The sequence below is a fragment of the Salvia miltiorrhiza genome, chromosome 3 (genome assembly GCF_028751815.1).
Source record: "Salvia miltiorrhiza cultivar Shanhuang (shh) chromosome 3, IMPLAD_Smil_shh, whole genome shotgun sequence".
Lineage (NCBI taxonomy): Eukaryota > Viridiplantae > Streptophyta > Magnoliopsida > Lamiales > Lamiaceae > Salvia > Salvia miltiorrhiza.
In genome coordinates this window covers 10,145,407-10,217,495 of record NC_080389.1, presented here as the reverse complement: position 1 = coordinate 10,217,495, position 72,089 = coordinate 10,145,407, and the positions used below count along the sequence as shown (strand labels likewise).

The following is a 72,089-nucleotide window of genomic DNA, read 5'->3' as shown; positions in this document are numbered from 1 at the left end:
GTTTGGGAGAAATTGGAGAGCCTTTATATGACCAAATCTTTGGCAAATAGGCTCTACATGAAGAGGAGACTGTATTCCTATAGGATTACAGATGATAAGGCAATCTTGGATCAGTTAGATGACTTCAATAAGGCAGTTGATGATCTTGCAGACATTGAAGTCAATCTTGAAGATGAGGATAAAGCCATTCTTCTCCTGAATGCTTTACCCAAATCATATGATAACCTAAAAGATGCCATGCTCTATGGAAGAGAGGCTTCCATTACTCTTGAAGAAGTGATTAATGCCCTGAAATCAAAGGAACTCCAGAAAGCTGCAGACTCCAAACCAGAAGCTCCAAATGAGAGTCTAAATGTCAAAGGAAAATTCACAAAGGGAAAGTCAAAGAAACCATGGAAAGATAAGCAAAAGTCTGGGCAGAATTCAAAGGGAAAGGATGATGACTCCAAGGACAACAGGAAGTGTCATTACTGCCAAAAGCCTGGCCACATAAGGAAGGATTGCTATAGTTGGAAGAGGAAGCAAGCTCAAAAGGGAGCTGCACCTGATACTGCTGACATTGCAGAACAAATTCAAGAAGCAGAAGCTTTAAACATAATTTCTTCCAAACCTGGATCTGAATGGATTCTTGATTCAGGTTGTTCCTTCCATATGTGTCCAACTAAATCCTGGTTTTGTGATTTGCAGGAAGAAAGCTTGGGATCAGTGATATTAGGAAATGATGAAGTATGCACTGTTAAGGGAATCGGCTCAGTAAAACTCAAGCTTCATGATGGCTCCATCAGAAAGTTAACTGAGGTCAGGTATATTCCCAGTCTCAAGAGAAATTTGATTTCCCTTGGTTCTCTGCAAGCCAAAGGCTATGAGTTTAAATCTGATAAAGATAGTTTGCTTGTGATTAAGGGTTCTAGAACTATCATGAAAGGCATGAGAAGGCATAGTTTATATCATTTGATTGCATCTACCATAACAGGTGAAAATGAGAACATTGCTAATAATGATACTATGCTATGGCATGCTAGACTAGGTCATGTTAGTGAAAAAGGACTTACTGAACTTAAGAAACAAGGCACTCTAAAGCTACAACATGATATTAAAATGCATGACTGTGAAGCATGTGTTTTAAGTAAAAGTAAAAAGCTGTCATATCCAATAGGCAAACATACTTCTACTGCTCCACTTCAATATGTGCATTCTGACTTATGGGGTCCTTCTAAGACCACCACAGTAGGTGGAGGAAACTACTTCTTGTCTTTTGTTGATGACTATTCCAGGAAAGTTTGGGTTTATGTGATTAAAAATAAAACAGATGTGTTTGATAAGTTTGTTGAGTGGTGCAGCCTAGTTGAAAATGAGAAGAATTCTAAACTTAAATGTCTAAGAACAGACAATGGTTTAGAATTTGTATCTGAAAAGTTTCAAGACTACTGTAAAGCAAAAGGAATCAAGAGGCACAAATCTGTTCCTGGAAATCCACAGCAAAATGGGGTGGTTGAGAGGATGAACAGGACCCTCTTAGAGAGAGTCAGGTGTATGTTATCCAGCTCTGGAATGGCAGCAAGGTTTTGGGGAGAAGCTGTTGCTACTGCAGCCTATCTCATAAATAGATGTCCATCTTCAGCAATTGAGTTCAAGACCCCTGAAGAGAGATGGACTGGAAGGCCAGCAGATTACACAAATCTGAGGAAATTTGGTTGTCTTGCTTATATGCATATAAAGCAAGATAAGTTGGAACCAAGAGCACTGAAATGTGTAATGATAGGATACCCTAGTGGTGTAAAAGGCTACAAACTATGGTGTATTGAGGCTGGAAAAGGAAAAGCTCTGATCAGCAGAGATGTAATCTTCAGAGAGGAGATCATGCCTTTTAAGGGGGAGAACTCTGATACAGATTTTGAGGTGGAGTCTTCAAAGGCTGAAACTAAGTCTGAAAATGCAAGTAAGATTGTGGCTGTTAAGGAAGAAGTTGATGCTGAACAAGGAGATGATGATTCAGACCAAGGAGGAAATGATCTACATGAGTATCAACTTGCAAGAGACAGGATCAGAAGAAGCATCAAACCTCCTGCCAGATTTGCTGAAGCAGATCAGATATCATTTGCATTAACAGCTGCTGAGAAAATTAGCTACCAAGAACCCAAGACTTACAAAGAAGCTATATCTTGCAAAGAGTCAGAGTTCTGGATTGAAGCTATGAATGAGGAATTCAATTCTCTGATCAAGAACAAGACCTGGAAACTTGTTCCTAAACCTAAGACACAAAGGTGTGTAAGCTGCAAATGGTTGTTTAAAAGGAAAATTGAAGTCATTGATGGAAAGGAAACATTGAGGTATAAAGCTAGGTTGGTGGCTAGAGGTTTTACTCAACAAGAAGGGATAGATTTTAATGAGATCTATTCTCCAGTTGTAAAACACAGTTCAATCAGGCTTCTATTGTCAATAGTAGCTCAGTTTAACCTTGAATTACATCAACTGGATGTGAAGACAGCTTTCCTCAATGGTGAACTAGTGGAGACTATCTATATGGATCAGCCTGAAGGCTTTAGTATTCCAGGGAAGGAGTCTCAAGTATTGTAATACCCGGACTTTTGATGACGTGTTTAATTGCTTGATTTTGAGTAATTAGGGTTTAGATCCCTTGTTTGATTTACTTTGTAAAGAGGTGAAGAGTTATATGAAGTTTTGTTGTTATATTTTAAAGATGTTGAGATGTTCTTTTGATGATGTGAGGATGATGTGGGATTTTATATCCGTATTTGAGTTTGAGTATTTGAATAATTCTAGATAATTATTTGAATGAGAACGGTGAACTCGGAAGTGAAATCTGAGTCCGTTAAGACGTTTTTGAAATTTTTGACTTTTTGACGATGAATAGTAAAATACGGCTATTTCGTCTTTTTGTCGACTTTCAAAATCTTACGTGCACGTCGTCGAGAAATATTCTTAGTTTTTCGATACGAGTCCAATAATGAAAGTTTTTATTTTTGGACGACGAGTGAATAGTGAATCGGGATTTCTCGATAAACGTGCAGATCTCGTTTATCAGAATTTCGAGAACAAGCTTGCGTTTTCTATATTTATATAGAATTACGAGTGTAATGAAAGTGAGTAGGAGTTAAGAGGGCGAGTAACGAAGAGTACGGGTAGTTAGTCGTTAAAACGAGACGAAACGAGACGAGACGAGATATTTAACGACTAAATATCTAACCTACCCTACCCTTAACCACCCCCCATCCCTCTATCTCTTTAACTCACGCTGCACACAACACACACACACTAAAACACATTAGAAACACACACACACACTTCACGTAACACCATTTCAATGGTGTTGGAGCTTTTGAGCTCCGATTTGAGTGCCGAGACGAGCCCCGATCATCTTTTCGATCACATATCTAAGTAGGTAACATCTCTACCTACGTTTTGATGGTTTTCTTTTCGATTTTCGTCGACGTCGAAAAACGTCGATTCTCGACTTTATTTTGAAACGACGTCGGATCGTCGTGAAATTTTAGTATGTTGTTCTTGGGTAGATGTTGAGCATGTTTAATGAAGGGAGTAAGAACGGAACGAACCGTAGCTATGAAACCCATGAGGGCAGCCCCGTTTTTCGTCCGTTAGCTTGTCTTTCGATTTTTGTTTGATCGTTTTGACATGATATTTGTGCTTAGGGGCATGCTAGGATCGATATATATTAAATTCGTATTTTTCCAAGCTCGAAAATTGTATAAGTTTTTAGAATATGATTATTTAAATTCGTGAAGTTTGGGACGTTGCATGATGAATATTATTGCATATATGTGTTCTACGATATCACATGAGCATGCTAGATTAATTTGGGAATTTTCGAGGAATGTTAGAAACGAGAAGCATGAGGACCGAATGGTTTGATGCCCGGATGTGAATATTTGATTTTTATTTGAATGATTTGAGTTTATATATGTGTTTATATTTATTAAATATTGCACGTATAATTTACTTAGATTAATTTGAACACCGAGGTTCAAATTTGATGAAGGCCGTGAGTCATAAGGCCAGAGACGAGCGATGCTCGATTTTAAGTTGAGATATGTGGCGTATGTGAAGTCATGTAAGTGAACTAGCAGTGCATATCAGTTAATGCAATGTTAGTAAGACTTTATGAATTATTTGAGTATTTATGAGATGAGCATGATTAGTAAGTTATCGAGGTTTTTTGAGTTGCATGAGAAATGCATATAAAATGGCTAAGTATGAGAAATTAGCACGGATTAGATTTATTAGTTTAAATGAGATAAATAAGTTAGAGAAGCATGTTAATTAATTAAAGTTGGAATTTAGTATTTTAATTACTAAGTTGTAGATTTAATTGAGAATTATGAGCATGATAAATTGTTAAGATATGATTTATTATTTTAAGTTTGATATCGATTATGTGTCTAAATGGAGTGAGTGTGAGAGTTATGATTAACGCACATAAATGTTGGTATCTGACACTCGAACAATTGGTTTCGAGTATAAATGATAGTTTACTGATAAAGAGTTTTGATGATTTTGAATTGTTGATTGCGTTGAAGAGATGTCAAGATGTTAAGTTTTGAGACGAGAGACGAGTTCACGTAGTGAGATTCACGCGTTGAAATCTCGTGGCTGACGTTATGTATGAATAGGTCATGCCGAAATTTTTAGTGAATACTTTGATGTATCATCAAATAATCATTATAATTTCTTAAGTGAAATTAGGATTTGAGGTCAAAAGAGAGATGAACATTAGAGATACTAATGTTTCATAAAAGAGATTAGATTATTAATCGAGTTTTCTTTAATAACTTCTCACTGATTCTTCATAACGATGAAGGTCCTTTTGGGAAGTAACGACTTGAGGGAGAGAGTGACGTTACTCATTGATACAGAGACACAACGAGGTGGGCTTTCTTAAACACGTATATAGAGATCCCCTGCATACAGGCCTCTTATACGAAATGAAATGAATGACATGATATAATTGTTAAGTTTTGATTTTATGAAAATGATCAAATGATGAAAGGTTCTTTATGAAATGAAATGAAATGAAATGAAGGAAATTATTATATGAAGGATGTTATATTGAAGTTATTGCATTGCCAAAATTTTGATGTTTTGGTATGTTATCTATCTGCTTGAGATGAAGAATTCGGTCCTATGCTAGTGTAGATACTAGTAAGGATTTGTGTACACTGAGGTGGTCGTGAGTCATCGAGCGGGTTGGCCGATCACAGTGCTGCAGAGGGAGGCCTCCCTCTCAGTACTTGATGTTATAACAGATATGATACTTACCTGATGAGAAAAGTCTGCGCAGACAACTTTGAGGAAATGAAAATGAGTTTAGCTAATACAAGGCCTTTCTACAAATTCCTTGTATTATGCATATGAAATGGCAATGACAATATTTACAGCTTTATAAGCATGAGATGAGATGAGATGTTTGGCATGTGTTCACTGAGTGCTTTTGTACTCAGCCCTGCATATGTTTTTCAAAAATGTGCAGGTTGAGCTGATGTGGTGATGGTGCTGCAATGAGCGGAGTCTCCAGGGTTGTTAATAAATAGTTAACCTGTCTAGAATATGTCTTCATACATATGTCTAGCTACTTTCCGCTGCAAGATGTTGTTGATGTTATAGTATGTTATGTCATACTTTGAGTCTTAAAAGAATGGTTTCATATGATGTATAACTCGATTAATGATATTTATCAAGTTTTTATGTTGTCTTTCATAGACTGTTTAAATGAGTATTAATGAGAAATTATGACGAGTTTTCTTAAGTTGAGTAAGTTTTACGATTCCAAATGACGCCCCTTTCTTCCCCTTATTCTTTAACCCCATCCCTAGTCGTAGATCACTCGGCTTAACTATCCTTAGTTAGGGCGGGCTGCGACAGAGTGGTATCAGAGCGAAGGAAAGCTCTGAATTTGAAGTCTTGAGTTTAGTCTAGAATGAGTCACTAGGCTAATAGTTATTAACAACCGTGAGCTCAACGCACCATCACACCAGGCTCAACGAGGTATGTAAAATTTCAAAGTTTATTTGACGTTAAATTTTGAAGAGCATGATGTTGAGGTTATATGATGAGTTATGATGTTATACTTTGAAGATGCATAGTTTGAGTTTGAGGATGACAACATGATTAATAATGAGTTATTATGTTGTAAGAGTATGATGTTGATGTTACATGATGAATCATGAGAGAGTTATATCATATGATGTTATATGATTGATGATGCATAATTATGAGTTATGATGTGATGTATTTTAGATGTTTTGTGATGAGAATTGTTTGAGCAGTTGTGATAAGTCACGATGATTTAGATGAAGGAATCTAATGTCATTGTTAAGAGAGATTTTCTACTAAGTAGAAGGATGAAATGAGAACTTAGAGCTAAAACTTGAGAGAATTAGCAATTGCTTTAAGTACTTGTTGGTTTGAGTTATGAGTTAGAGTTATGAGCTTGAGTATAATAGCATGATTAATGATGAGTTATTAGCATACTGCAATGAGATATTGTACTATATGTTTGAGATGTTTTGTGACGCTAGTTTTGCTCACGCAACCTGAATGGTACTTGAGAAGGTATCATGAGCCATAGTCTTTGGAGATGGCTTTGAGAGAGAATTGTTTGAGTTATCTTACTGAGTCGCGATGATTTAGATTAAGGGATCTAATATCATTGTTTAGAGAGGTTACCTACTATGTAAAGATGGGACGAGATGAGAATTTAGATGTTTTAAGCTTGAGTTTTAAGATAACAGTACTACTTAGTGGGAGTTTTGCTAAGTTATGTTTTGTTTATTTCTGTTGCTGGAGCCAAGTAGAGTTAGTTCCTAGAGTCACCTTTAAGTTCTCCTTATAGGTTGGCCAGGACTGTTGGCATTGCACGAAAGTGGACTGCTGTGAGATCGAACTCAGGGAAGATCGGATACGAGGACGAGGCATACAGTATGTGGTACAGAGATACCCTAGCAGATTTTCAAACACATGTTCATAGACTATGAAAGGATGAACGCCTTATGGTTGTTACTAGACTGGATGGCATTGTGCACCTAGTCCCCGTGCTACCAATCGAGTGGTAGGATTGAGCAAGGAAGAAATCCTCTCAATATGATGGGACGTGTCGTTTTGAGCGCTGGACCCACAAGAGATGGGATTTGTTACAGATATCCAGATTTTCTATGCGATTATATTGACCGGATGCCTGTTTTCTACCAGGGACTCCAGAAGAGTGTAGTAGATATCGAGTCGATTCTTGAGTATCAGTTACCAAAGATGATAAAATGATAAACGATAATGAGGATGAGAAGTAGCCGAGGAGGGCTAGAGTTGATGAGAATGAGAAGAGAAGCCGATGTAGGCTAGACCTAAGGATGATCTTGAGAGTATGAGCGGTACACCCTTGTTTTTATTAGTTTTCAATTACTTTGCGATGTATATAACTTACTTAGGAGATACTGATACTTGAGCTTTTGACATGATGATAGATGAGTATGCGAATATAGTACCCTACTGATGTTAGATAGATGGATGTTCCTAGTGTGCTAAAGTAGCAACTAGATGAGTTAACTGGTAGCAATTACCGTAGGAGGTTCAGACCGAGACATAGTAGTATTAATGGTGTCGGTTTAGAAGGGACATTACGATAGATACTATGGTTTTTGTAGGGTTTATATAACCCCTTTATGTAAGTCCTCTAAAAAGAGGCATTCTACTGATGGATATATTGGGTGGACCCGAGTGGTCTTTATGTTAGCATTTCGTGAGTGCTTATTGCCTTACAGATGAATGTTAAGGTGACCATGAGGGTTTCCTTAGAGTTTGAGTTGTTGAGTTGAACTTGAGTTTCGAGGATGCTTAGAGCGTTGGTCGAGTTGAGTTTTTCTTTTGTGATTACAAAATGCCTCAAAGATGTCGTCAAGAGTGTGATGTGAGGGATAGGCGGGATAATACTCCGCCACCACTACCGCAACATGAGAGGAGAGTTGAAAATGTTGAGCATTCGGAACACGAGTATAGAACATAGGACCCTGAGTTTAAGCTTTTAGCTTGCTGGTGCGAACTTAAGTTTTGTTATGTATAGTATGTTGAGGGTTTCGAAGACCCAAAAATTTCCAAGTTCGGGATAGTATATCCCGTGTGACTGGGGAGTGATTATGTTGGACCTGGCCAGTCCGCATGATCCAAATCTCAGTAGACGTGTTTTGGGTTTATAAACCCACGTGTTTCAACTTTCGGTTGAAAAGCCAGATGGGTTCTTACTCTAGGTCATTTTTGTTCGACCTGGTAGTTACTTCATTCTACCCTCTGGTCATTCATTTGAGTCTCTTGAACAATTTGTTTTGATGTCGTTCTAGGGTTGGACCCTTACAACTTTTGAGTTATCCTATTAGATTCTTTTGATGTATAAGACTAGTGAGAGGCACGTCAGAGGACTTTAACACCTGAGCAACTGGTAGACTATACTTGAGAACAATTGAAGACTACTCTTGAGAAGTATGTACCGAGGAGTACAGTAAGCAGCGAGAGGCTGATTATCGAAGTTTGATGCAAGGAAAGAAATCGGTTGTAGAGTATAATCGAGAATTCTGTGAGCTATCACGATTTGCTCATCAGAAGATGGATACTGATGAAGAGATATCTGAGTTTTATGTGCCGATTTAAGGCAGGACTTTAAGGTAGTATGGGCAGGTTATTGGATGCACCAGTTAGAATCTTATTTAATACAGGAGCCTCGCATTCTTTAATTGGTTGAAGCATGTTACCTTCAAACTCGAACCAAAACAAGCTAGTCTCGAGTTGAGAGTAATCACTCCTGTAGGAAGAGCTACTACAGTTTCTCACATGATTTCTAACTTAGAGCTTGAGTTAGGATCACTAAAGATGAAAGCAAGAACCTTGCACTTAATGCCTATGTGGAACGTAGACATTATTCTAAGGATGGAATGGTTAGCAGAGAACTTTGGCCCGATTGATTGTAAGAAGAGACAGATAACTTTCCAACCACCTGGGAAGGAACATACATGTTTTCACGGCATTGATAGAAAGAAGAGAGTTCCAATCATTTCGGCACTTCAGGCGTCGAAATTGGTAAAGAAGAAAGGAGCGCAAGCTTACCTAGTGTACTTGAATGATGAAGGAGAATCCAGTAAAAACTTGGAGGATGTATCAGTGGTAAGGGAATATAGAGATGTATTTCCCGAGGTCTTACCAGGATTGCCACCAACAAGACAGTTGGAGTTCACTATCGACCTAGAACCTGGATCAGCACTAGTGTCGAAGGCACCCTATAGAATGTCGCCTAAGGAGCTACAAGAGCTGAAGATTCAGCTACAAGAACTGCTAGAGTTAGGTTTTATTAGACCTAGTGTATCCCCGTGGGGAGCACCAGTCCTTTTTGTCAAAAGAAAGGATGACACGTTGAGAAGGTACAAAGATTATCGAGAACTGAATAAATTGAGGATAGATGACTTGTTTGATCAATTACGAGGAGCGAGTTTTTTCTTGAAAGTTGACTTGAGTTCAGATTATCACCAGTTGAAATTTTGACAGAAGGATATACCTAAGACAGCTTTTCAAATGAGGTATGAGCACTATGAGTTCATAGTTATGCCATTCGGTTTGACGAAGGCACCAGTAGTTTTCATGGATCACATGAATCGAGTTTTCATCAATAACTGGATAAATTTGTCCTAGTTTTCATAGATGATATTCTCATCTATTTGAAGAATGAGCAGGAGCGCCAAAACATTTGAGAACGATGTTGGAAACACTAAGAGTTGAGAAGCTTTTTGCCAAATTCACCAAGTGCGAGTTTTGGTTGAACGAAGTAACTTTTCTAGGATATATTGTATCACCCGAAGGAATTAAAGTTGACCCCGCCAAGGTACAAGCTGTACATGAGTGGAGATCACCAACTACGCCTAACGAGATTCGCAGCTTTTTAGGCTTAGCAGGATACTATCAGAGGTTTATTGAAGGATTTTCCACGATAACAAGACCGATGACACAATTACGTAGAAAAGAAGCTAAGTACAATTGGAAAGAGGAGTGTGAAGAGAGTTTTTAAGAGCTTAAAGGAAATTGACTACAGCACCAGTGCTGCTAGTCCCGGAAATGGATAAAGAGTATACCATCTACACAGATGCGTCAAAGAATGGGCTAGGATGTGTTTTGATGCAAGAAGGAAGAGTTATAGTCTATGCATCATGACAACTTAGACCCCACGAGATAAATTATCCAACGCATGATTTAGAGCTTGCAGCCGTTGTGCATGCCCTAAAAATTTGGAGACATCATCTCTACGGAGTTAGATGTGAGATTTTCACGGACCACAAAACTTTGAATTACTTTTTCGAGTATAAGGATATTAACATGAGGCAAATGAGATGGCTCAAATTAGTAAAGGATGTTGGCAATGTAGTAGCCGATGCATTGAGCCGAAAGGTCTCGTCAAAATTAGGATGTCTTCTCACGAGAGAGGATGAGCTTATAAAGGACTTTGACATGATGAGGATAGAGATGATAAAACCACCGGTGACGATATCGAGTATTGTTGCGACGATGCCTAGTTTGAGGAAAATGGTGATTGAAGCACAAGGAAAGATGAGACAATGAACAAGTTACGAGAAAGGATAAGAGCAGGAGATCTCAAGAGTTACAAAAAAAAAAAAAAAAAACATCAGACAATGCTATCTTATTTGAGGGGAGAATATGCATTCCCCGCGATGATGAACTTAAGAATACGATCATGAGTGAGACTCATGACACGCCTTACACCGCCCACCCAGGAGGCACAAAGATTTATCAGGTTGTGAAAAAAAAGAGATTTTTGTGGGACGGAATGAAACGAGACATAGCTTCGTTTGTAGAGCGATGCTTAGCTTGTCAGCAAGTGAAAGCATTACACCAACGACCCTATGGGAAGTTAAAACCGTTGGAGATTCCCGAGTGGAAATGAGATCACATAGCGATGGATTTTGTGATAGCTTTACCCAAAAGTCAAAGAGGAAATATAGCAATTTGGGTGATTGTAGATCGACTAACAAAATCTGCACTTATCATACCGATCCTAATCGCGTATGGACCAGATAAGTTAGCACAATTGTACGTTCGTGAGATTATAAGATTGCTTTGAGTACCGATGTAAGATCACCTCAGAGAAAAAAAAAATCATCACGTTTTTGGATGAGTTACAGAAAGAGTTGGGTACAAGGCTGAATTTTAGCATAGCAGACGATAGAAGATATGATAAGAACTACTATCCTTGATAGAGGAGTACATCGGGAGAATGTGTTGCCACAAATTGAGTTTGCCTATAAGATGTGAGACAAAGTTTCGAGATAGGAGACGAAGTTTTCTTGAAGGTTTCACCCTCAAAGGGGATGAATAGATTTGGAGTTAAAGGACAGCTTAGACCCAGAGTTATAAGTCCTTATGAGTTATTGCAAAAGATAGGTCCAATAGCGTACAGGTTGGCTTTGCCACCTAGCTTTGGAAATGTGCATAACGTGTTTCACGTGTCACAATTGAAAGGATATACATTTTCGATCCAAACCATGTGGTTTACTAAGAAGAAATGATCTTAGAAATTGACTTGAGTTATGAAGAGAGAGAGAGAGACCTCAGATGATGCTAAATCATAAGATTCGACAATTGAGAAATAAGTCGATTGCACTGGTTAAAGTCCAGTGGAGACGTTATAATTAGAAAGAAGTGGAAAGAGAGCTTGATGATAAGATGTGAGAGAAGTACCCGAAACATTTACAGGAGGTACAAATTTCGGGACGAAATTTATTTTAAGGGGGAGGGTATGTAATACCCGGACTTTTGATGACGTGTTTAATTGCTTGATTTTGAGTAATTAGGGTTTAGATCCCTTGTTTGATTTACTTTGTAAAGAGGTGAAGAGTTATATGAAGTTTTGTTGTTATATTTTAAAGATGTTGAGATGTTCTTTTGATGATGTGAGGATGATGTGGGATTTTATATCCGTATTTGAGTTTGAGTATTTGAATAATTCTAGATAATTATTTGAATGAGAACGGTGAACTCGGAAGTGAAATCTGAGTCCGTTAAGACGTTTTTGAAATTTTTGACTTTTTGACGATGAATAGTAAAATACGGCTATTTCGTCTTTTTGTCGACTTTCAAAATCTTACGTGCACGTCGTCGAGAAATATTCTTAGTTTTTCGATACGAGTCCAATAATGAAAGTTTTTATTTTTGGACGACGAGTGAATAGTGAATCGGGATTTCTCGATAAACGTGCAGATCTCGTTTATCAGAATTTCGAGAACAAGCTTGCGTTTTCTATATTTATATAGAATTACGAGTGTAATGAAAGTGAGTAGGAGTTAAGAGGGCGAGTAACGAAGAGTACGGGTAGTTAGTCGTTAAAACGAGACGAAACGAGACGAGACGAGATATTTAACGACTAAATATCTAACCTACCCTACCCTTAACCACCCCCCATCCCTCTATCTCTTTAACTCACGCTGCACACAACACACACACACTAAAACACATTAGAAACACACACACACACTTCACGTAACACCATTTCAATGGTGTTGGAGCTTTTGAGCTCCGATTTGAGTGCCGAGACGAGCCCCGATCATCTTTTCGATCACATATCTAAGTAGGTAACATCTCTACCTACGTTTTGATGGTTTTCTTTTCGATTTTCGTCGACGTCGAAAAACGTCGATTCTCGACTTTATTTTGAAACGACGTCGGATCGTCGTGAAATTTTAGTATGTTGTTCTTGGGTAGATGTTGAGCATGTTTAATGAAGGGAGTAAGAACGGAACGAACCGTAGCTATGAAACCCATGAGGGCAGCCCCGTTTTTCGTCCGTTAGCTTGTCTTTCGATTTTTGTTTGATCGTTTTGACATGATATTTGTGCTTAGGGGCATGCTAGGATCGATATATATTAAATTCGTATTTTTCCAAGCTCGAAAATTGTATAAGTTTTTAGAATATGATTATTTAAATTCGTGAAGTTTGGGACGTTGCATGATGAATATTATTGCATATATGTGTTCTACGATATCACATGAGCATGCTAGATTAATTTGGGAATTTTCGAGGAATGTTAGAAACGAGAAGCATGAGGACCGAATGGTTTGATGCCCGGATGTGAATATTTGATTTTTATTTGAATGATTTGAGTTTATATATGTGTTTATATTTATTAAATATTGCACGTATAATTTACTTAGATTAATTTGAACACCGAGGTTCAAATTTGATGAAGGCCGTGAGTCATAAGGCCAGAGACGAGCGATGCTCGATTTTAAGTTGAGATATGTGGCGTATGTGAAGTCATGTAAGTGAACTAGCAGTGCATATCAGTTAATGCAATGTTAGTAAGACTTTATGAATTATTTGAGTATTTATGAGATGAGCATGATTAGTAAGTTATCGAGGTTTTTTGAGTTGCATGAGAAATGCATATAAAATGGCTAAGTATGAGAAATTAGCACGGATTAGATTTATTAGTTTAAATGAGATAAATAAGTTAGAGAAGCATGTTAATTAATTAAAGTTGGAATTTAGTATTTTAATTACTAAGTTGTAGATTTAATTGAGAATTATGAGCATGATAAATTGTTAAGATATGATTTATTATTTTAAGTTTGATATCGATTATGTGTCTAAATGGAGTGAGTGTGAGAGTTATGATTAACGCACATAAATGTTGGTATCTGACACTCGAACAATTGGTTTCGAGTATAAATGATAGTTTACTGATAAAGAGTTTTGATGATTTTGAATTGTTGATTGCGTTGAAGAGATGTCAAGATGTTAAGTTTTGAGACGAGAGACGAGTTCACATAGTGAGATTCACGCGTTGAAATCTCGTGGCTGACGTTATGTATGAATAGGTCATGCCGAAATTTTTAGTGAATACTTTGATGTATCATCAAATAATCATTATAATTTCTTAAGTGAAATTAGGATTTGAGGTCAAAAGAGAGATGAACATTAGAGATACTAATGTTTCATAAAAGAGATTAGATTATTAATCGAGTTTTCTTTAATAACTTCTCACTGATTCTTCATAACGATGAAGGTCCTTTTGGGAAGTAACGACTTGAGGGAGAGAGTGACGTTACTCATTGATACAGAGACACAACGAGGTGGGCTTTCTTAAACACGTATATAGAGATCCCCTGCATACAGGCCTCTTATACGAAATGAAATGAATGACATGATATAATTGTTAAGTTTTGATTTTATGAAAATGATCAAATGATGAAAGGTTCTTTATGAAATGAAATGAAATGAAATGAAGGAAATTATTATATGAAGGATGTTATATTGAAGTTATTGCATTGCCAAAATTTTGATGTTTTGGTATGTTATCTATCTGCTTGAGATGAAGAATTCGGTCCTATGCTAGTGTAGATACTAGTAAGGATTTGTGTACACTGAGGTGGTCGTGAGTCATCGAGCGGGTTGGCCGATCACAGTGCTGCAGAGGGAGGCCTCCCTCTCAGTACTTGATGTTATAACAGATATGATACTTACCTGATGAGAAAAGTCTGCGCAGACAACTTTGAGGAAATGAAAATGAGTTTAGCTAATACAAGGCCTTTCTACAAATTCCTTGTATTATGCATATGAAATGGCAATGACAATATTTACAGCTTTATAAGCATGAGATGAGATGAGATGTTTGGCATGTGTTCACTGAGTGCTTTTGTACTCAGCCCTGCATATGTTTTTCAAAAATGTGCAGGTTGAGCTGATGTGGTGATGGTGCTGCAATGAGCGGAGTCTCCAGGGTTGTTAATAAATAGTTAACCTGTCTAGAATATGTCTTCATACATATGTCTAGCTACTTTCCGCTGCAAGATGTTGTTGATGTTATAGTATGTTATGTCATACTTTGAGTCTTAAAAGAATGGTTTCATATGATGTATAACTCGATTAATGATATTTATCAAGTTTTTATGTTGTCTTTCATAGACTGTTTAAATGAGTATTAATGAGAAATTATGACGAGTTTTCTTAAGTTGAGTAAGTTTTACGATTCCAAATGACGCCCCTTTCTTCCCCTTATTCTTTAACCCCATCCCTAGTCGTAGATCACTCGGCTTAACTATCCTTAGTTAGGGCGGGCTGCGACAAGTATGCTTGTTACAGAAGTCTTTGTATGGACTTAAGCAAAGTCCAAGACAATGGAACAAGAGGTTTGATGAGTTTATGTTGAGCATAAATTTCAGGAGGTCTTCTTATGATAGGTGTGTATATCTTAAGGAAGCAAAGGATGGTAGTTTTGTATATCTACTTTTATATGTTGATGATATGCTAGTGGCTAGCAAATCAATGAAGGAAGTGAATGCAGTTAAGAAAGCTTTAAATTCAGAGTTTGATATGAAGGATTTGGGGGAAGCAAGGAGGATCTTAGGAATGGATATTAAGAGGAATAGAGAGAAGTCAGAGCTTATTCTCATTCAGTCTGATTACATTAGTAAAGTTCTTAAGAAATTCAGGATGCATGAAGCTAAAGCAATTGGTGTCCCTCTTCCACAACATATCAAATTGGATGAAAAGCAAAGGCCACAAACTGACAGAGAGAAGGTGGAGATGGAAAAAGTTCCTTATTCTAATCTAGTTGGGAGCATTATGTATACTATGGTCTGTACTAGACCTGATTTAGCTCACTCAATCAGTGTGACCAGTAGGTACATGTCTAATCCAGGAAAAGCTCACTGGGAGGCTCTAAAGTATATTCTGAGATACTTGAAGGGAACTCTGGATGTTGGAATTCTGTATAAACAACAGAATGATAAAGATGGAGAGGCCTTGCAAGGATTTGTTGATTCAGATTATGCTGGGAGCATTGATACCAGGAAGTCTCAAACTGGATATATCTTCACTTTGTTCAACTCTGCTGTCAGTTGGAAATCGATGCTTCAGTCTGTAGTTGCTCTCTCCACAACTGAGGCAGAGTATATTGCTGTCACCGAGGCAGTTAAAGAAGGATTGTGGCTTAAAGGTATGGTGCAAGAGATGGGAATTGTTCAAGGGCCTGTTACTATATTCTGTGATAATCAAAGTGCAATATATCTTGTTAAACATCAGGTTTTTCATGAACGTTCTAAGCATATTGAAGTGAAGATGCATTTTGTCAGAGATATAGTTGAGAAAGGTGATGTTAAAATAGTAAAAATAGGCACTGAGGATAATGCTGCAGATATGCTTACTAAAGCATTACCTAAGAACAAGTTTGAGTATTGCTGTGAGCTGGTTAGGCTTAACTCTCATGATGAGAGTAAGCTGTCAAAGTGATGTAGCAGGTTGAAGGTGAAGATTGCTGTAGAACTGCACTGATGATTCAAGGTGGAGAATTGTAGATTGTGAATTCATAATTGCAGTTAGTTAAGTAAGGACTTGGATGCAATTAACAACAGTTGGAGGGCTTATGTGAAAGAACCGGAAGTTAGTTTGTTTTAACAAACTAACAGAATTCGTTTTTTGAGCAGAGCATCTTGCAGCTGGTTTTGTGAGCTCGTTACTTGACCATTTTATGAGTTTAAATACTTGATGTAATCCTCCTAGATCAGGTTAGAAGTTAGAAGAATTCTCTGAGAAGAAGAGTGAAAAGAGAGTGAGAAAAGCAGTCTTGTTTCAGGCTTGAGAAGCTATCATCTCTAGCTCTTTGTTGTGTAATTCTTTGTAACCTCTGATCTTGATTAGTGAAAGTTCTTGGGTGATCTTCCGTGGATGTAGGTTTAACAACCGAACCACGTAAAAATCTGGTGTCTTCTTTTCGTTGCTTTCTTGTTTAATTCTCTTCACAACCTTGAGTGTTAAAAGTTGAGAGTTGAGAGTTTGTTGCTGCGTTTTCTGCATTGCTGTGTTGAGTTGAGTTGCTGTATTTGTAGCAACATCAATTACTAACAGTAAATATGGCCTGAACTTTAAAAAATACAAAAAAATAGCCTGAACTTTGAATTCATTTGTAAAACTGACCCGAACTTTAAAAATACAGAAAAATGGCATGAACTTTGTAGTCATTTGTAAAAATGGCCTGAACTTTAAAGTCATTTGTAAAAATGACATGAACTTTTAAAAATACGAAAAATGACATGAACTTTGAAGTCATTCGTAAAAATAGCCAAACTTTAAAGTCATTTGTAAAAATAACACGAATTTTCAAAAAAATACAAAAATAATTTGAATTTTGAAAATTTGTAAAAATGGTCTGAACTTTAAAAAAATACCAAAAATAATTTGAATTATGAAGATTTGTAAAAATTACCTGAATTTTAAAAAATCTAAAATGGCTCGATCTTTCATAATACAAAATCTAAAATGACCTAAAAGGTATGTGAAAATTCTGTCTGTGCGTAATATGAATTTTATGTACTCGAAGTTTAAAAAATTCGTGTTGTCAATAATATTTTACGAGAAAAAAATTATTTGACGAGATTAAAATTCTTATGATAAGAGAATTAATTATCGTACTTTATTATAAATATTCCAAGCGAATTTATAATTTTCATATAATTTTCACGTCAATGTCGGACTTTCCACGTTGTCATAATTCGATTCCGAAAGTGTAAGCTCATTCCCTTTTTAAACATTTGATAAAAATTGAGTCATTTTTTGTATTAATAAAGTTCGTGCCATTTTTACAAATGACTTCAAAGTTCATGCCATTTTTTTGTATTTTTTAAAGTTAATGTCATTTTTACAAATGACTCCAAAGTTCAGGCCATTTTTACAAGTGATTTCAAAGTTCAGGCTATTTTTTTGTATTTTTCAAAGTTCAGGCCATTTTTACAAATAATTTTAAAGTTTAGGCTATTTTTTTTATATTTTTTAAAGTTCGGGCCATATTTACAAATGACTCCAAAGTTCGGGCCATAAACTACAATTAACCCATTTTCTTATGCCACCAAATAACATAGTTAAATAAAATGTGTTAATCACATACGTCATCATGTGACGCCATTCAAACTGAAAAAAGCTAAGCCAGAGTTATGTTTATCCACTTTTCATCTTAATTGCTTAGCATTTTGCATTGATTTATTAAATTTTGTGTTATGTTTGTGACAAACAGTTTGTCCACTTTCTATCTCTTTGTTAATTTTTCAAAGACGAGTTTAAGTCAAATACTTATTTTAAAGGAATAACACACACAGACAATGACACGTGAATCCAAGATTTATCATTAGAGCGATTGAATTTGTTTCATTATATTGTCTGAAAGTAATTGAATGCTAAAATATTAATGCTACAGTAATCACCCCTGTAAACAAATTAAGTTGAAGTCAGCCTTGGCAGGCCAACTACTCTACTATGTCATTTAATTGTCTATTTTTCTTTTCCTAGTGGAAGGATGGTTGATGCTACCTCGGTAAAAGTGTTATATAATTATTACAAATATAATTTGTACTTATCTATTTGTTTAATTGATACCTTGGGTCAAATTTTTTGAAACTGACGTGCATGGCCCAAAGCTGGTTTGGCATAATTTTTTTTAAAAAAAATTATATCACGAATTCACACTAGCCATATGAGATCTGATCATGAGATTGAGTTTTGTATAATTGACCCGACATCGAACCATCTGACTTAACTTTTGGAACTTGATTTTCTTATTAAATTTGGGTTTTTTTTTTTTTTTTTTTGCTAAATTAGCTTCCGACAGTACACTTATACACATCATTCTCAGTTGGCTGCAAACTTTAACTTGAACGCTAAACTGAACAACAGATATAAGTACAGATCATATTTGTTGTACTCCCTCCGTCCCACGAATCTTGAGTCAATTTTCTTGTTCGGTCGTCACATGAATCTTGAGTCATTTTTATATATAGTAAGAATTAGAGAAAAAATAAGAGATTCTAATTAAACTTATCTTAATTAATTGTGTAATTTCTTACTCCCTCCGTCCACGAATTAAAGCCTCGTTTGAGGATGGGCACAGAGACTAAGAAAGCAGAAAAATGTGTTGTGGATGAAATATAATGGTAGTTGACTAAAGTGATAAAGTAGTTGACTAAAGTGTTAAAGGTGTTGTGTGGTGGGTCAATTAATAGTGGCAAAGGATAGTAAATATAGGAAAAGAAGAAGAGTAAAAATGTACATAAAGCATAATAGGGCTTTAATTGGTGGACAAAAATTTAAGTGCAAGTAGGGCTTTAATTCGTGGACGGAGGGAGTACTTTATTACATACGTACACACTTACCTAATCATTTTTCTACTTTATTACATACACACGTAAAATATTAATCTTCAATTTCTTAATTCTAGTGCCGAAAAGAAGTGACTCAAGATTCGTGGGATGGAGGGAGTATATAATTGTAAATTCTGGCTCCAAAATCAATGTAGCGTCAAAATTCGAGCTATGTGTTAACTGTTAAGAATAACCCTTAAATATATCACTGGCCAATTCAATTCCTAAAACAAGAATATATATTTAAAAATTAGCAAGTTGTTGCCACTGCCTTGACTTTCACAATTTAAATGAATGCATACTGCATACTTTTGAAGAAACCAAAGCGATTGGTACAATCTCAGATCTATCAATATGGCAGCTGAAGCAGCAATCTCAACTCTGGTCGAACTACTGGGCAATCAGCTCATCGAGAAGGTTAAATTCCTGCGAGGCGTCGAGGGTAAGGTGGAGTTGCTGAGAGAAGAGCTGAAGAGGATGCAATCCTTTCTCAAAGACGCCAACAAAAAGCAATTTGAAGACGAGAGCGTGCGCAATTGGATCTCGGAGATTAGAGAGTTGGCTCAAGATGCCCAAGATACGATCGAGATCTTCCTTCTCAACGTTGAGAATGCCAAGAATTGGGGGCTCTTCAAAAGATGTACAAGCTCCCCGAAGCGTATGTACCACCTCTACAAAATTGGAGATGAGATTGAGTCCATCCGAGCTAGGCTTGATGCCATTGACAAAAGCCGCGAGAGATACGGGATCAAGGATCTCGGAGAGGCGGCCGAGTCGGCATCGAGATTGGAAGTTGAATTGCGGCGGCGGTTGTGTCCTTGGCAAAAGGACGAACATCTGGTGGGCGTTGAAGATGATGTGAAAAAGCTGCTGCAACAATCGATTCTGTGTGAGGAGAAGAAAGGGCTTTCCATTACGGTGTTAGAGGGCATGGGCGGGATCGGGAAATCCACACTTGCCCGGGAAATATACAACCACCCCGACGTCGTTGCTGGTCCATTCGAACGCCGTGGTTGGGTTGTGGTGTCGAGTGAATTTACACCACAAGAGACGATCAAGCAGCTTATCTTGGAGCTGCCGGGCTCTGACAAACAAAAGGTGCGTGAATTGGAGGAGTCAACCAAGGACAAGCTATATCTCCTACAAAAGCTTAAAGAAATGCTTCATATGCAATTGGAGGGCAAATCATATTTCATAGTTCTGGATGATGTTTGGGAGAAGCAACATTTGGAATCTCTCATCACTGCTTTCCCAAATCAACAAGGTAACCATTCACTTTTTCCTATTCTAATTAATTTGTTTTTCATTCTATGCCATCCAAGTGTAATATATATGAAAAATTCTATTTATGTGAAAATTAATTATTTATTAGGTTTTATATTTAATTTTTTTTTCAATAATTTTCGATTTTACCCACATAAATTACTATTCATTATTGGGTTAAGTACCAAATTGCCCCTTATCGATGGCGTCCCTATGGCTTTTAGCCCCCTAAAGTCAGGGGAGAGCTACCCACTACCTCAACGTGGCTTTTTGGCACCAATTTCCCCCTTATCGATAGGGGTCCCCCTCGCGTTTAGCCCCCTAAAGTCAGGGAGGAGAGCTGCCCCCGTCGAAAGGCGAGGGGGGAAATTGGTGCCAAAAAGCCACGTTGAGGTAGTGGGCAGCTCTCCCCCCTGACTTTAGGGGGCTAAACGCGATAGGGACGCCATCAATAGGGGGCAATCTGATACTTAACCCTTCATTATTTTCTAAATTTAATTTCAGATTTACAATTCATAGTTTTTAATTTTTTATTTAATTTCAGACAATTCATTATCCCCAATTTGGTGATATCGAATATTCGAATTGATCAATTTTGCGATTCCTAATTCCACTGAGCTACCACCCATTCGGATCGATCAAATTAATGGAGTTTGAATTGATCAAATTGGTGACACAATTTTAAACTATCAAATTCAATTAGCTAATTGGAATTCGATTTTTATTAAATTGGGGTATCAATTTTGAAATCCCACTTCGATCGAGCTACCCCTATTTGAAACCATCAAATTGGGGATTCAAAATTGAAATTCTCAATTTCATTGAGTTACCACTCATTCAAATTGATCAAATTGAAGCTTCAATTGATCAAATTGGTGATTTAATTTGAAACAATCAAATTTGATCAATACAAGCTCCAATTTGATCAAATTGGTGACTCAATTTTGAAATCCCCAATCTAATTAGGTAATTGGAGTTTGATTTCATCATATTGAGGAATCTATTTCGAAATTCCCAATTCGACTGAGCTATCGTGTGTTTAAGTTGATCACATTGGAGCTTGAATTGATCAAATTGGTAATTCAATTCACTAATTGGAGTTTGATTTGATCAAATTGGGATTCAATTTAACAAATTGGAGTTTGCTTTGATCAAATTTATATACTACTCCCTCCGTCCACGAAATGAGTACCCATTTGTGGACGGCACGAGTTTTAAGAAATGTATGGAGTGTAGTGTGAATAGTTTAAGGGTCCCACTTTTTGAGTGTATTAATTAAAGAGATGTGTGGGGTACACTTGCCAAAAAGGGAAATGGGTACTCATTTCGTGGACGGACGAAAAAGGAAATATGGGTACTCATTTCGTGGACGGAGGGAGTATATTTTTTTTCTTTATCTTTTTTTTTCTTTCTAAAATTGTAAAAATAGGCTAATTATAAAATATTTGATATGCATATAAAATTAAGATCACGAAAAGAGCTTTAGAGCATCCGCATTGGGGGTTCCTTGATAGCCTACTTGATAGCCTATTTGATAGTGGTTGTGTTATTGAGTAGGTAGTGCTGCATTGGGGTTCCTTGATAGCCTACTTGATTTTTTTAGTTTTTAAAGAGGAGAGAGAAATTTTTAAAGAGAAGAAGAAAATTAAAAAAAAAAGAAAAAAAAAAAAGAAAATCACTCGAGGATACCCGATAACTCGGGTACTCCTCGAGGACCTCCCCCCCGCATTGCACTCCTCGAAGCCACTCCTCTCCTCGAACTCACTCGAGTACTCACTCGAGCACCCGCGATGCGGGTGCTCTTAGTTTGATATATTTTATATATTTGATTTAATTATAAAAATTATATTTGTTTAAATATTACAACTTTAAAAATTATATTTGTTTAAATATTACAACTATAATTTTTTTTGGGGTTAAGTACCAAATACCCCCCTAACGTTGGGGCCCCTATCGCGTATAGGACCCTATAGTCAGGGTAAGCGCTGTTTACTACCTCAACGTGGCTAAACCTAAGTAAATTCCCCCCCCCCCCCCCCGCGTTTTAACAGTGCTTACCACCGTTAGTTTTTTAATTTTTTTTTAAATCTAATTAGAGTGAGCCCCTCTTCCCTCCCTCGTCGACACCGACCGCCCCGCCTGCTCCCTTCTCATCTCCTCCGCCGCCTACTCCTCCCTCTCTGCGGCCTCTCTTCCGCCTCCTCCGGCTCAGCCAACGTCTCCCTCTGCCAGTGGCTCTACGACACCTAGATTCACGTCGGCGACGACGTCGTTTCCCTCCGCCAACGTCTCCCTCCGTCTTCCACGTCACCAAGATTCACGTCGGCGACGACGTCGTTTCCCCGCCTTGTGAATCTTCTGCGAGAATCTCCCTCTCTCTCCTCAAACTGCCCTACCTCCGAAGAGATTCCTTCCACAATCTCGACCCTAATCGGAGAGATTCCTTCCACAATCTCGAACCTCGCATCTCTGAAAACGTTGTGCCTGTCGCAGAACAATCTCAGCGGCCAAATCCCTAAGCAAATTGGGGATCTCGTTAACCTGCAGCAGCTCGTTCTCAGCCACAACAACTTCACCGATCCGATTCCTCGAGAAATCGGAGCCATGGAGAAGCTCACGATCCTCGATCTCAGCTTGAATTCCTTGTAGGAAACGCTGCCGAGCTCGATCGGAGGACGCTGCCGAGCTTGAATTCCTTGCAGGAAACGCTGCCGAGCTTGAATCTCAGCGGCCAAATCCCTAAGCAAAGAGGGGCTCACTCTAATTAGATTTTAAAAAAAAATTAAAAAACTAACGGTGTCAAGCACCGTTAAAACGCGGGGGGGATTTGCTTAGGTTTAGCCACGTTGAGGTAGTAAACAGCGCTTACCCTGACTATAGGGTCCTATACGCGATAGGGGCCCCAACGTTGGGGGGATTTGGTACTTAACCCTTTTTTTTCGAATAAGTACATTTTTTATTTTTTCTTTTAACTTATTTTATTTTCCTAATTTTTTTGCTTTTTCTTTATATCAAATTTTTTATTATTATAATTTTTTTTCTATAGCTAGCACAAGTATATTCAGTTAACATTATATTTTTAATTGTATTTATATTTTTTTTATATCATAATTAAGTTAATATATATTTTATGTATAAAAATATATAAATATTTTTCGTGTATTAAACGGGTGCAAATGCTATTATCAATTATATCCCCCATTTTTTAATTTTAACCTTACATCAGTTGAATCCTCTACATGATATGGTATTCAACTACACGTGAAGTGAATAGTACATAGTTATATTTTGAGTGGATTTTTAAAATAGCCACTTTCATATTGTAAAATTAAAAATTGTCCACTAAGATAAAAATATTAAAAAATGGCAACTGTTACCAAAATACTCTTCCACATTAAAAATTAAAAAAATGTCCACTTCACATCACTCCTTTAAAAAATCCCGCAATTCACAACCAGTGTGAATTCACAACCAGAATTTTTTGGTTGTGAATTCACAACTAGTCGAATTCACAACCAAAATTTAATTCACAACCAGTCGAATTCACAACCAAAATTTAATTCACAACTAGAATTTTTTGGTTGTGAATTCACAACCAAACGAATTCACAACCAAAATTTAATTCACAACCAGATTTATGTTGGTTGTGAATTCACAATCAGTCGAATTCACAACCTGAATTTAATTCACAACTAGAATTTATTTTGGTTGTGAATTCAAGTAGTTGTTAAATTTGAGTTTTTAAAGTTTGAATTCACAATTAAAACTGTAATTTATTTTGATTGTGAATTTATAGATTTGGTTGTAAATTCAAGAATATTAAGTTGTGAATTCATCGAGCTAGTTGTGAATTCAAAAACATTAAGTTGTGAATTCATCGACCTGGTTGTGAATTCTTAAATCTAGTTGTGAATTGATAAATGTGGTCGTGAATTCAAGAACATTAAATTGTGAATTCATAAATTTGGTTGTGAATTTAAGAACATTAAAAAAATTGTTGTACAACACCAAAATACAACAACTCAATCTACCATCAAAATGCATCAATTCCTCTAAATCAACAATCAAAATACAACAAAATATTATCCGAATCAATTCAATCTACAATCAAAATACAACAATTCCTTCGAATCAACAATCTCAGCATTCAATCTCCAAATCAACAATCTCAACAGATCTTAGAACGAAAATCATTCACAAACGTCTCAAATCAAAAGTTTTTTTCAAGGAATTAAGACAAAAATCCCCAAAATTATTCAGATATGTAACTAGGGTTTTACTTGCCTGGGAAAACGCGCCGCTGCCGCTATGCATCGAGAATCTCCTCATCAACTCCCAATCAAACCCTGCCCAATTCGATGCCTTCAACCTCGAGAAATCCCTAATCCTGCCGCTCAGCGGCCGCGATTCACCGTCGGCGATTGCCACCACGCCCTACGGCTCGCTCCATGTCGCCCACAGCAGCAAATCGAAGCTCGAGTTCCTGCTCTCGGATGCACTGCTCAACCACTCCAAATCGAAGCTCAAACGCCAGCTGTGGGGGAGATTGGAACAGATCCAATCACGCTACGCATCCCTCAAGTCCAACGTTGTTTCATTATCAACGTCCAAATTGAAACAGCCAAAGGCAAAGCCGGAAAATCGCTGAGATCCAGAACGAACGCCTCGTTCAATCTTCACAAAAACAGATGTGAGATACGCACTGGAGATCCAGAACGTAGGGCCTGCGATTGGAGGCGGAGGTGGAAACACAAATGACGAAGCGCGCAAGCGGCGGCTGCTCCTTGGAAACTCGAGCCTCGATGTTCTGGCGGCGGCGGACGAAGCGAGAGCGGCGGCGCTTCTCCGAAGGAGAGAAAGAAGGAGGGAGGGAGAGAAGTGCGAAGCGGCTGCTGCTCCTTGGAAACTCGAGCCTTGATGTTCTGGCGGCGGTGGACGAAGCGAAAGCGGCGGTGATCGGAGCGGCGGTGCTTCGCCGGAGGAGAGAAGGAATGAGGGAGGGAGAGAGAGAGCGAGAGAAGTCAGAGAGCATAGAGAGAGAGAACGCATTAGAGGTTGACTGGCCATTTTTTAATATTCTAAAGAAAAGGGTATTTTTGTCTTTTCACTAAAAAACTAGCCAGATTTTAATATTTTTATTTTATAGGCTAAAATTTAATTTTACAATATGAAAATGGATACTTTTATATAATTGCTCTTATATTTTTTGCAAATAGTTCGCAATATTTTCCATAGAACTTGACCCTATGAATATTGAGCATGTCAGTATAATTTTTTTCTTACATATAGTGTAACACCCCAATTTTCATAAACTTTACTTTTTAAAAAAAATTAGAGAGCAAAAGATAGTAAAATAATAATTTCTTGATTTATAAAGAAAATCTTAAACTAATTTCAAAGTCAACTTGTCAAAACTAAAGTAGTATCATAAAAAAATAAAAATAAATAAATAAATAAAATAAAACTTAACAATTTCAACTAAAATGTTCAATGTAAAATCCTTATCCCTAGTCATTCTCCACTTCCATGGCCACTTCGACGCTGAAACTGCAAAACTGAAAAGATAAGGGGTGAGCATATTGAAAATATACTCAGTGAGGAACATAACAAAATATTCATATACGTCACATACGTAATCAAATCACATTATCATACTTGCAAACATATATACGCCAAGAGACCGGAGCCCTTTGACAAACATAATCATAGTTTGAGTCGATGGCTTAAGTCCCATGACCAAACACATACATAAATCAATGGCTTAGGTCCCATGATCAACTTATCAACATAGATCAATGGCTTAGGTCCCATGATCGCACATAAAATCATAGATCAATGGCTTAGGTCCCATGATCGCACATAGCATCATAGATCAATGGCTTAGGTCCTATGATCGCACATAGCAACATAGATCAATGGCTTAGGTTCCACAATTGCACATATCATCATAGATCAATGGCTTAGGTCCCATGATCGCACATAGCATCATAGATCAATGGCTTAGGTCCCATAATCACACATAACATCATAGATCAATGGCTTAGGTCCCATGATCGCACATAGCATCATAGATCAATGGCTTAGGTCCCATGATCACACATAACATCATAGATCAATGGCTTAGGTCTCATGATCACACATACCAACATAGTCATAAGATGCACGTAAACAAGTAATCAAACGCGATAATAAAAACATATATAACTATATGAATAAGTGTAAAATCCCTCACCTTAATGTCGTAGACAATAAAGTCTACAAATTCCGGAATGAAAAACTTAAATGCACCGCACCTAATCACATAAAATTCAAATAATAGCGTATAAGGGCCTAAACAATGAACTAAAAATAATAATTTAAATCTTAGAAACTTATTCTCGTAAGGTCATTAATATTATTAGTCTAAATGAGTCAAAAAATAAACCCTGTCTAATATTAATCCAATATTAACCTAAGTTCAAATTAATAATCCAAGCTTAAGTATTAATGAAATTCTATCTCAAATCTATGTAATTGTATGTATATATATATGATTATAGGAAAAGATAAAAGTTCTGCAGACATACTAATCTTATGAAAACTTTAAGAATTAAACGAGTTTTGTAATTGGAGAAATTATTATACAAATTATTATAGAACTAAATCTGCTGAAATAGAAATTTTATTAAAATGAAAAAAGAAAGACAAAGGTCAAAACAAACACCCGCGAGAAACCACAGGTAAACGAAAAACAAACAAACCAAAACTAAGAGAAAATATTTAGAGATTCATCCTCATCCAAAGAGTCTTCGTCATCCAACATATCTCCCCATCTTTTAGAAACCACCGCCGACATAGATCTAGCAGCGTCGGTAGAAGAATGAATCACAAAATTTTGCATAATCGCACCTCCATCCTGAGCATGTTGCACTTTATTCAAGAACTCCACCGGCGACGAAGTGACAAAACCTGCGCCCTGCAAAACGGCACCATCAGCACGACTCTTACTCATATCCATAGCATTCTTGATTATACGCCGTAGTTGGTGCTTTATAGAGGAATCGGAAACCCTCCCCTTCTTGGTAGTACCCTTTGGACGCCCACGGCCGCGAGGTATGGAAGAATCCTCCACCATCGCCTTTCCTAGCGTCACCACCAAAGCCAGATCCATCACAGAGTCAGAATGATCAACCGCCGGAAGAGGCATCTCATCCGAGGACTCATGCTGATTCGGACCAGGAGTAGACGCCGATTTGTTGTGACCATTGAAGGGGCTCTGCTGTTGTGACCCCGGAGAAGTATTCACTCTTGGATTCGGGCTCGAACTGAACTGCTCAAAGCACTGCCCAGTCCTTAGATTAGGTTCCGCTCTGACCTCCAAGATTAAGCTGCTCTGACTTTCCCCATAACTCTGCTCAGTCCCCCGGCGCTGCTCAGGTATCCTGTCCTGCTCAGTCAAACGGTCTTGCTTCGAAATCGGGCTCTGCACCGACATCTGTCTCTGCTCTGACAACCGGCTCCTCTGCTCCTGCGTCGTGTGATGTTCAGACGACAGGCTCTGCACTTGCGTTCCGCTCTGCTCAGAGTTTCGACTTTGTTCAGGAGTCCGGCGTTGCACTGGCAGCATGCACTGCTCGGGCAGTCTAGAAGGCTCAGCGCTGGCCTCATAAGACATCGTGTTCTGGTCTATACTTCGGTCCGAGCTGCTAGCGTTTAAGTCCGAGATCAAAATGCACTGACCATCTCCTAGGTGTTCGCCAAATAACTCTAACTTTTGAGAAGAATCCGGCCTGTGATCCTTGATAATGCTCATTTCATTCGGTCCCTTTCCCTGATCAATCGCAGTGGCATCTTCAAGGATCTCAAAGTGATTAGATGTTGCAATTCCTGAAGTAACCGCTCTCGAATCGTGATCAGCCTCAACCTCAGACGTCTTAGGGACCTCCGCATTCAACACCTTCTTATCATTAGTCTCCCTAGATCTTGGCCGCCAGACCGAGCGACTCCTAGCTCGCTGGCGTCTCAACCTGTTCCAGCGTCCCCTACCACGCCGGCCAAAGGCCTGACCCGAAGTTTGGGTCGGAGAAGATGGTTCCATCGTACTGGCCTCAGCCTCCGGGGAAAGTTTCCAGCAGCTATCTGTAGAATGTCCGATAGTAGAACAAAGACAACAGAAGAGAGGCAGATCTTCATATCTAAATTCAATTTCGAACGTGTCCTCGTCACATTTCACATCAAGGAACGAAGGGCTATCAATAGCAACATTAATTTCGACCAGCACTCTAGCAAAGTTACCTACAGACCCTCTAGCAGACAACCCATCAATAAGAAGAGGGGTACCGACATGTCGAGCAATGCCAGTTAAGACCTCCGGGTGCCAGATCTCATGGGGCAAATTGAAAATACGAACCCAAACCTGAGCCATGGAGGACTCCAGCTTGTGCGGATTGAAATTCGGGGTCCAGACTTGTAGAAAAAGTATCCCGGCACGCAGACGCCAAGCATTCCTAGCAAAGGCAACTGCAAAGTCTTCTTGTGATGAGAATTTGAACGTGAAAAAACCCTTACCGAGGGGTATCACCTCCCAGTTAGAAGAAGGCTTCCAGATTGTCGAGAGCTCCACATAAAGGTCGGTAGCAAATCTCGGTGACTGCCCCTTTCTGAGAAGGATCCGGCCGTGGATGGCATGCTGAAAGGACTTGATTTGACGTTGTCGGAAAGCTGAGAAAATAGTGAGACAGGGCCGGTCCTCCACCATAGTCGGCCTCAAGACCGCGAAGTCGTGTGCCGGAACATCGGGAGGCCGCCCAGTAGCAGTCCTAAGGGATTCGGCAAAAGTCTTCCCTTTAGGTAGCGATCCCCGCGTATGTTGTTGCTCTTCCGGTCGCGTAGTGGTATGTGTAATCTTAACCGCAGGAGTAAAGGTGGAGATCGTCTCGGAGTTGCTCCCTAACCTCGTCCACGAGGGGAACTCCAGCCGGGGAATATCAGAAACTAGAGTTCCAGTGATAGGAGCAGTCGTAACCCTAGAAGTAGGAGGGATCGTTGAAATCCCCTCAGAGATTCCCGCTAATCCCGTCAGTGAAGAGAACTCCAGCCGGGGAATATCAGAAACCAGAACTCCATTGGAATCATTACCCCGAACCGAAGTGGAACCAACTAGCAAGGAATCCGTGGGGGCAAAACCCTGGGGTGGCCTCTCAGAGTCAACAGCCGCCGCCGCCCTAACAGAAACCCTAGTATTAATATCCGCCGCTGAAGACGAATCAGGCTGAGATTGCGCGGCAACTTTCGCCAAAAAGAAACTCCAGTCGAACACCAACTCCGACTGTTCGGCAGAAACACCATGCAGCACATTCGGCGAAACCTTAGCAGTATTCGTCGTGGTTGAAGTAAGAGAACTATCCAACGTTATCAACTGAGAAACCCTAGGTATTGATTGAAAGTTCGTAACGTCTTGAACTTCCGGGAATAAGGAACCATCCCGAACAGCAGCCGCGTCGACGGAGTGAGGAGGAACCCCCGTCAAAGGAGCGCACGAACTGTCAGATTCGAAATCATGGGCGGAAAACACTATCCCGTTAGAGACAACACGTAAGGGGAGGACCCTATCCGCCATGGGTCTTCCCAACTGAGGGAACTCGAAGATGGTAAGAGCAGACATCCCGCCGGCCGGAGAAAACCAGAGCCGGCCGGCCTAACGGAGAGAAAGAAATGCCGCCTAGAAGGCGGCAACAGGAAACCCTACCGATTTTTTTTTTCTAAAGTCGTTTGATGTCTAGCTTTCTTATTATAGAACTAAGGGGTCGTTTGATAGCTAAGTAGAACCCTTGCTGTATAGTTATCAAGAGTGAAATCGCTGATTGGTAGCATTTTTTCGGCACAGTGGAGGCCCGTTCTACAAGGCGCGGCCCGCCCTTATTCACTATTCCATCTCTTTAATGAAACCCATGGGGGGCATCGGTTCCATTTCCTTGAATGCTACAATGATCCATTTTATTTTTCCCAATGTCCATTTTGCCCCTGAAATTATTTCAAAACTTGTATTTTTGAAATTAATGTGGGGTTTAAAGGGTAATTTCATCCAATTAGCCGACTTTTCGTACATAGCTGTCAACAAGTAACTTTTGTTATACAAAGTTTATAAATTGCTAACAAACACCAGAGTCAATATACTAAATTGACCTTTTCTAGGAAACGAATCCCATATTTTGCATATATTGACACATCCCAAATACACTATCAAACGGCCCCTAAATCAGTTAATCTAAACTCGCAACTACTGTTATTAAATAAGTTTACAAGAAAGGATAAATAACCATTCTTAGTTAAAAAGAGTAGCCGCCACTTTTTGTTGTGATTTGGAAAAATAATGAAACAAAATAAAAGGACTAATGTTAACAAGTAAATTAATATTACGTCAAATATTTAATACAACTTTGAAACCATAAAAAAAAAATCGAAAGAAAGAAAAGGGTAATCTATCATCATTACCAATTAGAACATAAAACTTCACTCTATTACTCTTCTTGTTCTATTCGTAAGTGAAAAATAAAATACTACAGTTTATTGAGAAGAATTTAAAGACTTATCAAATTAAAAAAAAAAAAAAAAACTCTGACTTCACTTGAGGAAAAATGTTTAGAGCTACGTATGTGTGAGTTGGTAGGGTAAATAATTGTGTCTCTATTTATACTACTTTTCAAAGAGCTTGATAAGTATAAAAATTGTACCATATGTATATCTCCTAATGAAATTAAGAATAAAGATGTTAAAAGAGTTCTAGTTCTAATAGGTTTCGAAATAATAATAATAATAATAATAATAATAATAATAATAATAATAATAATAATAATAATAAAAGACAACAAACTAGATATAAAAAAAAAAAATTAATCTTACATATCTATATGTATCATAAAATTATCTAAAAATAATAAGCTATACCAGAAAATACTAATAATCAAACTTATATAATAAATCTAAATATTTGGGTGTTACAACCTATCCCACTTAAAAATAATTTCATCCTCGAAATTTCTAGTCATGCTTCATTTGTGTCATCTAAGCAATTTCACAATTCTAACTATGTCTAATGGATCTAGTAGGACTACAACATAAAAGCATCATAAAAAATATCAAGTAAAACATCATAACGGCCAAATATGTACCTGAACAATTAGAACACAAACCTTGGAGTCGATGCAGCGCATGAGTTTCGAATGACTAGGCTTGTTTAATCTTTCAAAAGAAAATCTTAAAAAAAAAAAAAAACGAGTCTACAGGAAAGTAGACCCGCTCTGATACCACTGTGTAACACCCCAATTTTCATAAACTTTACTTTTTAAAAAAATTAGAGAACAAAAGATAGTAAAATAATAATTTCTTGATTTATAAAGAAAATTTTAAACTAATTTCAAAGTCAACTTGCCAAAACTAAAGTAGTATCATAAAAAAAAAAAAAAAAACTTAACAAGTTCAACTAAAATGTTCAATGTAAAATCCTTATCCCTAGACATTTTCCACTTCCATGGCCACTTCGATTCTGAAACTGCAAAACTGAAAAGATAAGGGGTGAGCATATTGAAATAATACTCAGTGAGGAACATAAGAAAATATTCATATACGTCACATACGTAATCAAATCACATTATCATACTTGCAAACATATATACGCCAAGAGACCGGAGCCCCTTGACAAACATAATCATAGTTTGAGTCGATGGCTTAAGTCCCATGACCAAACACATACATAAATCAATGACTTAGGTCCCATGATCAACTTATCAAGACAGATCAATGGCTTAGGTCCCATGATCGCACATAACATCATAGATCAATGGCTTAGGTCCCATGATCGCACATAGCATCATAGATCAATGGCTTAGGTCCCATGATCGTACATAACAACATAGATCAATGACTTAGGTCCCATGATCGCACATAGCATTATAGATCAATGGCTTAGGTCCCATGTCCCATGATCATACATAACATCATAGATCAATTGCTTAGGTCCCATGATCGCACATAGCATCATAGATCAATGGCTTTGGTCCCATGATCACACATAACATCATAGATCAATGACTTAGGTCCCATGATCACACATAACAACATAATCATAAGATGCACGTAAACAAGTAATCAAACGAGGTAATAAAAATATATATAACTATATGAATAAGTGTAAAATCCCTCACCTTAATGTCGTAGACAATAAAGTCTACAAATTCCGGAATGGAAAACTTAAATGCACCGCACCTAATCACATAAAATTCAAATAATAGTGTATAAGGGCCTAAACAATGAACTAAAAATAATAATTTAAATCTTAGAAACTTATTCTCGTAAGGTCATTAATATTATTAGTCTAAATGAGTAAAAAAATAAACCCTGTCTAATATTAATCCAATATTAACCTAAGTTCAAATTAATAATCCAAGCTTAAGTATTAATGAAATTCTATCTCAAATCTATGTAATTGTATGTATATATATGATTATAGGAAAAGATAAAAGTTATGCAGACATACTAATCTTATGAAAACTTTAAGAATTAAACGAGTTTTGTAATTGGAGAAATTATTATACAAATTATTATAGAACTAAATCACTTAATCTAAACTCGCAACTACTGTTATTAAATGAGTTTACAAGAAAGGATAAATAACAATTCTTAGTTAAAAAGAGTAGCCGCCACTTTTTGTTGTGATTTGGAAAAATAATGAAACAAAATAAAAGGACTAATGTTAACAAGTAAATTAATATTACGTCAAATATTTAATACAACTTTGAAACCATAAAAAAAATCAAAAGAAAGAAAAGGGTAATCTGAACTATCATCATTACCAATTAGAACATAAAACTTCACTTTATTACTCTTCTTGTTTTGTTCGTAAGTGAAAAATAAAATACTACAGTTTATTGAAAAGAGTTTAAAGACTTACCAAATTTTTTTTAAAAAAACTCTGACTTCACGTGAGGAAAAATATTTAGAGCTACGTATGTGTGAGTTGGTAGGGTAAATAATTGTGTCTCTATTTATACTACTTTTCAAAGAGCTTGATAAGTATAAAGATTGTATCATATGTATATCTCCTAATAAAATTAAGAATAAAGATGTTAAAAGAGTTCTAGTTCTAATAGGAATCGAAATAATAATAATAATAATAATAATAATAATAATAATAATAATAATAAAAGACAACAAACTAGATATAAAAAAAATTAATCTTACATATCTATATGTATCATAAAATTATCTAAAAATAATAAGCTATAACAGAAAATACTAATAATCAAACTTATATAATAAATCTAAATATTTGGGGTGTTACGTATAGGGTCAGGTTCTATGGAAAAATAAGTTATATAGGAAATTTAGAAACATGAACATTTGCGTAAAAATAATCCATATTTGTCCGAAGTATAGATACTACTGAAAACGAGAAAATGAGCGGTTTGTTTAAAACATCGGCCTTATGGCTGCCCACAATATGCGTCTGAATAGTACTGCCCTATCCAACGTAACCTTTTATATAAGAAAAGTTTAGTTTAGAAATATATTGAATAAGTTATTTTATGGGAGCCTAAATCTACTTTTACAATGATATGACAATGATTGAAAAAAATGTTCACTTTAGTTGACAAATTTGGACTTTCTTTTAGTGTTTCGTAGTTTCACTTGTATATTTTCCAAGATAGATACAAATCATATAATCATACAAAACAAAATAGACTGAGACTGCTGGAACCGTTGAACTGTTGTGTTTCTCTAAATTAATCAATTATTGCTCTCATGGACAGATAAATCAAGTAGATTATTGGTTACCACTCGCAACAAGATTATTACAAAGTATGATCAATATGTGCACAAGATGAGTCTCTTAGAGCCCGAAAAGAGCTGGGAATTGTTGTTGAAGAAAGCATTCATTGGTAACGCAATTGGCAAATGTCCAGAAGAATTCGAGAGTGTGGGCAATCAAATCTTGGAAAAATGTGATGGTCTACCATTAGCTATCAGTGTGGTAGGAGGCTTACTCATGGAAACTAAAACCAAGAGTGGCTGGGAACAAGTTCTTAACCAAATAAACTCTTACTTGGGAAGGTTTGAAAGCGGCGTATCAATAATTTTGGAGTTGAGTTATCAGAATTTGTCTCCCCAATTAAAATCATGCTTCTTGTGCCTAGCCTTTTTCAAAGAAGACTTTACTATCCCAGCAAAAAGCCTAGTAAAGATATGGGATGCACAAGGCTTGATCCAACATGAAGGAAGCAGTACAACTGATGAGATAGCGAGAGGTTATTTAAATGAGTTGATCAATCGAAACATGCTTCAAATTAAAGATCTAAACACGAATGATCAAGTCAAAAGTTGTCGCTTCCATGATCTTGTTCGCGAGGTTTGCTTAAGAAAAGCAAAGGAGGAAATAGGACTGGAGATAGTAAAGGGGATTTCTTCAGAATCATCGTATAAACCTCGCCATCGTGTTGTCTATGAAGAAAATCTTGAGACTTCCTCGTCGAATCAAAATAAGCATGTACGCTCTCTTTTCCTACTTAATTACGATATGCCCACCATTCAATCTCATTACATGAAGAGCTATCAACTCCTTAAGACACTCGAGCTTAACCGCATTGACTTTGAAGGATTGCCCAACTCTTTTCGGTTATTGATTGGATTAAAGTGCTTGAGAATACACGAATATGGCGTTATAAAGCTCCCAAGCTGGTTTGATCATCTTAGAAGCCTCGAGGTTCTTGACATGAAATTTTGCTTGGTATATTTCCCAAGACTAGTTTCGTTGAAAATGGACAAGCTACGTTACTTCAGTGCATGGATTCGCCGTGGACCGACAGAGATAAACATGTGGAAAAATATTGAGTGTTTGAGACTTATAGGGCACAAGGATTGGATGAAGTGCATATCAACTCTAACGAGTAGTTGCCATCTTCGTGAATTAGGCATACGTTTTGATGATTTTTGTGTAGAGCATGAAGAGTTGATCAAAGTGAAAGCGTCGTTGGAGAAGATGCAGAATCTTGTCATACTTCACTTACATGGGCTTCAATATGTTCCTGACATAGCATTAGTTGTGCGGCAGCTCGCCAATCTCACCAAACTTAAACTGGATGGTAAGATGTCCAAATGTCCAACTGCAACTATGTTTCCTCCAAATCTTTCTCACCTCACGTTGAGCCTTTCCGAACTACGTAATGATACGATGGCAGAGCTGGGTAAGCTTCCAAAGCTGCTCTTCCTCAAGTTACAGTATTACGCTTACGAGGGTCAAACGATGCTAGTTTTGTGCGACGGGTTCCCCTGCCTCGAAGGCCTGGTCCTTCGAGTTTTGCATGAACTGAAGAGCGTCGTCATAGAAGAAGGTGGAATGCCGAAGCTCAAACATCTTCGAATCCGTAAATGCCCCATGCTGAGGACTTGGAATCTGCCGCAACGCATCAACATAGTTACTGAATAAACTCAAGCTTACTTTACTTATCTTTTGTTATTCCTGTGTCTTTTGTGTAATAAGAAATGGAGTGTCTTGTTCTTGTTGAAACATTAATTTCACATTATCTAAATTGCATGTGTGAATAGTGAATTTATTGATGATTATGTAAGCAAGTTATATTTATTTTATGTTCATGGATCAGATCGAGCTGACTTTCAAAATATCACTCATTTGTAAATCGACCTATTGATTATGTGTGAGATACATCGATCTCGTATAGGACTTAGGTAAAAAAAAAATCATAACTTTCTAACAAAATATTTTCTTTAACTCTATTTTTGTTTGTGTTGTATTGTTAAAAATTAGACGTAATATTATCTTAAATTATTATTTAAATTATATAATATTATTTTTGTATAATAAAATATTTATATATAAATTTTTTTGAATTTGTTTAATTTGAGGTAATGTAGTTCAAATTATATTAATCTCAACTATATTCCTCAATTAAATGTTAAGTTTCATTTAATAATGTTTTTCGATGTAAGATTAGAGGTTTTCTTTTTTTCTTTTTTAATGTAAATTTGATGGAGGGATGTGTCACTTTTTTTGTCAATTATATATAGACAATATATATTTTTATTAATTTTGTACAAATTGTTTAAATTGACAAATAAGAATTAAGTTAAGACCTCATCTGTCATCTGAGTATCATCTCATCTAAACCCTGTAAGACCATATCATCATCTAAATCCCGAAAGATGACATCTAACGTTTAATTACCAAACTTTTGAGCATCATCTTCTCTAGACCCTGAAATACAAAAAAGAACTTTTATGCTTCAATTTTTTTAACATCACTAGCTGGAGCTTTAAAAATCAAAGCTAACTTGTGGGATTGTATGATTTGGAGCTTGTAAGATCACAACTAACTTCTAAACATCATTTTGTATGGAGCTTGAACTTGACAACATTTTATACATTATGTGTTGACTTCTCATTTTTGGAAGTGGCCTATTGAATTGGGACGGAGGGAGTACAAAATATCTAATTTTATGACCAAATTAAATTGAAGAAATAATTTATTTTATAACACCAATTTATTTTTTAAAAATTAAATTAATTAAATTATATACTCTCTCTGTCCCATTATTGTTGGTCTATTTTTCTTTTTTTGGGATGTCCCATTAATAATGGTCTGTTTCTACTTTTGGTAATAATTTTACACTACAAAAAATGTGGCCTCACACACCTCTACACACTTTTACACTACAAACTCATTCTCCTAAATACACGTGTGCCCAAAAAAAATAGGCCAACAATAATGGGACGACGGGAGTATTTAATTAAATAAATTTAGTCAAATTGAATTGACAAAGCAATTCAAATTTTATTAATATCAATCATTCCGCCAATTAAAGATTATTATCATCTAGAGTAAGAGCTTATTCTTATGCTCCCTCCGTCCCATTGGGCTTGTCTCATTTGATTTCAGCACAGTTATTAAGGAGCGTATTATTAGTATTTTAAGTGTGTAGGTAATAAAGTACTCTATAAAATTGATAAAGTAGGAGATGGAAGATGATAAAGTAGGAGAGAAAATGTAATTAAGAATTCTTATTGTTTAGCTAATTGTTACTATTTATAGAAATGAGACAAGATCAGTGAGACAAACAAAAAAGGAATACAGGACAAGATCAATAGGACGGAGGGAGTATAGGTTTTATTTTGGTGAAATCTCATAAAAAAATCAATAGGAGATGAGGTGATATATATGAACTCTTCACTCGATGAAGATTATTATAAGTTTGATACAGGATTAAAGATATCAAATATGTTTTAACATCATATCCTCAATTCTTCTTTATCTAAATTCTTCATTTATGAATTACTAATTTCATAATTTACCTATTATTATTATTATTATTATTATTATTATTATTATTATTATTATTATTATTATTATTATTATTATTATTATTATTATTATTATTATTATTATTATTATTGTAATGGATGAAACTGGAATAAATAAATTTTTTAAACATGAAAAATATATTTTTCTTCACGATACAGATAAAATGTATGGATATATTTTATTAAAAACAAAAATAAAATTTTAACTATTTTGTTACACGTAAAATAATATTTTGTTTTAAAGTAATCAATTTATAAAATTTGTGCCTTATTATGCAAACATGTGAATCAATGATCGAACCTGTTTATAGTTTACATACATGTGTATGTCTCAATTCAAGCCCAATTTAAAATTAATTTTACTAAAAATTGAGAAGATAAATATTATATATATATATATATATATATATATATATATATATATATATATAAAGTTGCATTCTACAGAAACAAAGCTTATACAAGAACATTAGAAACATCGAACATGGTAGTAAATGTTGTTGAACGTACAAATAATTTGTTGAACTTTTGGGGGCTGAGGGATTCGAACCCTGTTCATGTTCAACACAATTTCGTGTTGAACGTTGAACGAACGAACGCTGACCGTTAGAATAGATAAGATCAACGGCTGAGATTAAAACTCTATACTCTACCTATATTTGCGTTTCTATTAAACTCTCCCCTATATATATATATATATATATATAGGGAAGAGTTCAATGGAGACCACTCCCCCATATAGAGATTGAACACCAAATCAGAGTCATTGATCTCACCAAAATCAATGAATCAGATTCATCCGAATTCTTCAAGTTTAGGAAATCCCGTAAATTCCTCATTTTCCAATTCTGGGAACCAACAAACATTATTATGAACTTATGAACATAAGTATGTTTATTTATATGTTCATTTGTTTTTATACGAACATACCGACGAACATTAGTATGTTCATTTATTTTTTATACGAACACATCGACGAACATTAGTATGTTCGTAAGTTCATAATAATATTCGTTGGTTCCCAGAATTGGAAAATTATGAATTTACGGGATTTCCTAAACTTGAAGAATTCGGATTAATTTGATTCATTGATTTTGATGAGATAAATGGCTCTGATTTGGTCTCTATTCTCTATATAGGAAAGTGGTCTCCATTGAAGCTAACCATATATATATATATATATATATATATATATATATATATATATATATAGGATTAGATTCAATGGAAACACAAAGTTAGATGGAGAAAGGAGACGCAATGTGGTTCGTATATCCCTAAAATTACTCACTTTCCATTCTCTCTCCCTCATCTCTCTCTCTCTCTCTCGTTCCCTCTCTCATCTCTCTCTCTCTCATCTCCCTCTGTAAATTCTGCCGCCCCCTTCATCTTCTCCGGCGAATGTTCAAGGTACGGAGAAGGGGGCGGTGGCCGGAGTTCAGAAGTTCAATACCACAAATTGAAAAGTTCACAGAATTATATGTATAAGTTCAATAAAATTATCTGTAAAATCTGCCGCTCCCTTCCTCTTCTCCGGCGAATGTTCAATGTACGGAGAAGGGGGCGGCCGCCGGAGTTCAGAATACCAGAAAATCAAAAGTTCACATAAATATATGTACAAGTTCAATAAAATTATATGTATAAGTTCACAGAATTATATGTACAACTTCAAAAGTTCTCCCGCTGAACTTGGGCGGCGGTGGCTCTGAACTTGAGGGCGGTCGAAGGCGGCGGTGGTTGAAGGCGGCGATGGTGGTGTGGAGAACATAGAGAGGACGGAGGGAGGCGGCAGTTGAAGATTCCGATGGCTGAACTTGGGCGGCGGTGGCTCTGAACTTGGGGGTTGAACTTGGGCGGCGGTGGCTGAACTTGAGGTCGGTCGACGGTGGCTCTGAACTTGAGGGCGATCGAAGGCGACGGTGGTGGTGTGGACGAATCGAGGCGGCGGCGATGGTGGTGTGGAGAACGTAGAGAGGACGGAGAGAGGCGGCGGTCGAAGTGGCTCTGAACTTGGGCGGCGGTGGGGCTGAATTTGGGCGCCGGTGGCTGAACTTGAGGTCGGTCGAAGGCGGCGGTGGTGGTGTGGAGAACAGAGAGAGGACGGAGGGAGGCGGCACGGGTTGGGGCGTTCACGGTGACAGGGGGCGGCAGAGAGGGAGAAGAAAAGATAGTGGAAAAGGCGGCGCCGCGCTGAGGGATTCGAACCCTAGGCGGCGCGGGTTTGGGTGGTTCACGGTGACAGGGAAAGGGAGAGGGAGAGAAAGAGAGAGGAGAGAGGGGATGGACAGAACGTGAGAGAGAGAGAGATGAGGGAGAGAGAAAGTGGAAATGAGTAATTTTAGGGATATATGAATCTTACCAATTTTAATTATATTCACTTCTAATCTCAGCCTTTGATCAAGATTGATCTAACGAACCAGAATACGTCTCCTTTCTCCATCTAACTTTGTGTTTCCATAGAACTTTACCCTATATATATATATATATATATATATATATATATATATATATATATAGGCCAAGGTTCAATGAAGAAGGCCTAAATATAAGAAAGAAGAGAGAAGTAATCTCATCTCCGTTGATCTTATTTTAATCTAACGGACATGATTTATTCACGCTATATATTTGATGAACTTTACTGTAAATTCTTATGAACTCGTGGTTGATCTGGGGTTCAATTCTTGGTTGTAGCATCTTTTTTAACAAATTAAATAGATTTGTGAGTTCGTCATTTATATTGAAAAGTTCAAAAAATTTATTGAAAAGTTCATTAATCTCATTTACAGCTTCTCCCTAGAATTGAACCCTATATAATATATATATATATATATATATATATATATATATATATATATATACAGGGTGTGGTTCTAGAGAGAACTACATTATTTGTGAGAACGTGAGAACCATCAAATCTAATACATTCACTGTAAAAATTAATGCATTCGCTATTAAAATTAATGCACATAACAAAAAATTGCTCCCTTCAGGATTCGAACCCAGGATCTGCATTCATCCAACAAGATGATACATCCAACGTAGATCTTGATAATCGAATGGCTGAAAATGGTTCTCCGTTCTTTTTTTAGTTATGGTTCTTTCTTGAACCTCTCCCTATATATATATATATGAGGAATGTTATGCTACATACCTTATGTGAGCACATTATGTGAGCACCACTCACGTTTAGCCCTCGTTAGCATTATCTTTTTTGTTTTAGATATTTATTTTTATTCTAATACTTTATAAATTGTTATTAGAATCATTAATTTTGTAAATAACATAAAAATCAAAGTCTAATTTGTCTTTTTTATTAATTATTTGAAGTTAAAGGGAATATGAACAAATTGGACTTTGATTTTTATGTTATTTATAAAATTAATGATCCTAATAACAATTTATGAAGTATTAGAATAAAAATAAATGTCTAAAACAAAAAAGATAATGCTAACGAGGGCTAAACGTGAGTGGTGCTCACATAAGGTATGTAGCATAACATTCCTCTATATATATATATATATATATATATATATATATATATAGGGGGCCGCTCCAATGAGACCCCCTAATTTTAGTGAGATTTAGGGCACGATCTGGTGCGTTTATTTTATCAATCCTATGGCTGATATTGTATCTGGAGGGTGATTTTTTTTCGCAGGGTTCGAATCCTGGAGGGAGCAGAATATTTTAAATTTTGTTATTCATCAGTATATACAACCCTGTTCATCAATATATATGTCTTATTCATTACGAATTTTTTAAATTTTATTTTTCATCAGTATATACATCTTGTTCATTAGATATGCGTTTTGTTCATTAGTATTATATGTCTTATTCATTGTACTCATGTTACACGAAAAATAGGGGGTCTCACTGGAGCGCGCCCCTATATATATATATATAACAAATATACATCTAATTACGAACATTGAATTAAAATCATTTATCATATGTAAATTATACTCTCTCCGTCCCACTCCAAATGTCTCATTTCCTTTTTTGGCAACACTCTCTCTCTCTCTATACTTAATATTTAAATAATTTCCACCAACCCATTTTATCTACTTTATACCTACTTTATCTACTTTATACACATTTCTTAATCTTCGTGCCCAAAAGAAAGGAGACATTTGGAGCAGGACGGAGGGAGTAATTATTTTCTTGTCAGACATGTAAATCTAATTTTTATCGAGATAAAATAAATAATAAAATTTATTAATTTAGATTATGTGTAAAGTTAATATTTTATATATATATATATATATATATATATATATATATATATATGTGTGTGTGTGTGTGTGTGTGTTTACTATTAATTATATTTATTAAGACTAATGAATCTTTATATGGAATGTAATAATTAATTAATTAATAAATAATAGAGATATGGTAAATCATTGCAAATGCATGTGAAACACTTTATTTTGGTATATATGCCATATAGAATAACTCATTTTCCTATTATAAAGAAGATTCTCACGTTGCTTTATATCATAATTCACTTCCAAATACAATAATTTTATTTATAATTAATTTGGTTAAATATATTTCAAATTCTCGTATAGAAAGGGAAATGGGTACTCATCCAGATGAATGACCAAAAACGAAATATAAGTTGATTTACAGATTTTAAACGCCCTCTAAATTAAAGAAAATAAATATTAAATTAATTAACAGTTACATCAAGAGAAAAAAAACTATCCTAGGGATTAGAAGTCGGGAACAAATTATTGGATTTCACTTCACTTAACCAAAAGCTTATCAAGACTTAAATTGTCCAAGACATCACTAATTTAGTTTGAGCCCCTCTTGGATGTTCTTAACCATGGATAACCATTAGTTGTTTGTTTCTTGAAAAAATATGTCCATTGGTTATTTGTTTCTTCTTCCTCTCTCAAACCATATTTCTGGCAACCATTTCTCTCTCTCTCTCTAAATTTCAGCCCATCATCATATGGAAACCATCGCAACAGGTATCAGATATCAAAATTGTAGAAATTTTCTAGTTTGACCGTGAGAAATTGGAGTTTCACGTTCTCTACACCTCAGAGCCAATCCTTTTCCCGAAGTTACGGATCCATTTTGCCGACTTCCCTTGCCTATATTGTTCCATCGACCAGAGGCTGTTCACCTTGGAGACCTGATGCAGTTATGAGTACGATCGGGCGCGGACGGCACTCGGTCCTCCGGATTTTCAAGGGCCGCCGGGGGCGCATCGGACACCACGCGACGTGCGGTGCTCTTTCAGCCGCTGGACCCTACCTCCGGATGAGCCGTTCCCAGGGTGGGCAGGCTGTTAAACAGAAAAGATAACTCTTCCCGAGGCCCCCGCCGACGTCACCGGACTCCCTAACGTTGCCGTCAACCGCCGCGTCCCGGTTCAGGAATTTTAACCCAATTCCCTTTCGGAGCACGCGCTGAACACGCTATCTGTCGGGGTTCCCCAGACCCTTAGGATCGACTAACCCATGTGCAAGTGCCGTTCACATGGAACCTTTCCCCTCTTCGGCCTTCAAAGTTCTGATTTGAATATTTGCTACTATCACCAAGATCCGCACCGACGGCCTTCAAAGTTCTCATTAGACTATGTCTTTACTGGCGTGGCTCAATAGCTAACATTATTTTAAGCTAATTTTTTGACAAAAGAAAATACAAAAAACAAAAAAAAAAAGTTTGGTAAGGGCTTAAGCCTCTCCCACTGTGTCTGCACCTGTGTGTGTATATGAAAATAATGGAATGCCAATTTATTGCTTGCTTAATTAGTGTCAAGATTTATAATCTTTAACTTTTGTTTATGAAATTTTATAATTACTTTCTAGGCGCACTCTGTTTGCACGAAATCCAGCGATCATTCTTAACAAGAAATTAACTAACATGTGCCAAACTAATATAGATTAATTATTCGCTTCAAAAAAAAATATAGGTTCATTATTATTAATAAAAAAACATAAATTAACAAGAAAAATATCACATTGTGCCATGTATCTCTGTTACGGTATTATTGTTCATGATTACTACGTGTTTGAATATGGTAGCTAGGGGTTTAATTTAACGGGAGAGAAGAGATATAAATAAATTCTATCTAAACAAACTGAGTTTGATAATATGGGAATTGGTAGAGTCCTCATGTATATATATACACACACGATTAGAATTCGAGAGGGATTTTGTTGCTCGTTTTCCCGATAATCAATTAGGTTCTAATTAATATTCCTTTTGTTTATCTAATTCTTTGATATTGGTGATACATAATGGAGTTAGGGTGTTTTTTAGGACAGTAACATAGATTAATTTGGAAAGGGGTATTAGCTTATAAACACGTGAACTTTATGCATTTTCTGATTTTGCACCTCAACTTTAAAATCTGCCTATAAATACCCGAACTTTATATTCTTTCTGATTTTGCACCTGACGAATTTTTATCCCCAAATTGTTAATGAAATGACAGCCAGATTGAGAGAGAAGTTTGAAGTTCATAACGAGGCAAGTTTATTGTCAATATGGAATTTAGAGCATGTAACTGTAGATTTGGGATGTCAATCCGATTGCCATGTTAGCAACGATTTAGGGATAAAAATTCGTTGGGTGCAAAATCAGAAAAAATACAAAGTTCGAGTATTTATAGGTAAATTTTAAAGTTGAGGTGCAAAATCAGAAAATGCACAAAGTTCGGGTATTTGTAAGCCAATACCACATTTGAAAATTAGGATAATAACTTTCGGACATGTAAAAATAGGACACTAATTAATAAGTGTTGCACCCGCAGAATATTTCTCGGCCAATTATCAAATTTTCGGACTTTTCCGAACGGACCAAGCACATAACAACTCGCATGGAGGGGTTGATTATGTGGCAAGCATATCATTTTTACGGCTCCAAATAGGATGTCATGTGTTTGGTCCGGTGGAAAAGTCCAAAAATTCGATAGTTGGCCGAGAATTGTCCTACGGATAGAATGTTTATTAGTTGGTATCCTATTTTTATAAGTCCAAAAATTATTGTCCTAATCTCCAAATCACTCTAAGTTATTGTCCTAAAAATCCATTGACTCTACATAATGTATGGATCGAGCCCAATAGGCTTGCGATTTTTGACTTGGACTTTTTTTTTTCATAAATTACATAAGCAAATAAAGAAATTTTAAAGACCGGGCAACGGAAGACTCGAACCCATGACCTCAGATCTTGGGCATTAACATCCAACTGCTTGGCCAAGACACACATACGGAATTTTTTCCTTTCTTTTTGCAATGTGGTTGGACTTGAGGGATTGGGTCGCCAGGCCCAACCCACCCCGATAGAGGGTTTAAGTGCTGTTATTGTTTCTCATTTTGACCCCTACTTTTCCATTCATAGTCAAATTCTCTTTTGGGTGATTCTATTTATAGCCCCCATTTTACTCCCTACAGCCTCCTTGTTAAAATATTAATAATAATTAATTAGAGATTTACTATTTTAACCTACGTTGTATAGCCCCTAAAAATTATATTATTAAAATTTAAATTAATTCATCAATTCAATTTATTTTTTACTACTCGCATTTATCACCACCGATCATCCCCACCATTCATAGCCCCCAATCATATGGAGTATTACTCCCATTTACTACCACCGATCATCACCACCATTCACAATTCACAGCCCCCCAATCATATGGAGTATTACTCTCATTTATTACCACCGATCATCACCACCATTCATAGCCCCCATTCATATGGAGTATTTACTCTTAATATTATGTATTAGTTCATAGCCCCCATTCATCACCACCGATCAGTCGCTCGGTCAGCCTTCTCGGCCTCCTCTTAATTCGGCGAAGTCATCGAATCGAAGATTGTCAATGATGGTGAGGATTCGGTTTTGTGACATTCAAGGATGAGCAGTCCATGAGGGATGCGATCGAGGGGATGATCGAACAGGAATTGGACGGCCGTAAAATCACCGTCAACGAGGCTCAGTCCGGCGGTGGAGGCGGCGGAGGTTTCCTTGGCCCACGCCGCGAGGGTGGAGGAGGCGGTGGTGGTTACGGGCGCCGTGAGGGTGGCGGTGGCGGTGGCTATGGAGGCGGCGGTGGTGGTGGTTACGGGCGCCGCGAGAGTGGCGGTGGCTATGGAGGCGGCGGTGGTGAGGGATATGGCCATCATGAGGGCGGTTACGGTGGCAGTCGTGGAGGTGGGTATGGCGGCGACCGTGGCTACGGCGGTGGCGCTTCTAAGGGAGACTGGAGGAATTAGTTGTTAGGCTGTTAGTGTTGGTTGTTTGAGGTTTGTGGTTTGTGGTTTTTAGGCTGTTAGTGTTTGTGTTGACCTCTCTGCTGTTGGTGAAGCTTTTAATTGTAAGAAACCATATATTTGCAGAATTCTATGGAATGAAGTAAAAAAAAAAAAAAAGGTTATTGGTCATAGTTTATTGCAGGTTGGTTACACATTCTTTCATTTTTCTGGAAATCTTTTTTCTTGGAGTGTAGTTCTTGTTCTGCAATTGGTTGACAAGAAAAAATTAGAGAAATTATTCGAATGTATAAACGTGTTTCTTTATGAGATTACGATATGAGTTATAAATATTTTTAGATCACGATAGAGGAATTAAATTGTTAATTTAAAATTTGATAATATACTTTTTAGAGACTATACAAAATAGGGTAAAATAGTAAATCTCTAATTAATTATTATTAATATTTTAACAAGGGGCTATAAGGAGTAAAATAGGGGCTATGAATAGAATCACTCTTCTCTTTTCCTTGTGCAGTTTTTTCCCGTTTTGACGTAAATAGTGGGCCGAATGGGAGGCCCAAATTGGTGGAGTGAGTGGGCCGATTTTAAGCTATAAATTAGAGCCCAAATTTCAGTCCAACTACTTTTTTTTAATAGAGCTCATTTCTCGATCCATCAACACCTTAAATGCCCAAGTGTATCCAAGCCCAACAAAAACACAGCATTGCCTGGGGGAGGGGGGGATTGGGAAGTGCAAATGCAACTCTTCATGCATTGGATGAATTTCAAAACCATTAACATCTATCTCTCCCTCCCTACCCAAAAGGCAGACCCTTTTTTTTTTCATTTAATGTAAAACAAGCTCTCACTTTCTTCCTCTATTCTCTCGATTGCAGTTGCTAAAAATAATGTCTATAATGGCCGAAAGAGACATATACGAGTTAGACATGGAGCTGTGAAACAACTATTGAAGAATGGAATTATATCATTGGACTTCGTGAGATCGGAGAAAAACATAGCAGACACATTTACAAAATGAGTTTCATGAAGTCTGGTGTTGGAAACTTCAAAAGAAATGGGAGTGAGATCTTTGATGTGAAAGGAATATGGTGGACACCTACTACAGGTCAAACTAAACTGTACTTCTCTCATGTTCATTGGTATATCTATTTTTTACATCGATTGATTGGCTTAAACCATAGACCTTTAGGGTGGTACACTATATTACTTGGTGTACTTGATGGTTTTATGTGTTGAATAAAATGTTCCAAGCCATTTTTGGTGGTCCTAGTATGAGACGGACTTGATGGAAATTGTATGTTGATTGAGGTTGAGAAAATGGCTCTTAATGATTCGATAAATTATTTGTGATGTGTTATTAAGAAGCACTTGTGATGAATCACCTAAACGAGTGTGGAGAATTGGCCATTTTCCTATGAAACTATGTATGGTTTCTAGAGCACTCATGAGATCACGATGTGTTTTGTGTGGCCATGGTGGTTGTATGTATCTGGGAGATATTTGACTTTTAGGGAAATCACGTGCCGTGAGATATTGTCGCAAGAATTTGCTTATATAGTTCAAGATTTTAATTCACTTTTGTGGAATCGTGTGTCAACTTACTTCACTATATATTAATTCAAAATCGAAATATTATTGATACTTATGTGATGAACCTTCTAAGGAAAATTCGATTCTAGGCGAGCCAAATCAAAGGGATTTTATAGGAGGAAGTCATAACATAACACAACATACCCCTAGGAATAGGGTGCAAGGTGAACGTGTTGGAACAAGAATTGCTATAGTTCTTTACAAAGGTTGGACCTTCCTAAATTTGATGGCACGCAGCCAAGGTTATGGATATTAAAGTGCGAGGAATATTTCAAGTCGATTTCCAACATACATGAACATCAAATGGTGGCCATAGGCTCTATGCACTTTGAAGGAAAGACGGCACAATGGTTCCAACATGTGAATCATACTTATACGAGTTGGAAACAATTTGTGGGTCTAATCTCAGCACGATTTGACGTATTGAAAGAAGCCTTATTAAATATATTTAGTGTACTAATATCTAATAAATTAATATATATTCTTCTAAATATATAATATTTCATTATAAAAGTATATTTAAAATAAAATATGTAATAGAAATATAATAGATAATCTATATTTTGTACCCAAAATATTTTTTATATTAGTATAGATTTTTTAAACTATTTTAATACTCCATCCGTCCACGAAAAGTTTAACACTTTTGTCATTTTGGGTGTCCATCAAAAGTATGACACTTTTCTTTTTTGAACATGTACCCACATCTTTTCCTTATCTTTTATCCTTACAAATACCCCTCATATACAAAAAAATCACCCTCAATTTAATTTGAACCACTCATTTCGAAAATTGGTGGGATCCTTTCTCTTTTTTTTTTTTTTTTTTTTTGATAAGGAAAGTAAATATTATAGAACGAAAAGGCACCAGTAGTACCAAGAAGATTACAAAATCAACGGGGATTCATCATTCGACATCCACCTATGAATCCCAACTCCATCATTAACAAAACAAAAAATTCTACCCCAACTCCACACTCTAGCTTTGATTTCTCCAAGCAAGTTTCCACTCTCCCATCTTTTGTTCTCAAATCTACTCTCATTACGCATTTTCCAAATAAGCCAAGTAGTACAACACCAAAGAGCCATCAAGAGCTTCTTATTTCTTTTCCGGCCACTCAAACTAGTAAAGAACTGAAAGTGCGAGGGCACGTCATATGGCTGCGCCATGCTAACTCCGAGCCATTGAAAGATTGCTTCCCATACCTTTGAGGTCTTTGGACAGTGGATCAACACGTGGTTCGTGGATTCCTGCCGATGAAAACAGGCGTTACATCCCACCTCGACTTCACACAACATCACATTTCTTCTCAAGAGATTGTCACACGTCGGAATTCTGTTCTTCAAAATTCTCCATCCGGTAAGCTTGACTTTGTTTGGAATAGGGTTCTTCCACACCTTCGTACTCATATCACCTTCGTGGGATCCTTTCTCTACTGCATAAAAACCACCACCAATTTTATTAAAACCTATGCCATGCACCAAAAGTGTTATACTTTTGATAGACGGAGGGAGTATTATTTTTCTATTAAATTCGAATTTCCAAAATTTTTAATTAACACACTGATTTTGGGTCCTTTATCTAATTTTGAAATTAGTACCTTAATAAAAAATCTAGAAATTCGAATTTAATAGGAAAAAAAATTATAATTTTTTACATGGCTGCCACATCAATTAAAAAAAATCTAGTGTGTATGTGTGACGTTTCCCGTGTCCACATCATTTGCACGTTTGGTGGTTGGCTAACCATGTGCAATTAAATATATATATATATATATATATATATATATATATATATATATATAGGTTGAGGTTAACATAGAAACCCCCTTAAGATGAAAACTAGGAACCAATTACAACCATTGATTTAGTTAAAATAGATGGATGAGATTAATCTGCAGATGCACATTTTAATTATTAATTTAAATGTAAAATAAATTAAAAGGGTAACAATGTAATACAACCATTAAATATTTTAGACGTATTTCACTTTGGTAATTCACTTTCACTTTGTAAATTTCACCTAGGGTTTGCACACCATAGTAGACGAGAGAGAATTCGACGACGGCGATTGAGGGAGAGTTTGGTCCGACGTCTGTGCAATTCAGGCGACAATTTAGGGAGAAAGGAAGAAAGGGGGCACCATCGATCTGTAGAAGGTGGCGACGTCTGTGCAATTCGAACTGTCGATCTGTGCAAATCGACGGCGAGTTGTGGGCGGCGACTTTGAAACCAGACGTTGGCGGATGCAAATCGAACCAGACGTCGGTTGATTCGCTGTGCTGTTGAAAACCCGGCGACGGCGACGACGAGAGACGTTAAATCCAACGGAGGAAGGCACGCGTTCCTGTGCATCTTTGGGCTAAGGCGGCGACGGCGAGGGAGGTGAATAACGCATCTGACGGGGACGATTTAGCTTTCTGTCGACAGATTTAGTACCGGCGACAACCGAATCCGGGTTTTTGTAGTTTTTAACATTCATATTCACTTTGAAATTTAGTTTGCATAGTTGCTTGTTTGAGTTGCACTACAAGAAATCAAGGGTTTTAGCCACACATTGACGTGTGGCTAAAAATGTACTTATGTGTGAATATTGTTTTTTACCCACACATAATTTAAATGTCAACGAGTGTGGGTAAAACTTTGTAAAGAAAGGATTTTACCCACACATTCATATATGTGTAGGTAAAACACTAAACATTTACCTACACATATATATGTCACCAAATATATATTTTATGTGTGGTTAATAATGTTTTGGTAAAATATAATGATGAGGTGGAAATGACGTGGAAGCTGACATGTATGTATATGTGGCTATTTATATGTGTGGGTAAATGTATAATTTATGTGTAGGTAAAACTTCTTTAAAATTATAAATATTTTAATTTTGATTTGATATATAATATTATTATCATATTACATTTTACATTAGTAAAATATAATATGATCCTAACTTGTTTAAAAAATCCTAAATTAAGTGTAGTGCAACGCATTAAAAAATAACAAGATTTAAAAAAATATATTTCATTATTAATATTTAATAATGTTAAAGTACACAATATTTACATGACAACTACAAAAAGCTTTACATGTCTAAATAATTATACAATTCATCAAACACTTTTGATTTTCTTTCAAACTCCTCCTTCACCACAAGCAAACCAACGTACATTGCAATTATTGGTTAACTTCATATTGACAATTCCATCCTTTATTCCTGTTAAAATCATAGAAACACAACATTATTAGAATACACATGGTAAGATACAAACAAATAATTCACACTTTTTAAAATTATAGCAACCCAACATCTGTTCAATATATAATTGAGAAAATAATAATATGTCATCAAAGAGGAACCACTCTAGAAAATAAAACATTAATATCATTATGCAGACTCAATATTTATAGTTGAAAAGCAAATAAAAGTCAAAGTGGGGAAAAGGAATGTTAGCAGAGGATTTCACTATGCATTAAATCACGAGAGAAATCTTGATCTAGAAACTCAGTCATTCATTTCAGTTAAATTTCATTGCTTGTATTTCTCTTTCTGTTTTTCTTATTCTGAATCAATCCTATTGGCAATGAAATGATTATAAACTTCATCTCTATGCAATAAAAGCACAATACATAAACTCTACTAGAGTAAGAAATGTAAAATCTAACTAATATTCTAGTTCTTTATTTAGCAAACTTATTGTTAGATTGTATAAAATTGGTCAAACTATTTGTTGATCCATCCATCATCCAACCTTAAGTAGAAATAGACCACGCATAAGTCAAAAGTTAATGTAATACGTTAAGAGCATCAGGAATTAGAAAGTGCTAACCCATTTATGATTTATAGACATCTACGGCCTAATAGAAAGTAAAAGAAACAAAATTAATAAATATGCATATCCATGAAGCAAACAATGAAAGAGTCTGACTTGCAGCAGACATAAATACTCATACTTGCATATAAATCATATCAGAGTGCAAGTATCCTATTTCAAACTTCCAGGAATCATCATCAACGCATTAATATTGAAAAGCTTATTTAAGAAACTGAAAAGTTACTTACCAGTGCTTGAAATGTATACTTTTCCATACTGTGTATGCATATATGATGTAGGGATATCTTTAGGTTACTAATAGTTATCAAAGATCAAAGTCTGAAGTAAAAATGTCATGTTTTAAAATGTCGGAAGAAATTAGAAGCACCCTCTTATTCAGTGTAGCTAAATTTAGAAAAACCAAAGCATACTTAGCAGCTGGTATTTTAAATACATATACATTTAAAGATACACAAACATACTCAAAGTCTTAGAAAGAAAAATTCACAGTATCAAGTCATAATCTCCAACAAAGTGTACAATATTTCACAAATTTTACTTGATCCTATACCTTTGTGTCAAATTGAGCAGCCTTGAGAAGTCTGAGCATCAAAATATAAGGAGTTGGCTAGTCAATTTCTTCAAGATTGTCTTTTCCTGAAATTCAGAATTTATACACAAATTTTCCACATTAAACAGCTTACCAAGTCACAAGACTTCTATAAAATTAGATGTTATAACTACTATCAACTACAACTGCGCTATGTGATATAATTTCTCTCAATATCTGAAATATGAGGATAGAAAGATACTTTTAGTTAAAAAAAAAAAGCGGCACATTCAAGTGCTTAAACCATAAGAAGCATCATAAACACAATACCATGATTACTGATAATGTCAAGTATGTGGAATGTAGCAAATATAAATTCAATCCAAATGTAAATTACAGCGAAATCCATTCCAACACCCGATTCCCTTTAGCTACACTGACCCCCACCTCTCAAAATTCTAAATGACATAAAAGGAAAAAAGTTCTCCTTAAAACAATTTACCTTCTCTACCAACAACTGCTTCACCGTTGGCGCCACTTCTCTAATTGCCTGAAAATAACCAGAATACGCCTCCAAACATTTTCCCAAAGCCTAAGTTGCCTGAAAATATTTCTCCACAATATTTTATTCTAAATCTTCATCTTCGCCGCTCCATCCAATCTGCTAGAAATTTTTCCCCGGGGGATTGTTTGTCTGGTTTTAGTGGAACAGGGTATTCGCGTATTGGGAATTGCTAATTTGGGTTGGTTTGCGGGATTAGCTTCGGGTTTGATTGGTGGGTTTGGGGTGAATTTGATGAAACAATATGCAGCTTGAAGTGGTGGTGCTAGGGTTTGTTTGTATGTTGCTAGATAGTACTTCATGATGGTTGCTCTCATCCTCTACATCGAAACCGCCCGTCCTTCATTTTTTTGAAGGAGTTTTTGGCGCAATACAGGGCGGGTAAATGAAATATTTCACGTTAAGGATGTGGGAAAATGGTTTTCGAAAAAAAAGGATGTGGGAAAGTGAAATATTTTGAATATTAATAAATAATAACTAGAGATTATATAACATATTAATCCACGTAAGAAAATTTGAGATTTAGATTATTTTAAAAATAAAAAATAAAAATGATTAAATATTTTTATCCACACATAAATAAATGTCACCAATTATTTAAAAATATTTAATGAATTTACCCACACATATCTAGTTATGTGTCACATATTATGTGGCTAATATTTTTTGTTAATTTTCCACGTAAGCATATAAGATATTAAGAGTTCAACAAGAAAATAATTTAAAAAATAAATGTGAGTAAAAAAAATTAGCCACACATAATTAAATGTCATTAATTATTTAAAATTGTCTAATGAAAATACCTACACATATTCAATTATGTGTAGGTATTTTGCCACACATAATTATGTGTGACAAATTATGTGTGGCTAAAATTTCCACGTCATCATTAAATATATTAAGAGTTAAACGAAAAATAAAAAATAAAAAAATAAATGTGACTAAATATTTTTACCTACACATAATTAAATGTCATTAATTATTTAAAATTGTCTAATGAATTTACCTACACATATTTAATTATGTGTGGGTATATTGCCACACATAATTATGTGTGGCTAATTATGTGTGGCTAAAACCCTTATATTCTTGTAGTGTTGCATAGTTTCATTTTTTTTATTAGTTGCATATTTTGATGCGTAGTTAGAAATTTAAGATGCATAAATTATATTTTGTGGCTTGTTCATTGTGATTAGATGGGGAATATTTTTTTTTTCGGAGTTCATTGAATCTATTGTGTAATTAAATGTGTTTTTGTATTGAGTGGGGGTTGAGATGTTGAAATTGCAAAATTTATTTCGTTGCTTATAGTTTCAAGTGCACAACATCACATTTGTGTTGTACAGTTAGATTGCATAAGTTCTTATATAGGTGCATAGTTGATGATTGCATATATTCTTAATTGCATAGATCGTAATTGCATAAGTTTTTATATTTGGTGCATAGTTGGTGATTGCATAGATTCTTAAATGCACAATCCTAATTGTGTTGCACAAGATGAAATTGTAATTGCATTGTTCTTGGATGGAGTGCATAGGTCATTTATTGGTTTGTATTTCATAGATTAAATTGCATAGTTGACTATCGAAAATGCATATATGAAATTGGATAGTTGGTTTTCAAAAATTAAATAGACATTAGAGTTTCAAAATTGCATTTTGCACTAATTATAATTGCATAGTGAATCCACGAGCAGCTCCATATGCACGGTAGAAATCCATACCATCTTCAAGAGTGGCAAATGTTTGACCTATTTTGGGTTTCAAAGAATCATCACATTCAGGAACGTAAACATCTTCCACATCCGTGGTATATATCCAAATCAAGTTGCATAAAATCTGTATGAAATAGCAAAATAAACTAAAACATTAATAATAATAAAATATGTGCAACAAAAAATTGATATGCAAAAATATCTAAAATAACATTATATTATTAATTGTGCAACATCAACACGTGCAATTACTATATCTAAAATTGATGCCTTGTTGAATTTTTACATTTGTACTTTTTTATATTTTATTGTTGTGCGTTTAAGAATTTTATATCTTTTAGTACTTTTTTATATTTTACTGTCCTACCTTTAAATTTGTCGGGCATATTTACTTAACAGCCTTACGAAGATTAGAAATGGTAACTTGTTTGGAATGTTTACTTTACGCCCTTATGAAGTTTTGAATAAAAGTGTTAGCTTGTTTGCCATATTTAAGCCCTAAAATCGTGAAAAGATTGGCAACGGAAAATTTTAGAGAGCAATTTTGTGATCGATCATTATGGCAGCGGAAGCGGCAATCTCATCTTTGGTCGAACTACTGGGCAATCTGCTCATCCAGAAAGTTAAATTCCTGCGAGGCGTCGAGGGAAAGGTGGAGTTGCTGAGAGAGGAGCTGAAGATGATGCAATCCTTTCTCAAAGACGCCAACAAAAAGCAATTTGAAGAGGAGAGGGTGCGTAATTGGATCTCGAGTATCAGAGAGTTGGCTCAAGATGCCGAAGATACCATCGAGATCTTCCTTCTCAACATTGAGAGTGCCAAGAATTGGGGGCTCCTCAAAAGATGTACAAGCTCTCCAAAGCGTATGTACCATCTCGACAAAATTGGAGATGAGATTGAGTCGATCCGAGATAGGCTTGATGCCATTGATAAAAGTCGCGAAAGGTATGGGATCAAGGATCTCGGAGAGGCAGCCGAGTCGGCATCGAGATGGGAAGTTGAATCGCGGCGGCGGTTGTGCCCTTGGCAAAAAGACGAACACCTTGTGGGCGTTAAAGATGATGTGGAAAAGCTGCTGCATGAATCGATTTTGTGTGAGGAGAAGAAAGGGCTTTGCATTGCGGTGTTAGAGGGCATGGGTGGGATCGGGAAATCCACACTTGCCCGGGAAATATACAACCACCCCGACGTCGTTGCTGGTCCATTCGACCGCCGTGGTTGGGTTGTGGTGTCGAGTGAATTTACACCACAAGAGACGATCAAGCAGCTTATCTTCGAGCTGTTGGGCTCTGACAAGCAAAAGGTGCGTGAATTGGAGGAGTCAACCAAGGACAAGCAGTATCTACTACAAAAGCTTAAAGAAATGCTTCATAAGCAATTGGAGGGCAAATCATATTTCATAGTTCTGGATGATGTTTGGGAGAAGGAACATTTGGAATCTCTCATCACTGCTTTCCCAAATCGACAAGGTAACCATTCACTTTTTCCTATTCTAATTAATTTGTTTTTCATTCTATGCCATCCAAGTGTAATATATATGAAAAATTCTATTTATGTGAAAATTAATTATTTATTAGGTTTTATATTTAATTTTTTTCAGTAATTTTCGATTTTACCCACACAAATTACTATTCATTATTTTCTAAATTTAATTTCAGATTTACAATTCATAGTTTTTAATTTTTTATTTAATTTCAGACAATTCATCGAATTGATCAATTTTGCAATTCCTAATTCCATTGAGCGGTACCCATTCGAATCGATCAAATTAATGGAGTTTGAATTGATCAAATTGGTGACACAATTTTAAACTAACAAATTCAATTAGCTAATTGGAATTCGATTTTTATTAAATTGGGGAATCAATTTTGAAATCCCAATTCGATCGAGCTAGCCCCTATTTGAAACCATCAAATTGGGGATTCAAATTTGTAATCCCCAATTTCATTGAGTTACCACTCATTCAAATTGATTAAATTGAAGCTTCAATTGATCAAATTGGCGACTCAATTTTGAAATCCCCAATCTAATTAGCTAATTGGAGTTTGATTTCATCATATTGAGGAATCTATTTCGAAATTCCCAATTCGACTGAGCTATCGTCCGTTTGAGTTGATCAAATTGGAGCTTGAATTGATCAAATTGGTAATTCAATTCACTAATTGGAGTTTGATTTGATCAAATTGGGATTCAATTTAACAAATTGGAGTTTGCTTTGATCGAATTTATATACTATATTTTTTTTCTTTATCTTTTTTTTTTTCTTTCTAAAATTGTAAAAATAGGCTAATTATAAAATATTTGATATGCATATCAAATTAAGATCACGAAAAGAGCTTTAGTTTGATATATTTTATATATTTGATTTAATTATAAAAATTATATTTGTTTAAATATTACAACTTTAAAAATTATATTTGTTTAAATATTACAACTATAATTTTTTTTCGAATAAGTACATTTTTTATTTTTTCTTTTAACTTATTTTATTTTCCTAATTTTTTTGCTTTTTCTTTATATCAATTTTTTTATTATTATAATTTATTTTTCTATAGCTAGCACAAGTATATTCACTTAACATTATATTTTTAATTGTATTTATAGTTTTTTACTATATCATAATCAAGTTAATATCTATTTTATGTATAAAAAAATATATAAAGTTTTTCGTGTACTAAACGGGTGCAAATGCTATTATCAATTATGTCTCCCATTTTTTAATTTTAACCTTACATCAGTTGAATCCTCTAAATGATGTGGTTTTTAACTACACGTGAAGTGAATAGTACATAGTTATATTTTTTGCACGTAGTGCACAATATAGTAATCTAAGCCAAATATTTATGTTTCAATATCCAATGCACGGTAATTTTTTATGTTGTCTTTTCTGTGTGTGTATTGGATTCAGATTTTAATGAATATTTCGGTAATTGTGATGACCGTATTCAGGATTCAAACTTCAAACGTTCAATAAAATTAGTGGTATGTTCATAAAAAATTATTGGCATGTTCAACGATTCTAAATTTCCTATATAACTTATTTTTCCATAGAACTTGACCCTATGAACATTGAACATGTCAGTAATTTTTTCATACATATAGGGTCAGATTCTGTGGAAAATTAAGTTATATAGGAAATTTAGAAACATTGAACATTTACGTAAAAATAATCCATATTTGTCCAAAGTATAGATAGTACTGAAAACGAGAAAATCAGCGGTTTGTTTAAAACATCGGCCTTATGGCTGCCCCCAATATGCGTCTGAATAGTACTGCCCTATCCATCGTAACCTTTTATATAAGAAAAGTTTAGTTTAGAAATATATTGAATAACTTTATTTTATGGGAGCCAGTGTCAAAAAAAAAAAAAAAAAAAAAAAAAAAAAACTTTATTTTATGAGAGCCTAAATCTACTTTTACAATGATATGACAATGATTGAATAAAAATGTTCACTTTAGTTGACAAATTTGGACTTTCTTTTAGTGTTTCGTAGTTTCACTTGTATATTTTCCAAGATAGATACAAATCATACATACAAAACAAAATAAACTGAGACTGCTGGAACCGTTGAACTGTTGTGTTTTTCTAAATTAATCAAGTATTGCTCTCATGGACAGATAAATCAAGTAGATTATTGGTTACAACTCGCAACAAGATTATTACAAAGTATGATCAATACGTGCACAAGATGAGTCCCTTAGACTCCGAAAAGAGCTGGGAATTGTTGTTGAAGAAAGCATTCATTGGTAACACAATTGGCAAATGTCCAGAAGAATTCGAGAGTGTGGGCAATCAAATCTTGGAAAAATGCCATGGTCTACCATTAGCTATCAGTGTGGTAGGAGGCTTACTCATGGAAACTAAAACCAAGAGTGGCTGGGAACAAGTTCTTCACCAAATAAACTCTTACTTGGGAAGGACTGAAAGTGGCGTATCAACAATTTTGGAGTTGAGTTATCAGAATTTGTCTCCCCAATTAAAATCGTGCTTCTTGTGCCTAGCCTTTTTTAAAGAAGACGTTACTATCCCAACAAAAAGGCTAGTAAACATATGGGATGCACAAGGGTTGATCCATCAGGAAGGAAGCACAACACCTGATGAGAAAGCAAGAGGTTATTTAAATGAGCTGATCAATCGAAGCATGGTTCAAATTCAAGATCTAAACATATATGATCAAGTCAAAAGTTGTCGCCTCCATGATCTTGTTCGCGAGGTTTGCTTAAGAAAAGCAAAGGAGGAAATAGGACTGGAGATAGTAAAAGGGGAAAAGGGGATTTCATCAGAATCATCGTATAAACCTCGCCATCGTGTTGTCTATGAAGAAAATCTTGAGACTTCCTCGTCGAATCAAAATAAGCATGTACGCTCTCTTTTCCTACATAATGGCTATATACCCACCATTCGATCTCATTACATGAAGAGCTATCAACTCCTTAAGACACTCGAGCTTAACCGCATTGACTTTGAAGGATTGCCCAACTCTTTTCGGTTATTGATTGGATTAAAGTGCTTGAGAATACACGGATTTGGCAAAATGAAGCTCCCAAGCTGGTTTGATCATCTTAGAAACCTCGAGGTTCTTGACATGAAATTTTGCATGGTATATTGCCCAAGACTAGTTTCGTTGAAAATGGACAGTCTACGTTACTTCAGGGCATGGCTTTTCCGTGGACTGACAAACATAAACATGTGGAAAAATATTGAGTGTTTGAGACGAATAAGGCACAAGGATTGGATGAAGTGCATATCAACTCTAACGAGTAGTTGCCATCTTCGTGAATTAGGCATAGAGTTTCATGTAAAAAGGAGACAGTGTGAAGAGTTGATCAAAGTAAGAGCTTCATTGGAGAAGATGCAGAATCTTGTCATACTTCACTTAAGTGGGCTTCAGTATGTTACTGACATAGCATTAGCTGTGCCGCAGCTCACCAATCTCACCAAACTTAAACTGTATGGTAAGATGTCCAAATGTCCAACTGCGAGTATGTTTCCTCCAAATCTCTCTCACCTCACGTTGATGTTTACCGGGTTAGATGATGATCCGATGGCAGAGCTGGGTAAGCTTCCAAAGCTGCTCTTCCTCAAGTTACAGACGCATGCTTACTCGGGTGAAATGATGCTAGTTTTGTGCGATGGGTTCCCCTGTCTCGAAGCCCTGGTCCTTCGAGATTTGTCTGGACTGAAGAGCGTCATCATAGAAGAAGGTGGAATGCCGAAGCTCAAACATCTCCGAATCGTTCGATGCCCCATGCTGAAGACTGGGAATCTACCGCAACACATCAACATAGTTACTGAATAAACTCAAGCTTACTTTACTTATCTTTCGTTATTCCTGCGTCTTTGTGTAATAAGAAATGGAGCGTCTTGTTCTTGTTGAAACATTAATTTGACATTATCTAACTGCATGCGTGAATAGTGAATTTATTGATGATTATGTAATCAAGTTATATTTATTTTAAGTTCATGGATCAGATCGAGCTGACTTTCAAAATATCACTCATTTGTAAATCGACCTATATATTGATTATGTGTGAGATGTAGTATATCATTTTACTAACTACATCGATCTCGTATAGGACTTAGGTAAAAAAAATCATAACTTTCTAACAATTTTTATTTTTTTTTTGAAACCAACAAAATATTTTCTTTAACTCTATTTTTGTTTGTGTTATATTGTTAAAAATTATACTAGTGTGTAACCCGTCGAAATTCGATGGAAAATTAATTTAAATTATATAATATTATTTTTGTATAATAAATTATTTATATATAATTTTTTTTTAATTTGTTTAATTTGAGGTAATATAGTTCAAATTATATTAATCTCAACTATATTCCTCAATTAAATGTTAAGTTTCATTTAATAATGTTTTAAAAGAGGTCGATGTAAGATTAGAGTTTTTTTTTTTTAATGTAAATTTGATGGAGGGATTAATGTGTCACATTTGTTGTCAATTGTATATAGACAATATGTATTTTTATTAATTTTGTACAAATTGTTTAAATTGTCATATGAGCATCATCTCATCTGAACCCTATAAGACCATATCATCATCTAAAGCCCGAAAGATGACATCTAACGTTTAATTACCAAACTTTTGAGCATCATCTTCTCTAGACTTTGAAATACAAAAAATAAACTTTTATGCGTCAATTTTTTTAACATCACTATCTGGAGCTTCAAAAATCAAAGCTAACTTGTGAGATTGTATGATTTGGAGCTTGTAAGATCACAACTAACTTCTAAACATCATTTTCTATGGAGCTTGAACTTGACAACATTTTATACATTATGTGTTGACTTCTCATTTTTGGAAGTGACCTATTGAATTGGGACGGAGGGAGTACAAAATAACTTATTTTATGACCAAATTAAATTGAAGAAATAATTTATTTTTTAAAAATTAAATTAATTAAATTATATACTCTCTCTGTCCCATTATTGTTGGTCTATTTTTCTTTTTTTGGGATGTCCCATTAATAATGGTCTGTTTCTACTTTTGGTAATAATTTTACACTACAAACAATGTGGCCTCACACACCTCTACACACTTCTACACTACAAACTCATTCTCCTAAATACATGTGTGCCCAAAAAAAATAGGCCAACAATAATGGGACGACATGAGTATTTAATTAAATAAATTTAGTCAAATTGAATTGACAAAGCAATTCAAATTGTATTAATCTCAATCATTCCGCCAATTAAAGATTATTATCATCTAGAGTAAGAGCTTCTTCTTATACTCCCTCCGTCCCATTGGGCTTGTCCCATTTGGTTTCAGCACAGTTATTAAGGAGAGTATTATTAGTGTTTTAAGTGTGTAGGTAATAAAGTACTCTATAAAATTGATAAAGTAGGAGATGGAAGATGATAAAATAGGAGAGAGAATGTAATAAAATGATAAAGTCGGAGAGAGAAAGTGATAAAGTCGGAGAGAGAATGTAATTAAGAATTCTTATTGTTTAGCTAATTGTTACTATTTATAGAAATGAGATAAGATCAGTGAGACAAACAACAAAATGAATACATGACAAGATCAATGGGACGGAGGGAGTATAGGTTTTATTTTAGTGAAACCTCATAAAAAAATCAATATGAGATGAGGTGATATATATGAACTCTTCACTCGATGGAGATTATTATAAGTTTGATACATGATTAAAGATATCAAATATGTTTTAACATCATATCCTCAATTCTTCTTTATCTAAAATCTTCATTTATGAATTACTAATATCATAATTTACCTACTATTATTATTATTATTATTATTATTATTATTATTATTAATTGTAATTGTCGAAACTGGAATAAATAAATTTTTTAGACATGAAAAATATATTTTTCTTCACGATACGGATAAAATGCATGGATATATTTTATTAAAAACAAAAATAAAATTTTAACTATTTTGTTACACGTAAAATAATATTTTGTTTTAAAGTAATCAATTTATAAAATTTGTGCCTTATTATGCAAACATGTGAATCAATGATCGGACCTGTTTATAGTTTACATACATGTGCATGTCTCCATTCAAACCCAATTTAAAATTAATTTTACTAAAAATTGAGAAAATAAATATTATATATATATATAGGGTGTGGTTCTAGAGAGAACTACATTATTTGTGAGAACGGGAGAACCATCAAATCTAATGCATTCACTGTAAAAATTAATGCATTCGCTGTTAAAATTAATGCACTAAAAAAAAAAAAAGAATGCTCCCTTCAGAATTCGAACTGTCACGACCGCATTTACTAAGGATAGCAAATTCGGGGAAACCGCGACTAAGGGAGGGGATTTAGGAGCGGGATTAGGAAATGGGCATGTTTAGCTTCTTGATGACTCGACTTTGTATAAGGGAAACAATTGAACTTAACTAGATACCAAAGAAGGCCACAAGGGGACCGTACATAATATTATCCAAAAGAGGTACTCAACGAGTTTGAGTACATTGTTAATAATACATAATGGTTTGACAAGATAACATAATATCTTAGCATAATCAGTGTTTGCAGCGGAAAGACAACAATTTGAGTATATGTATGAAGACATATACTCTACTCTGAGGTTCTCATCATAGATTGACAAAAGCTCCGCTTGCACACTACATCTCCGATCACGGCTCAACCTACACATTTATAAATACATACAGGGCTAAGTACGGGAGTACTTAGTGGACACTTACCGAAATTTACATACATGCATAATATTTTATTGTCAAGCCTTCAACAGTAGTAAGATACGAGGGTTTTCTTTCAAAGACTCGTATTTACCAAAAATAATATCATTTCTTTCATCAATAACCCGCGCAGGCATTTTATATCATTAATCACCATATCAGTAACTCGTGCCGAGAGGGAGGCCTCCCTCTACGGACACTATGATCGGCCAACCCGCTAGATGACTCACGATCACAAAGGTGTACACTAATTCCGAAAGGATTTGCGGTCCCATCCAGAATTCGAATTCGATTAACATCAGATAGGCAATTAATAATAAAACATAAAACATTTAGGCATTGACAATATCATTTAAATTCATAAGCATAAAGTCTTAGCAATTCTAATATATGGTTTTAGTTTATACGTAGAAAGCTCACCTGGTAGTAGTAGAGACTCACGGCTAAGCCTTAAACTCTTGTGCTTGACCTTTAATACGAGGAAATAAAGTAAGATTTTAATTCGAGGAAATTCTCAAATAAATGAGGATGCGTAATATAATTATGCATGGCTCATATTCCTTTTTATTATTATTATTATTAGATAATAAACCGAGAAATTTCTAATAATAATCCAACTATAGGATTAAAGCTCGTTTTGCTAATTAATAAACTGCTCTAATTAATCCATTATGAGGAGATAGTTAAATCCATTATCACTAAATAAATCTTGAACTAGTCTTTAGTTGGGCTTGAATTAATAGAAATGACAGCCCAAGAATAATGACTCTAAATCTAATTAAAGGCCCCCATCAAAAGAAAAGTGAGGAAATCTGGGCCTAGTTAAAAGAAGAACTCCAGCCCAATAATCTCAAATAAAAATCGGCCCACTGGAAAGAATTAAGGCAGCCCAGCTTAGCTCATATTTTGACCCATTACTAAACCAAACTTCAGCCCAAGTTAAAGAAATACAAGGCCCAAAAAGGTGGCCCAACACACTCACTCTCCCTCATTTTCACGGTTCTCTTTCTCTCTCAAAAACGCCTAACTTCTCTCCCAAAAACAGACGCCGCTCAACATCTCTCTCTCGATCCGCTTCTGGTCGGCGTTGGCTGCCGCCGAGCCCTAGTCCGGCGAGGCCGTGCCTGCCTCTCTCCTCGTATCCCCTCTCTCGCTGATAGTACACGTCCAAGGCAAAAAGGGCGTGCCCTAATTCCTCCCCTAAATCGAAATCGCCGCCGCCGTGGTTCTGTAAATCCGGCGACTTACAGTCGTCGTTCGTCACCCAGCCCCCGACCTCTCTTTCTCTCTTGGTTCGAGTCGCGGTTCTCTTTGGTTCCGACGCCGCCCACCGCGGCCGTAGGCTGTTATCGAAGCCAGATTCTGCCCGTTTGTCCGGCGACTGGCCTCGTTCGCTCGCCGCCGCTGAATCGGAGCCACGTTGAGCAGAGCAGTCAGCTGCTTCCCCCCTTTTCAGAAGCTAAGTCCTACTTTTATTCTTTCTATTTGTACGAATCAAAGGTGTTGTGTGTGCTAAGTAAATGGCTATGGTCCTCAAGCGTAAATCGGTGTAGGGTTACATGCTGTTGGTTCTATATAGAAGTGAACTGATTATGCATTTATCTCTTTGAAATGATCATGCTGTTCAATGCATATCTAGCACGTCTAAAGCTGAACTCATACTGATAGAATGTGAAGCATATAACTGGAACTTGAAATAGCTGCAATACCTTGAAGGTTTTGTTGGTTGGTTGTTGTCGAATATTGAATGGAAATAGCTGAAATAGAATCATTGTTTGTTCCTTTCAATAAATGTAGATTTTAAAATGGAAGGAAGTGGAGGATTTAGAGATAAGGTTTTACCTTGAAGTCTTGGCAGAGATTGAATGAAAACTCTTACTCTTCGGTTATGGAATATTGAATGAACTGAAACTGAAATAAAGTTGGTGCTGTTGTCTCAGTAATTGCAGGTGAATCAAGGTGGGGGTGGACAAATTAAACACAAGATCTCACCTTGAATGTGGGCAGAGCAATGAATGCAAGGCAATGGCAGTTTCCTCTTCTCCTTGGTAGGTTTCTCCTTTCAAAAAGGAAGAGAGAATGAAGTTCTTGCCTGATGAAATGAGGCTAATGAAGTTCTTGCCTGATGAAATGAGGCTATCAAAGGAAGATTTGTTGGCTGCGATCTTGAGTACTCTTATGGGAAGGGTGTACCGGTAGGGTGGCTGAATGACAGCCTAGCTGTACTTGGGCATGGCTGGGCTGCATGGGCGTGGAAAGGGGTAGCAATTGGGAGGTGATGGGAGGCCTTGCAGCTGCTCCAGCCGTAGAGAAGAGGGAAGTAGGGGGGGAGCTGCTGCTGCTACAGTAGAGTGTCTACACCTTTTTCTTTTTATCCCTTTTTCCTTTCTTTTCCTTAATCCTTGGATGTTGGCAGATGGTAGAGTAGAATGTAGTAGGAGCTTTAGGGTCTAAAGTTGATTGTAAGGGATTAAAAGTGTGATGTGATTTAAATAAAATCCTTCAGTGTTGGTTGCTCTGTATTTGAAATACTGGTTTCGTGTTTTGCTAATATCGTTCATTCGCAGTCGAAACTGGTCGTTCTAATAAAATGCTTTTTGATATCTAATTTGCATTGTTAGTCGAAACTGGTCGTTCGTAAGTTCATAATAATGTTCGTTGGTTCCCAAAATTTGAAAATGAGGAATTTACGGGATTTTCTAAACTTGAAGAATTCAGATTAATCTGATTCATTGATTTTGGTGAGATCAATGGCTCTGATTTGGTCTTTATTCTCTATATAGGAAAGTTGTTTCTATTGAAGCTGATCCTATATATATATATATATATATATATATATATATATAGGGTGTGGTTCTAGAGAGAACTACATTATTTGTGAGAACGGGAGAACCATCAAATATAATGCATCCACTGTAAAAATTAATGCATTCGCTGTTAAAATTAATGTACTAAAAAAATTAAAAAAAAAATGCTCCCTTTAGGATTCGAACCTAGGATCTGCATTCATCCAACAAGATGATGCATCCACCGTAGATCTTGATGATCGAATGGCTGAAAATGGTTCTCCGGTCTTATTTCATTTATGGTTCTTTCTTGAACCTCTCCCTATATATATATATATATAGATGAACATGTCAGTACATTTTGATGAACATGACAATTAGACCCCAGATCAATAAATTCTTTGAACATACCAAATATAACTGACGAACATACGAATCTATTTAATTAGTTAAAAAATACGCCACCACCAAGGATCGAACCCCAAATCAAACCCGCGTTCATAAAAACTAATTGACATGTTCATCTATTGGATTGCTTCTCAACTTCTCAACACATTTGAGCTTCTCAATAAAACCTGACCCTATATATATATATATATATATATATATATATATAGGGTATATATATATATATATATATATATAGGGTAGGGCTACAATGAAAACACTCTTAAGTGTATAAAATATGTATAAAATCCGTCCGCCCATCAAGCTTAAATTAACGGCCCGGATTTAAATTTATTAGATGGATGATTCTTTCAATATACACTTGTAATTCGTAACAATAAACTGACGAAGGGTATAATTGTCTGGAATAAAATTGACCTTCCGTCTGTCTCTGTTTACTCCGATTCTGTCGCCCATTTTTATGGAAAGACTTTTTTATTCCATATCATAAATGATTCATGTGAGAATGATTTTAATGAGCAAATTAATATTACACAACACATCTCATTGAAGATATTCTGAATTTTCAAGCATCTTTAATTGATATTTTGAAAATCTCTCTCTCTCTCTCTCTCTCTCTCTCTCTCTCTCTCTCTCTCTCTCAAATTAATAGCTACGAAAATATTACCCATCCACAAGCTTTCAGTCCCAGTGCATAGAGAAGGCGGCGAATCTAGGGTTTTTGAAGAGACGAAATGGCGAAAACGAAGGGTGGATCTTGAGGTTCGTTACAGTGGGTTGTTTCTTTGTTTTTTTTTTTAAAGTGGGTGAAGATTCGTGGTTTGTTTTACAGCGGAACCCATCTGCAATCTCTCTCTCTCTCTCTATTAAATTTCTTGGATTGTTGTGAATAATCGGTTCCTTATGTGAAGAATTAGTCAAATTTTAGAATGTCCCCCTTGTCTTGAAACGATTGTGGGTCTTATGTCTTCATCTGATTTTATTATGCTTTGATTTTTTTATGTGTGTGGTCCAAATTTGGGTTTTTGAGTTTTGGGGGTATAGTTTCCGATTGATTCCAGTAATCGATTTTTTTTCATTTTGGATTTATGTGCGCATGTTTATCTTAATCATAGGTATGGTGCGAATTTGGATTTACTTGAATAAATGAGTTCATGGGATGCGTAGATGAGTGTAGATGAACAAATTTGTATAAGTTTAAATCACTATTATTTGGTTACGAATTGTAAGTTTACAGTTGTAGAATATATTATCAGGGAGATGTGATAATATAGTATCATATAAAATGTGGGGAAGACGAAGAATGGGACTAGAGGTTCGTAACAGTGGATTTTTGTTACGAATTTAGTTCTATTTGTTACGATTCGTATTGTCTACTTTTTTGTTAATTTGTTGTGTATTTTTTGATTTGGAGAATTTTATTCGCAGCCAACAACAAATCAAAGGGAAAAGAGAAACACGGAGATTCGTAGCCTGTCTGATTCGTAATCTGATTTACTTGCATTCGTAATGTATTTTTTTGGTGTAATTCGGTTTCTATTTGACATAAAGTAGTCCTTCTATGCTTACTATCTGATACATATTTTGATATATTAAGATTTGTAACTTGTCTAATTTGTAATCTGATTTATTGACATTCGTAATGAGATTTTAGGTGTTATTTGGTTGCTAATTGACATAAGGTAAACCTTTTATGTTTACTGTCTGATGCATAAAAGTAGTCACTTTATGCTTAATGTCAAATTTAATTTTAGGTGTTATTTGGTTGCTATTTGACATAAAGTAGTCCTTTTATGCTTACTATCTAATTTGTAATATGATTTACTGAAATTCGTAACCTATCTGATTCGTAGTTTGATATATTGAGATTTGTAATTTGATTCTACATGTCATTGACAGATATTCTATATGGATAAGGTTCGTTGGGCAAATTGCAATGTGCGTAGGGATTTTCCACTTTTTAGGAACTGGAGTAGCAAGAAGCTTAGAGATAGAGAGACGGTGGGAATTAATTCTGGTGGGTTTGGCGATGGCGTGTTGATGGAACCAATTCCTTTACCTGAGGTCAGGAGACTGTCGCCATTGGAAAATTTGACAAAGATGGTGGAGGTTTTATGTGAAGCATAGAGATGATATGTCATGTTTTATAAACTCTGTTGATGTTGCACTACTTGAGGATGAATATTTTAGGAAGAGTTTAGATGATAAGTTGGTGGATATTTTTATGCCTCACGTTCATACCTATTTTGAGGATGCATCTAGATGTTTTATATTATATTCCAACTGAATAAATGAAGGTTATTTTATTATTGATTGGGTAGTTGTGTGCAATAGATATTCAAATGGTGAAAATTATTCCATAATTTTGAGGATTTGAGATTCATTAGATAATGAGATTATTCATTATTACTAATTATGGAACACGTGTTATTACGAATTATTCTTTATTGTGCAACGAATTATACACGAATGATTTTTTAGAAAAAAATATTTTTTACACATGGTAGGATAAAATAATTTAAATAGTTGTTACGAATTATAATTTATTTTTCTATGAATTGAAAGGACAAATATTCAGAATTTTAAATTATTTTGTGTGTGTCATCAATGACTATATTATTTCATGCCATAAAAATGACAAAAACACTCAATGCCTCTAGAACTATAAATCAGAACAATAGATGAAATGAAAATTTTATTAAAAGAACGAAAGAAACCTAAGGAACCCAAAGAGCACAGACAAAAAAAAAACAAGAAAAACTATCTGCGTGTGGTTCATAACTTACACAATCTAATTCATGTAACATGGAATTTTTTCATTCTATGCACGAATTGAAGGTACTTTTGTTACAAATTATATTTAATACTTTGCGAATTTAATTTATGTTCGAAGTGGAAGTAATGATGTACTCTGGGAAATTATTATTGTAGTCACGAATTATAAGTAATGTTGTTACGAATTTCAGAGGTGTGAAGTTATTAATTTTATTATAATTCATGGAAAATTTTCATTCTATGCATGAATTGAAAGTTCTTTTGTTACGAATTATATTTAATACTTTGCGAATTTAATTTATGCTCAATCTGAAAGTAATGTTGTAACTTGGGAAGTTTTTAATGTAGTCACGAATTATAAGTAATGCTATTACGAATTTCAAATATGCGTAATTGATAAGAGAATTGTTTTACGGAAATAATGAGTTTGTAATATATTTATGCATAGTTCATGAGATTATGTGTATACAATACGTCACTATACAAATCTGTAGAAAAAAAATACTGCTCGTTGAAGTTTAGGTTAGGAGATAGAGTTTAAAGATTTTATTAGATATGGAAAGAACGACAAAATGTTGTAATACGAATTGCTACACAATGACGTACGAATTTGAATAAACAAAAATTTGTTCAACATGCAACATTAGTGCGTATACTATGTGAATTCAAAAAATATTATGTAAATATGTTGCAATCATAAAATGATTTTGAAGAGTGTTGACTAAAAAATGCGTAGGTTTAAGATTATGAAATCTTTAATGTTTAATCGTATATGGAAATAATAAACATAATAATTGATACCACTATAATTAAGGAAAATCAGTTTGGTTAAAAGTTGAATTTACTGATTTGTCCTATGTTAATAAACCGTGAACTTTACGGCTTATATTTAGGATTAATCTCAGCCATCAGATTAAATAGATCTAAGGGTTGTTGTTGGATCCTATTTTATATGCTAAAAAGTGTTTTTATTTTAGCCCTCCCCTATATATATATATATAGGGAGTGGTTCAATTGAGAAGCTATATATTGTTGAGAAGTTGAGAAGAAATCTAATAGATGAACATGTCAATATATTTTTATGAACGCGGGTTTGATCTGGGGTTCGATCCTTAGCGATGTCGTATTTTTTAACAAATTAAATAGATTCGTATGTTCGTCAGTTCTATTTGGTATGTTCAAAGAATTTATTGATTTGGGGTCTAATTGTCATGTTCATCAAAATGTATTGACATGTTCATCTATTAGATTGCTTCTCAACTTCTCAACAATATATAGCTTCTCAATAGAACCACTCCCTAGAAGGGTTCAACAAAGAAGCTAAATATTGTGGAGAATAGAGAATTCGTAAAATAAAAACGAACAGATCTATAATTTTAATGAACAGATCAATGTACCGCATGAACAACAATTTGACTCGGGTTCGAATCCTGCTGGTGGCGAGTTTTTCTATATTTTTACTAAATACGTCTGTTCATTAGTTATGTTGATCTGTTCGTAAAATATATAGATTTGTTCATGATGAATAAAATATAATTCTTTGTTGAACTCAACCCTATATATATATTCCCTCCGTCCGCGATATCGTTTCCACATTTGTCATTTCGGTCTGTCCGCGATATCCACTACAAAAAAACGCGCAAATAGCGACGAAAACTACCGACGGCGGCGCCGCCGCCGGCAATTACCGACGGCACGGCGGCGGCAAAAACGGCGACCCGCCTTTTGACTATTACCGGCGAATTACCGACGGCAAAACGGCCGCCGCTAATTAGCGGCGGTTACGCCGTCGCTAATTTAAATATATATTAATATACATATATATTATTTATTACCGACGGCATTTGCCGTCGGTATTTACTGGCGGCAATCGGCCACCGCTGATTGCCACCGCCGGTGACATCCGGCGATAGCACAACCGCCGTCCGGCCAACGTTACCGACGGCATTTTTTCGCCGCTAATTACCGACGGCAAATGCTAATTACCGACGGCAAATGCCGTCGGTAATTAATTTTATTTTTTTTAATTCTTTTTTTATTTTTTAATTTTTTTTTTTCATTTTTTTTTCATTTTTTTTTCATTTTTTTTCATTTATCATCTAATAAATTGATCAAAGATAAAAATACAAAAACATTGAAATCAAATATATATTGAAATACAAGTGAAAATTTAAACATTGATTATTACTAATCTAAGATTATTACTAAGAATTCAAGATTCTTAGTAAGAATTTTATAATTATAACTTAAGAATGTTAATTTGATTAGTGATTCACTCATCAATCATCACTAATCCAACATTATTACTAAGAATTCAAGATTCTTAGTAAGAATCTTATAATTATAACTTAAGAATGTTAATTTGATTAGTGATTCACTCATCAATCATCACTAATCTAATATTATTACTAAGAATTCAAGATTCTTAGTAAGTAACTTATAATTATAACTTAATAATGTTAATTTGATTAGTGATTCACTCATCAATCAACACTAATCCAAGATTATTACTAAGAATTCAAGATTCTTAGTAAGAATCTTATAATTATAAGTTAAGAATGTTAATTTGATTAGTGATTCACTCATCAATCATCACTAATCCAAGATTATTACTAAGAATTCAAGATTCTTAGTAAGAATATTATAATTATAACTTAAGAATGTTAATTTGATTAGTGATTCACTCATCAATCATCACTAATCCAATATTATTACTAAGAATTCAAGATTCTTAGTAAGAATCTTATAATTATAACTTAAGAATGTTAATTTGATTAGTGATTCACTCATCAATCATCACTAATCCAATATTATTACTAAGAATTCAAGATTCTTAGTAAGAATCTTATAATTATAACTTAAGAATGTTAATTTGATTAGTGATTCACTCATCAATCAACACTAATCCAAGATTATTACTAAGAATTCAAGATTCTTAGTAAGAATCTTATAATTATAACTTAAGAATGTTAATTTGATTAGTGATTCACTCATCAATCATCACTAATCCAAGATTATTACTAAGAATTCAAGATTCTTAGTAAGAATATTATAATTATAACTTAAGAATGTTAATTTGATTAGTGATTCACTCATCAATCATCACTAATCCAATATTATTACTAAGAATTCAAGATTCTTAGTAAGAATCTTATAATTATAACTTAAGAATGTTAATTTGATTAGTGATTCACTCATCAATCATCACTAATCCAAGATTATTACTAAGAATTCAAGATTCTTAGTAAGAATCTTATAATTATAACTTAAGAATGTTAATTTGATTAGTGATTCACTCATCAATCATCACTAATCCAATATTATTACTAAGAATTCAAGATTCTTAGTAAGAATCTTATAATTATAACTTAAGAATGTTAATTTGATTAGTGATTCACTCATCAATCATCACTAATCCAAGATTATTACTAAGAATTCAAGATTCTTAGTAAGAATCTCATAATTAATTATAACTTAAGAATGTTAATTTGATTAGTGATTCACTCATCAATCATCACTAATCCAATATTATTACTAAGAATTCAAGATTCTTAGTAAGAATCTTATAATTATAACTTAAGAATGTTAATTTGATTAGTGATTCACTCATCAATCATCACTAATCCAAGATTATTACTAAGAA

General features: G+C 35.4%; 3 protein-coding genes and 1 long non-coding RNA gene across 6 annotated transcripts; 3 read left to right on the top strand and 1 right to left on the bottom strand.

Moving 5' to 3' along the window:
* Positions 1–19,523: 19,523 nt before the first annotated feature.
* Positions 19,524–36,090, top strand: LOC131017484 (putative disease resistance protein At1g50180). 2 transcript variants are annotated; one of them, XM_057946232.1, is made up of 3 exons: positions 19,529–20,470; positions 34,257–34,990; positions 35,100–35,261. In XM_057946232.1, the coding sequence occupies exons 1-3, from the start codon at positions 19,561–19,563 to the stop codon at positions 35,124–35,126; spliced, it is 1,671 nt and encodes a 556-aa protein (XP_057802215.1). In that variant the 5' UTR covers positions 19,529–19,560; the 3' UTR covers positions 35,127–35,261. The 2 variants fall into 2 exon arrangements, with proteins under 2 accessions (XP_057802214.1, XP_057802215.1); XM_057946231.1 differs by having other exon boundaries at positions 19,524–20,470; positions 34,257–36,090.
* Positions 36,091–45,197: 9,107 nt separating this feature from the next.
* On the top strand, positions 45,198–46,388 carry LOC131017486 (glycine-rich RNA-binding protein 2-like). Its single transcript, XM_057946233.1, has one exon. The coding sequence runs from the start codon at positions 45,707–45,709 to the stop codon at positions 46,052–46,054; it is 348 nt and encodes a 115-aa protein (XP_057802216.1). The 5' UTR covers positions 45,198–45,706; the 3' UTR covers positions 46,055–46,388.
* Positions 46,389–50,654: 4,266 nt separating this feature from the next.
* LOC131017487 (uncharacterized) lies at positions 50,655–52,147 on the bottom strand. Its single transcript, XR_009099639.1, has 2 exons — positions 52,033–52,147; positions 50,655–50,863 (listed from the first exon to the last, which is right to left on the bottom strand). It is a non-coding gene; the product is annotated as an uncharacterized LOC131017487 (long non-coding RNA).
* A 2,493-nt stretch (positions 52,148–54,640) lies between these two features.
* On the top strand, positions 54,641–59,759 carry LOC131017483 (putative disease resistance protein At1g50180). Of its 2 annotated transcripts, XM_057946230.1 has the most exons (3): positions 54,641–55,756; positions 57,906–58,648; positions 58,758–58,923. In XM_057946230.1, exons 1-3 carry the CDS (start codon positions 54,847–54,849, stop codon positions 58,782–58,784), a joined length of 1,680 nt encoding a protein of 559 aa, XP_057802213.1. In that variant the 5' UTR covers positions 54,641–54,846; the 3' UTR covers positions 58,785–58,923. The 2 variants fall into 2 exon arrangements, with proteins under 2 accessions (XP_057802213.1, XP_057802212.1); XM_057946229.1 differs by having other exon boundaries at positions 54,758–55,756; positions 57,906–59,759.
* The last annotated feature ends 12,330 nt before the right edge of the window (positions 59,760–72,089 follow it).

Excerpts from the sequence above, each read along its gene's own strand:
- LOC131017484 (XM_057946231.1), top strand. The coding sequence starts at position 19,561 with ATGGCAGCTGAAGCAGCAATCTCAACTCTGGTCGAACTACTGGGCAAT. Across the intron at positions 20,471-34,256 it reads TGCTTTCCCAAATCAACAAG|ATAAATCAAGTAGATTATTG; the intron begins GTAACCATTCAC and ends TCTCATGGACAG.
- LOC131017483 (XM_057946229.1), top strand. The coding sequence starts at position 54,847 with ATGGCAGCGGAAGCGGCAATCTCATCTTTGGTCGAACTACTGGGCAAT. Across the intron at positions 55,757-57,905 it reads TGCTTTCCCAAATCGACAAG|ATAAATCAAGTAGATTATTG; the intron begins GTAACCATTCAC and ends TCTCATGGACAG.
- LOC131017486 (XM_057946233.1), top strand. The coding sequence starts at position 45,707 with ATGAGGGATGCGATCGAGGGGATGATCGAACAGGAATTGGACGGCCGT.